The sequence below is a fragment of the Conger conger genome, chromosome 1, assembly GCF_963514075.1.
Source record: "Conger conger chromosome 1, fConCon1.1, whole genome shotgun sequence".
Taxonomy (NCBI): domain Eukaryota; kingdom Metazoa; phylum Chordata; class Actinopteri; order Anguilliformes; family Congridae; genus Conger; species Conger conger.
Window position 1 is genome coordinate 19,722,706 of NC_083760.1, and position 64,592 is coordinate 19,787,297.

At 43.7% G+C, this 64,592-nt stretch overlaps 1 protein-coding gene across 2 annotated transcripts; it reads right to left on the reverse strand.

The window, feature by feature from the left end:
- Positions 1-7,495: 7,495 nt before the first annotated feature.
- akt1 (v-akt murine thymoma viral oncogene homolog 1) lies at positions 7,496-52,632 on the reverse strand. 2 transcript variants are annotated; one of them, XM_061236693.1, is made up of 14 exons: positions 52,472-52,632; positions 44,475-44,648; positions 24,057-24,185; positions 21,182-21,293; positions 20,652-20,778; positions 20,064-20,195; positions 19,898-19,963; positions 19,132-19,200; positions 18,465-18,590; positions 17,353-17,481; positions 13,443-13,657; positions 12,258-12,345; positions 10,813-10,915; positions 7,496-9,883 (listed from the first exon to the last, which is right to left on the reverse strand). In XM_061236693.1, the coding sequence occupies exons 2-14, from the start codon at positions 44,518-44,520 to the stop codon at positions 9,804-9,806; spliced, it is 1,422 nt and encodes a 473-aa protein (XP_061092677.1). In that variant the 5' UTR covers positions 44,521-44,648; positions 52,472-52,632; the 3' UTR covers positions 7,496-9,803. The 2 variants fall into 2 exon arrangements, with proteins under 2 accessions (XP_061092677.1, XP_061092686.1); XM_061236702.1 differs by lacking the exon at positions 52,472-52,632 and adding an exon at positions 52,024-52,144.
- Positions 52,633-64,592: the final 11,960 nt, after the last annotated feature.

The window sequence follows — 64,592 nt, forward strand, 5'->3', positions numbered from 1 at the left end:
AGCTAACATGAATAACCAGTGCTACCTGGGTAGTAATTCGTGTAGCCTTGTCTCCAAAATTAGTCTGTAAAACTAGTTAGCTAATTTACAACATGCAAGGTCTTTCTTGTTTTCTCTGTATGACCGCCGATGAGCGTCTGGTGTTTATTAGCTAATGTTAGCTGCCAACGTCGTTAGTTAAGGACGAGTCATACAATTAGATGTTCCGGTTTTGTTTTTTCACCCATGTTCTGACGCTTTGACACTTACTCGCTGTTATTTTCGATTGCTATCATTATTTTATTATTGATCATTCTAAATTGATCTGCTAAATGGTTCATTTACAACTGGTTTATCTGTATGTTGTAATTTCAACGCTAATTCCGTTTTATTAATAGCCGTGTTACCATACGTATTTCATCAAAGTTTAAATGTGACATATGTTATTCCAACAATATAGTAGTGTTTGTGTTTATAGTGTGTGGTTATTTCACCTACATTTTATGTATTTATTTATTTAGTTTGCAGTGCCTTTGTTTTGACCGTTCAAAAGGTGTATTGCAGCACCTCTGCGGTGCTTTCAATAACAATGCTTCCTGAACAATTTATGCGCTTTTTCATACAAACCAATTAATTATTCATGAAATGTCTTCATTTACATATGAAAGTTTGTTTTACTAAAGTATAGATTAATAGGCCCATTATACCTGACACGATGAAATAAACAATCCTTGGGGTCATTAACAATGTGTGGATTCCGTTAGTTCCACAGTAATAAGACCATTTGTAAACTAATATGCAGCAGCAGATAATCGTGATGTTCTCCTGTTGTCCACACGATGTAGCCAAAATCTTCCATTGCAAAAATAACTCGGAATTTACACTCCCTGTATGTTCCACTAGGTGTCAGATTTGTGCTAGTTTCTCATGTCCAGGCACTATGATCCGGCGGCTGTTTAGTTGAACTATGTCATCTTTAAGAAAAAGTACAACTTCAAGATAACATACTAAAAGATTGCTTATTTTGCTGCCCCCAACTATTTTGTCCAATCGATGTAATTTCTTTGATTTACAAATGCGTGGAAATTTCAATCACAAATTTGATCGACCCCAGGCCATTACTGTATGTACAATAACAATTAGAAGATTTTGTATCATCTTGATGGGATTTGGATTTGACATTCCAGTAGTTTATTTCCACTGTGTGAAATGCATGCCTTTCTCTAACTGCATTATGTCATGAATATAAACCCCTGGTTGATCATGGGGACCTGAGGTGTCTGCTTCTTGTTCCACCTGAGCCCTTAAATTAACAATGTGACCAAGACTGCTTTCTTCCCTCTAAGAAACATTGCCAAGGTATGGCCATTTCTATCAAGACAGGATGCTGCGAAGTCAGGCCATGCATTTACTTCAAGTAGGTTGGACTACTGTAATGCTTTTTTTACTAGTCCTCCAAGAAAGTCAATTTAAAGACTTAAACTGATTTAGAACTCTGTTGCTACACTTAAAAAAAAAAACAAGGAAGAGTGAGCACATTACTCCTGTTAGCTAAACTGCACTGGCTCCATGTATCTTTTAGAATTGATTTAAAATAATTTTACTTCTTTACAAAGCTCTTCATAGTTTAGCACCTTCTTACATTTCAGATTCCCTGCTGTTTTATGTACCTTCACGAGCCTTAAGGTAATTTGCAGTTTATTAATTGTTCCTAATGGTTCAGAAAAGAAAATCAGGGATGCTGCTTTTAATCATGATGCCCCTAAACTGGAACATCTTTTACATTACATTACATTACATTACCTGGCATTTAGCAGACGCTCTTATCCAGAGCGACGTACAACAAAGTGCAAATCAATCACAAGAACAAGTGCAAAAGTAGACCTGAGAGGACAGTACAGTTCCGAGTCCTAGTGTAAACATACAGAAATTCAGAACCCTTGAAGAGTACAATCAGCTTTCAAACTAGCATACCACTGTTGGCAGCTAGAATACAACAACAGCCAATAAAAACAACAATACCTATACAAGTGATACATAAGTCTATACATAAGTGCCATCTTTCCAATTCATATTAGAATTCCTAGCTCAGTGAATATTTTTTAATGGCAACTGAAAACATACCCCTTCTTAATCTATCTTATATTTAGCAGCACTCATTTTAGCACTGCTTTTATTATTTCCTCCTTGTTTTTATTTTTGTTTTTATGTTTTTATTTTTATTGTTTTATTTTTGAATTATTTCTACCTACAATATCTTTTTAATTATAGTACTGACTGCAAAGAACTTTGAGCTACATTTTATGGTGCAGTGGATAGCACTGCCGCCTCACAGCAAGGAGGTCCTGGGTTCAAATCCTGGTTAGCCGGGGCCTCTGTGGAGTTTGCATGTTCTCCCTGTGTTCACGTGGGTTTCCTCCGGGTACTCCGGTTTCCTCCCACAGTCGAAGACATGCAGGTTAGGCTGATTGGGAGTCTAAATTGCCCATAGGTATGAGTATGTGAGTGAATGGTGTGTGTGCCCTGCGATCGACTGGCGACCTGTCCAGGGTGTATTCCTGCCTTTCGCCCAATGTATGCTGGGATAGGTTCCAGCCTCCCTGCGACCTTGTTCAGGAAAAGCGGGTTAAGATTATGGATGGATGCGGTGCTATATAAATGAAGCTTATTATTGATGTTATTACTACTACTATTATTATTTAAAAAATGAATTGACATACACAAAGCTAATGTTGCTTAAATACTTCCCTTCAGGTATGCTTGAAGCATATTTAGTTTAATATTTAATCACTCAACAACAGCATACAGCTGGTGCAGATAATATTGAAGGTTTGGTGCACAAGTGGCATCAGTGACTTCGGTAGTAAGTTATCTATCAAAAGAAATCCTAATGAGATCTAAATGCAAAATACATTTTACACCACATTTAACAGGCACATGGGTTAGGTTTATATTTCTCAACCCTGGTCCTGGGGACATATGTAGTTTTAGATTTTTCTATTTTAGCACACAAAAACTCATTGTGATCACAGCCCTAATGAATCGATATGGCATTTTAAAAAGATCAAATGGGATTGCATGAATGATGATAGTAAGATTTAGATTACATAAATACAGTAGCCTAACAAAATAAAATCAAAACATTGATCCACAAAATAAAAAGAATGAGAAAAATAATTACACCAAGAACTTAGTTAGCACCAGTTTGTGTTTAATTAACAAACAGCATTAACTTTTTCTCAGGTGGATATATTTCCATGATGAATTCTACTTCCAGATTCAATTCATGAAATTCAGAAATGAACTGAAAACATCATAATGTTCAATATGGATTGTGGAATTAAACTGAATTTCAATTCATTTCCGCAACCAAGATGGCCACCTGTGAAATCACTATTATCTCAAGAAAATACTTCCCTTCAGGTCTATAGACATCAGTTTTGATGTGCATGCATGTGGTTTTCACATGGAGTTAGAGATAAGGCAAGTCCCTCAGCTGGAGGTAGGTTTCAGTTAATTCTTTCACTCCCACCAGCTCTGACACAAAGAGCTGTTCACCCAGGCTGAAATTCCTGTCTTGCGATTTTATTCAAAGTCCTGGCCCCCTCCACAGTCTTCGAGTCTGTGGTCATGAAGGTGGGGGGGATGGGGCAGGCGGGTGGTGCAAGGTTGTCTCTATTCAATACAATTGTGGAATTACCTCCCCCATTACAGGCTTCTCTGAGGTCACAACCTTTTACTCCAGGCAAACCCACACTCCCTCCCCAATTAAATAGCACTTTACAAAGAAACTTGTCCTACCCCATTATCATCTACAGTTCCTTTTAAACTTCCCCTGGCCTCCTTGCCCTGCCTCACAATTCATTCCATTGAGTACTATTCTGCATGCCTCCTTGTAAGTAGGTACTGCAAGTTATCTCTATGCTTTTAAGAGTAGGAAAACAGGCACATCCTCTCCCCCAGGCCTTTCCAAAAGCACAATGCCCTCTGTCCTGGATCTAAATGGTTTTTAATAGGAATTGCAAAGCAACTCTCTAAAAAGCCCACAATGAAATTAGATGACACTTCCACACCAACAAAAAAAGAAATACTGTAAAATTAAAATCCCACAGAGAATTCCACAGTGGTCACTAAAAGAGAAGTATCAGTAGTGTGTCACAACATGACCATATTCCATTTGTTGTAGGTATTTATATAAAATAGAAATAGGTAGTTCGTTTTTTTCCCCTGAAAAGGGCCATTGCTATTCTGAGACACAATAGGCTTTATTGACACCAGGTGCCTAAAGTGCAGTTGCAACAGGTGAATTTTCCAGAAAAAGGAACTCAAGTGGCACCACAGGTAGTTGTAAACACATTTCTCAACCTCCCAACATGGCCTTGCTGCATTTCAGCTGGGTGTGCTTGGTGTTCATTAGAGGTCTCTAGCGTCCAAGTCGTCTTCCGGACCCTGCAGCCAACTGCGATATCCTGAGGAAGGTTCAATGACCTGGCCAATCCCTTTAATGTCACAATAAGATCTCTCCTTTAACCTTTGTTTGGTAACAGGTGCTACTCAAGCCTGGGCTGGAATCTTTGCCATCCAACCCCTACTGTATGTCAAAAGGAGTTAATTCAGCAGTGAGTGGATGTGACACACAGCAATAACAATATCAATAAAAACCCACGCAGGAATTTATGAAATAGTTTAGAAATATTTTTGTTGCAAAAATTCCAGAAAGTAGGAACAATAAAATACCAGGGTGACTGTTTTGGCCAGAATGCAAAATACAGCTAATTGATGGAAATGCTGTAGGTGACAGCTTGTTGGTTGATTCAAGTTTCTCTGCTGTGGATACTACATCACAATGTTTTCTGGATGACTTCAGAGGTGATTAGATGCTCAAACAATTTCACATTACATTACATTACATTACATACACATTGGAAAATTATTTGAGCAGATGGTACAATCGGTAAGATTTTTGTGTTAAAACATTGTTACAAGACCATTGTAAATCCCTTCCTATCATTGAAAAAGGCTCACTGACATGTTGACTCACCCTCTGCCTGTGTTTATAGTCCTTTAAAATATACAGTTGATGGCCCGTACTAAAATTGGTTATAATTGCCACAGCCAATGGCGTTTCAACGTCAGCGTGTATAAAGAGAAGGGGGAGGGACAAACAGTGTTGTGGTTTGAAGGTGTTTGTTGCTGCTTTTCCTCTCTTGACCATTAGAAGTCCAAAATTACCTATTGTACCTTTGAAGAATCAGTAAATTAGGCATTAGACACAGAAAATAAAGTTGACAGAAAGGCTTAATTGGCTGGTTATCTAGATGTTTTTGAAAATGTAATGCATGCACTTTTGTTTATCTGTGGAGTCTTGGCGGCGAAACATTGTACTCCACATGCTAATACATCTAAGACCAACCTTTACCCAAGAGGAGGCCAGACAGAACTGCTGACACAAAGGGGTGAATTGTGCATAGTACAGCTGGAGCATGTTGCCCTGGGAACCAGGTGATAAGCTGTCCTCTGCATCCTTGGGGCAGTGTCAGGTGAACCCCTCGCCTGGCTCTACCTACTTCCACATGTAGCTGCTCCAGCCTGCCAGTGCTGCAGCTGGCTACAGTCAATCTGTGATCATGTACTGCCAACATCTGCTCCAGGGACTGAGCCATCTGTACCCAGCTTAAGAGAACACCTCCTCTGGTGCACACTGTCTGCAGAGCTACAGAGGGAACCAGGTACTACCAAACCCTCTCAGAGACAGAAGTATTATAGGGAAGTAAAGTGGCATTGCCGGTATACTGCTAAGTGTTATGCAAATGTATTTCATCATAGATGGCACCAACAGCTTCATATAAACAAATTAAGCATTATATCGTTCTACTAACACCAAATTACAAGGCTCCAGATTATCTGCAGCTTTTCATTACTTTAAAAAAAACTTTCGTTGTGACGAGCATATGGTCAGATTTGTATACCAAATGCAACAATAAAAATGTATATTATATATATATATATATATATATATCTATTCTGGGATGGCCAGTCTCACAGGACGTACCAACACATTCACACCCCCCCCCCCCCCTCCCCCGCCCCCAATTACAGGTTGCCGTTGATAGGCCTCTTATTACACAAATTTATCCTATTTGTAATAAAGTTTATGTTAGAATCATGCTAGTTAAGTCTGATCTATTAAATCGCACGAATTGGGACGATAAATGAGGATGGTCCAATTGTGGAAATTCTGTCACTGTGAAAGGGAAAGCATTATGGGAGGAGAGTTTTGGCCTCTCAGAGCGATCTAAAAATGCAGAACATGACTTCTTACAAACTGAAATCGTATTCAGTATATAGCAATGCATTTAAACCATGAAAAACACATTTTGAATCCAGACTGCAACATTACGTAGCTTGCTTATATTTGGTTTTCGCCTTTCTATTTAATAGAGAAGCATACCTGAAGTATCGTTTCTGATACATCCACTTTACCTCCCTATAGAACACAAACACAACAGAACAAAGACTTTGCAGTGAACATTCCCATTTCATCTGGCACATGTGCCTTCATTAGTAAAAGTATTAGAATGATTATATATAATATATATTACACTGAGCCCAGTAGGTACATCTTTCAATACAATTAGACCTACAATTAGACCAAGTACAGTAGACCTAGGCCATACAGGGCTGTAGAATGTTGTCAAAGATCTGTGCTGATGCACCTTGATGGAGAACAGGTCAGATGCTAGTATTTGGGCTGATCAATTTAATTACCTTTTGGCAAAAACAATTAATTTGTGCATCTTGGGTCTGTATTTGGCAAAGCATTTTTGTGTTGAATTGTTGAACTGTTTAATTCCGCGGACCTCGGTCCCCAAATTAGCAAAAAAAATAATTGATATCCACCATTAACTAAAACTATGTTGTCAATTTCCTGCTTTTTTTAAAATTCATACATGCTGTATTCACAAAATACAAAAGACCAGTTCCAGAAGCACAGAGCAGTTTGGGCTACAGAACCCCTGTCTCTGAGCATCCTTTGTCAATGGCAGACATGCTTGAATGGAAGTGGGCAGCTTGTCATCCACAGGGTCATCAGATGTTTTTGCCGTACACATCCACTGACAGGTGGCAGTTCAGGTCAAAACCCTTCAGAACTACCGTGTTAGAAACATCAGCATGTTGAAAAAAAGGACGTATAGATATATTTCAGTTATTCATTTCCTTAATTTATGCATTCATTATGTAGATATGTTAAGCTGCTATTTTGAACAGATATCAACAGGACAATAGGATATCCAGCAGAAATGCCACACACTCTAGTTGCTTAAATTTTAGGATAAAATTTTGGCTAGATACCCCAGGATCACTTTAATTATTCCTGCACCTGAGTGCTTTGGATTTCCCAAACACGGCATTAACCACCTGCTTTCATTAAGTAACAAAAACAATGTACCTGGAATGTAGACAGGAAGAATTAATTGGTCACATTTCTGATCTATAGCGACTACAAAATCAGGCGTTTTAGTTAAAATTCTTTATTTCAGCAATTTAAAAGAAAATAAAAATGCTAAAGTAAAAACAGTTGAACTGTGTGTAAAAAAACCCAAAAAGTTCATATTGTTGGTTTGTTCACTAAAGCTGGTGCTTTTATAATTCAGCCTGCCAGCTGTTATAAAAGACTGTGTGTGTGTGCATGCATGTGTGTTTGGGGAGGGGGTTGGGGGCTGAGAGAATTAAATGAGTTTCAAATAAATTTTTCAAACGCATTTCTTATCCCAACAATTTTCTGAGGTGACAGCCAAAGGAGAGTGACTATATGAATAAGCAACTATCAGATCTATATTTTGAACAACAGGAAAAGCAGAAGTTCAAGAGAAGTATTTATGTTTTGAGACATGTGCATACACAAAACATGCAAAAGAGAAAGATGAAATGTGGGCTGTCACAAGAAAATAAAAACAAACCTTTACATTCATTTATGCATGCTGAATGAGTTAAGCACTGAGTGATTATCAGTCAAAGTTGGAAACACTGACAACAATAATTTAAAGAGGAAAAACATTATCTTTTTTAATTCGAGTGGATACTCGACCAACCAATTCAGAAGAATGTGACATATAAGGCCAATTCAATTTCAATTCAGTCATTGCAACAAAACTACTTCATTTTGTTTTGCTTAAAACATTTTTTGTCGATATTTACATCTAATTTATATTAGCATTTCAAAAGAAAGGCTGATTGTGCCGTTTTCAATTTCCACACCAATGTGGAACAAGTACAATGAAACGCACTAAGGCTCAGCTGCTGTGGAGTTAGAAAAGGTATTCCACAAGCACACTTGTGCCCATTAAATTTGCTGGTGTATATACACTGTGAAAATGAACATGGTTAGATTAGACGGTCCTCTAAAGGAAATCAAGCCTCACTCCACTCCACAGTACATTCGCTTGACACCAGAATGCAGTTCCACAACTGCATTCTACAAAGAGTGTTTTCAGTGGCCTCACTGAGGCTGTGCTGAATGCATTGGGAAGGAGGAGACCCAACGCAGGGCAAAAAGACGGGCACTTAGACGGCCAGCTCACAGGGAACTCTGGAATATCTGTAGGTAGAGCAGAACATTCAGATGTGGCGCTTGGCCCAATGGCTCGACTCACTCTGCCTGCCACCCGGACGGGCAGCCTGTGGGGCATTCAGCCGCGGGCCCCAGGAGGAGAAGGTGGGCCTCACACTGCAAACGTGGCATTTTAAAGCTTGTGGATCCGTCAGCAACTGTGCACTGTATGCCTTTCGCATTATGTCAAATGTAGCGTAACAGAATGTATGAGAGTGTGTACTTGAGTGTATATATGCAGTATACAGTACACATACACATACGTTCCCAAAGTTGACATTTGTCTCATCTTTCCAGTTCCAATCAGTTAAATTACTCAATCCAGACACTTACGGGAAATCAAGGTGCCCTATGTATACTGATACTGGTCCAATCCCTCTGATGTGTACTCTGACCCTTTTGAGTAGGACATGACAGTGTTGCCTGCCAATTTGAGGTGTGTTGGGAATATTTTGATGTTCGAACCGCATCTTAAACAGAAAATCTGTGAGATAAATTTTCTTAAATATCTCATAATACATTGATTTTATAGACATCACCAGATTATGAAACATTTGGATGTGCTTAAAGCTAACTTTCATTGATGAACTACATTTTGGCCATATCAAAAGGGGCTCCTCAACTTTGCAACAAAAACGGTGTTGCAACCTTCATTAAATTAGAAAATCCGTTACCCCCATGTCAAAAAGCAGCCTTAACACACAGCTGCCCCTTTGTAAAAATCTTAAAAATACAACAGCAAAAGAACAAGAATAAAAAGTGGAATTTCATAATCCTAATGCGTGTTCCCATTTTTTTTATCAAGAGAAAAGTGCAGGGAGTGACAGAAATGGGGGGGCTTGATACAAAAAAGAAAGAAAACTTGGACCATCTCTCTCAGCTGTTCTGTATCTATACTGCGGTCTTCCGTTGGCTGTACTTTCGTTTAGCAATAGGGCCCATCTGAATGGGAATGTGGATGCAGAAAACTACTGTAGTGTTACTTCTCGTAAACATTACAAAATCACGGTCTTCAAAGGCCACAGAGACCCATCGCTTCTGTCGGATGGAGCATCATGATCTACAAATAACTGCAAATCAAAAGTGTCTGCAGGACAATCCAATTCCAAACACTTTTGGGGGGGGGGGGGGGCAAGGGGAGAGAGATGCCACTGTCTTTAAGAATGCAGTCTGGTGGGGGTGGGGGTGGGGATGGGGGAGTGCAGAGGGGCCCTTATGCTGTTCCACTGGCAGAGTAGGAAAACTGGGGGAAGTGGGGTCTCCTTTCACTGTCAAATGACTCCATGTTCTCATCTGAGAGAGAGAAAGAGATAAAGAGGCAGAGAGAGAGAGCAAATGAGAAATAAGGACAGAAAATAGCTAGTTTAGCATCACACTTTTACCATATCTTAACTTTTACAAAACATCATAAGTGTACACATGGTAAACATAATGGCCCTCACACTGTCAAACTCATTTTCTCCTTTTAAGCTGAAGCTGAAGCGTTCTAAACTCCACTCTGATATGCTAAAAATATTCCAGCAGGGGGACCCATTCTCAAAGAACAGTCTCACTCTCGAAACTCTTTCCCCGAGAGTGCACAGGATTCGAAAATTTACAAGAATCAGTCATATAAAAATAATAATAATAATAATAATAATTCATCCCAGCCCTTCAGTCTAGGGCATTCTGGTAATAAATGTGAGGCTGAAGAAGGAAGAACACAATTTGTATATAGCCCAAGATATACAAAATGAAAATACATTTTGTCATGAATATCACTCATGAAATAAGACCATCTTCCATAGAGCAAAGTCAAATGCCAAGGGGATTACTTTCCATAAATTCTCAGAACTCTGAAACTCAAGCTATTGGAAGTTAATAATTTCAGTTCGACTAAAAACAGAAAAGGAAAGCAATTAGTCTCGCACAACAATCTAACAAGATGAGGGAGTCAAAGTTGGAAGTCAGGGTTGTGAAAATAAATTTTGCCTGAGCTGTGGAGTGATTAATTGATCAGTCTGAAGCAGGAAATATACCAAATGCTGGTTTATTGTGAAGTGCAACGTGGCCTTAAAATGTGCTGTTCTCCCTCCAATAAGCTGCAGAAGTCTGGATGCATGAAGGGTAATCATGCACGTGGCCCTTCTCTTGACCTCTCACACACGCATGACACACACACACAGCTGTGACCAGACGTACACATCCCACTTGTGTGAGGGAGTAGGGTCCGAACAGGGTACCTTGTCCTGGTGGCGTGATGGTGATGGTCTGTGCTGTGAACTCTTCATCGAAATACCGCGTGTCCGTCTCCGAGGTGACTTGAGGCTTGAAGGGTGGGATCAGCTGAGGGGAGAGGGAGGAATTCTCATAGGTAATTGGTTAATTGTCCTGCCAGTCAGAAGATTCAAGGGGTGGGGGGGTGGGGGGTGCTTACAGTAAACTCAGGAACCTTGTATTTTGTAATACTGATAGATAACTGATATTTCAAAGAAATCTTCACATTTGGAAAATACATGGCTTACTTTACACATATTAATGCATTTTTGCCTATTTGCCTGCAGCCTAGCTTGCTAGAGTACTTGAATGGGACCTGGAAGGTTGGATGGCTCAAGCCCTGGTGTAGCCACAATAAAATCTGCAGAGCTGTTGGGCCCTTCAGCAGGGCCCTTGAGCAATCCCGCATTGCTTCAGGGGGGATCATCCCCTGCTTAGTCTAATCAACTGTAAGTTGCTTTGGAAAAAAGAGTCAGCTAAATAACAGAATTATTATTACATTATTGCCAAATTGTGACCAAGAGCCCCCTGGGGCAAGGCATAATTGGCCATTATACTACCCAGGGAGAGAGATTTTCAGACAGCTGTACAGCTAACAGTCTTATCCCAAAAGAGCAACTACTAAACTCAGTCTGGCACCTGCAGTCTGTGTGCATCTGTGCTCACAGCTACTGTGTAGCTCAGCTGGTGGACTACAGACTGAATTCCATCCTGGCCAGAATTGATGGAGGATATTACAGCCACAAGACAGGCCTGTGAACGCATTCGAAATGCAGAGGAAACGATCATCACTGCCTGACCGCTGAGCACGTCTTGTTATTTTATGTATGATTAACAACCACAACAACAAACTTTCCCAGCCAGTTTTATGACAGAATGGTTTTTGCACGAGTGGCTATTGGAGTATCAACGCAGCCAGACTGATGCGACTATCGCAGTGCTTGTCATGGGTTTCTGAGTGGCATTGCCAATCTATTACCTGACACTTCAGCTTTGTTTGCAGGCATTCACTCCCCTGATTAGTGCCTGATCAAAGCAGATGCTGTGTGTCTCAGCCCAGCAAAACAGGAAGAGTACATATTACTCTCCGGTATCTGGAGACTCCCACGACTTGAATGAAACCATCCCCACGGTTATGAAAAGCTACTACAACTTGAGCTTCATCCCTGCATCTTCAAGGCAAAGGAAAGCACACTGAATGGGGGACTACGAGGTAATTAATTAATGCCAAGTTTTCTTTTCTGGGACAAACTGTAGCTTCCCTTAGCTTGTGAAAATACAAATTTCCCAATGCTGGCCCAAGGATAAAGACTGCACGTGCTTGCTGTAACCTTCTGTTTCTGCCCTGTGCGTTTAGGTGAAGAGGGGCGCACATGACAGGTCTCAGGTGCACCATTTCTCTCTCTTTTACCTTCTTCTCATAAACATCCTGCCACACGATCCCAGCGAAGAACTTGTGCTGCATGATCTCCTTGGCATCGTCCGGCCCGCCGCCTAACCTGGAGCAGAGAAAGAACCAAACTAAGAGTCACTGCAGGTCAAACGCCTTGAACTGGACTGTCAGAAGGTGAAATATATTATCAGAGATATGCTCCGTGTACACAACTTTATTAGCGTTCCTGGAGCATTCGGGCATGGCGGAGGCCTTGCTGTTTTGGAGCCGTTTCATCTGTCAATCGGTGAGCACCATGGCCTTCTCATCCTTTCAGGCCCAAATTATTCAAATCGGATTATCAAATCCGTTCTATTGTACTATAATTTATCTCCCTCCTGGCCCAATCGGTACCTTCATGTCTGAATTTGCAGAATTCTTATCTTCTGCTTTTAAGTTATTATTGTTGATTTCATCAATAATTAATCTCCTACTACTGTTAGGCAGATGATACACAGCTGTACCTTTTCCTTTAAACCTGACCAAATGGATAACAGGTCGCATAGGACTGTCTAGCTGCCCTCAAGGGCTTGATGTCAAACAACTTTTGAGGTTCTTGTTATTAGCCCCGACAGCGTAGCATCCAGAGAGCAGCAGTATATCGGTCCTTTGTTTACAATTGAAAAAAAACCTGGGTGTTATTTTTAACCAGCACATTTCAAGATGCTGACCAGCTCATGCTTTTTCCAGCTGTGAAATATTGCAAAATTAAGAACTGTGGTGTCTACTTCACAGCTGGAAAAAATTATTGATTCTTTTATTTCATCCCACCTAGACTATTGCAATGCCCTTTTTACTTACCTCAGCAAGTCAGCATTGGATCGATTACAGTTGGTCCAGAATGCCACTGCTAGGCTATTGACTAGATCCTTACATTTGTGAACTGTTGTCTTCTTATTCTAGTGGTAGGTCTCTTAAAGACTTCAGACCATGGACTGCTGGCTATCCTTCAGTCTAGACAGAAGTCAAAGGATGACCGTGCTTTTGTCACTGTGGCTTCTAGGTTATGGAACAGCCTTCCCATTGATATTACATCTGCGAATACTGTGGACACCTTTAAGCAGGGTCTAAAGACTGTCTCTCACCCAAGAAACTGTTCCTCTAGAGACCCGTTTTGTTTAAACATGAAGTGAGACCTGGGGGGAGGGGGGGTCAAACACACACCGCTGTCGGGGGTCCTTCTTCAGCAGACCGGAGAGCAAAGACTTGCCCTCGGGAGCCAGCGTGCGGGGGAAGCGGATGTCCTCCATGAGGATCAGCTCGAACAGCTTCTCGTGGTCCTGGTTGTAGAAGGGCAGCCGGCCGCACATCATCTCGTACATGACCACGCCCAGGCCCCACCAGTCCACCGACTGCCCATAGTCATTGTCCTCCAGCACCTGGTGGAAGGGGAGGATGTGGCAGTCAAGGCCGAATCACAATGAGCATGCGAGGGCCAGCAGTGCAGGTTACTGAGGCCGACATTTTAACTACTGAGTGGAAGGGACAATTCGCTAGGACGTGCTAAGACCTCGGTGCCAGTGTAGCACAATAATCAGGGACTGGGGCTTGTCCAAGGGCTGATTCCCAGATAGGGCACTGCAGTTAAGATACTTCACCTTAATTGTCCAAGTAAATGTTCAGCAGTATAAAATAAAAAATTATATGTACAGTAAAAGAAACTTAAGTTGCTATGGACAAGAGTGCCCAATGCCAAAAATGTGAATGGTACTACGGACTATCACTAGTCCAAATGAAATCACAGTTTAAGTAAAAATAGGCTTGAAGTGTAAAAGCGGGCAGTGAGGATGGTGCCGTTTTTTCCAGGTCTGCGTGAGGAGCCCTCATTCCACAGCCAGGCTTCAGATCCCAGGGCATTCCCAGCACAGCTCATATCTCACATCAGAAGAGGGGGGGTAGGGTTTCCACTGGAGCTCCGCACATTTAATCACCGGGAATCTAAGTGCGTAGAGTAGCGAGAGGGGCCAGGGCCATCGGACCAAAGGGGTGCTGCCAGGGGCCTCTGCCACTATCCCACTGATACTGAATCAGCTTCCCAGGGCCACTCTCCACTTTTACTGCTTGCCTAGCTGCGCTGTAGCCTCCTCAGACCTGCATGATCGTTTCAAGCTGCTGCGAAAGCCCGTTTCAGCAAAATGTGAAAGTTCATTTCAGGGAAAAGCACGGTCCACATCAGGAAGCAGCCTCCACTGGGCATAACGGCTCCCTGACCTGCTCAGAGGCTGTGGTGTTGAAATGAATGCCTGACGCTGGGGCGAAAAAAAAACGATCAATTTCCTTAAACTGCAAGGGTCAGGTTTGTTTGGCAGACGCGAGGCAAACAGAGCTCAAGATGGACGCCGGGGGCGGCGGACAGAGGCAGGGCTGGACGGGTCGGGGCTCGCCGTAAATGGAACAACAGTGCCCCCCGCGACTCCCTGTCCGCACACGCAGTGCCGAGCGGAGGAGGAGGAGGAGGAGGAGGAGGAGGAGGAGAGGGAGGGTGGCGGTAACGTGAAGCCGGCGCGGCGATAGGATTACTCGGCCTTCTCTATTTCCAGAGCTGCTGTCGTGTGATTCACGCCGCGCGACAGCTGGGCCCGCAGCTGCCCCATATATGTAGAGGAGCGGCACAGCTGTGGAGCTGCCAGGACCGCCGGAGCCAAGCTCATCCCTCACACGTAACCGGGGCTGCGGTTACACCCCGACACTGCCCCGGCCAGCCCACAGGGGAGAGGAGAGGACAGGAACACACTCCTCTTTCTCTGAAGCGCACGCGCTTTCCTTTTTTAATCTTCCACAGGAAGGAGGCAACTCCGTAAGACTGTTTCACGCCATCACACGAATATACACGTCTACTGTTCCTACCTTCTTTTCCTCTCTTGATCGGAGAAAGGCACACCGGCACTTTAATATGGACCCACTGACAGACGTATCCGGACAGCTATCCATGACTAGGTGAAAATGACCACTTGTGATGGCATTTACACAGCCATCTCTGTGTATACAAATGAGAAAAAGAACTTGATAATATAGCATGCCAACTAAAAGTGTTCGATGTGGTGTTTCCAGCAATATCTGGAATATTCTTTGGATATTTTTTTGGAGGGGTCCAACAAAATGACCCAACAATCAGTGTTTGCTGGTGGGGCCGGGCCAGCTCTGGCCTGAGAAGAACGTTTCTCCGGGCTAGTGGAATATTCCCAGGCACTGCAGCATTCCTGCACTCCACACACAACAAGGTCATTGTTTACTGCAGAACAACCTGTAACACTGTCCGGCCCCCTCTCCCCTGCACGGCTGCACCTTAGTCTCCATGGAAACGGCCAGCGCCGGCTTTGCTGCCAGACTGATTTTATCGCTGGGCTCTAACATTACTGTAACGTTGGAGGAACGCAACTGCAATGCTGAGGGGGTGCTGGAGGGGAGGGCCTCGCTGGTGAAACTGTGGTTATGTATTTCAGGTGTGGTCTCTCCAGCACATACTGTCTGGATTAAACTCAGATATGTCAGGTGTAGCCTCTCTAGCACATATTCTCTGGAATAAAGTCAAAAATCAACCAGGTATGAAAAGTTCCAGAAACCGTTTTTAATCTGAGCTATATTCAGTATATGCGCACAATATAATGTGAACAATAAAAGCACATATAAACACTAAGGCAAAATAAAACAATAACATGCAATAATAATTTAATCATTATTTCCCCTTTACTAATATCACAAGCACTTACAGCCTTACAGTACATTCACCAGGCAAATACTGTATACATTAGGACTGCACTGACTGAAATCGGTCTAAGGACGCATACGGTCCTCTGTTCTCATTGACACACTCTGGGTGTTTCTCTTGCATGAGTTCCAGAGGCCATGGAAGACAGAGAGGGAGCCTCCTGTAGCAGGGGTGAGAGAGGGGCTTGGGGGGACCATGCCTGGACCAGGTCAGTGGAGGAATCCCAGGCAGTTGTGGGCTGAAGCCCCCTTGGAAGCCAGGAGCAGCTGTAGCCAATGTGGCCTTTTCTCCAGGGGCGGAAGCTCACGTTTCCCAAGGCATTGCCAAAACCCCCCAAACAAATTCCAGACAGGGGCTAAAAACAACGAGCCGGCAACTGTGTCAACATGGGCACCCCTCTCCCGGAAACATTCCTAAGTCGGGAGATGGCGAGGGAAGGCAGGAACGAGGGGGGCCTGCCATATACACAATGCAATATCAATTTACAAATCGCGCTCACACGCCCATACGAGCGCTGCAGGTCCACCGGCAAAAGCACGGCTAACCTACACATCACACCTGAGTCAGCATTTCCTCACCACTATCCGCTTACAACAAAACGGATTATCCTTAGGAGCTAATACGGGTCTGTAATGACATAACCTAAACCCTCTCACAAGAGCAACACAACCTACCATCTATTTATCGCGTCAGGGATTTTCACTGACAGTGTTCAGTCCCTCTTACGCCATATGTGGAAACCGAAACTTCCTGGAATGCACACTTACCTACTCTCTCCAGCTGCGGAGTTCGACAGGCTTCCTTTTCTCTCGTTTTGCAAATCCCATTTTGACATCCCTCAACCAACCGCAGGGTGAGGTAGGTCAGGAGCTGAAGCCTAACCATTGGTTCAGAGATCACATGACCTATATGCAGTGCCCTACAATATACATCAATCATCCAATGTCGTACTTCTGAAACTACACAGCTGAAGTATGCTGGTGATACTTTTTTACCCCCAGTAGAAATGAGATGTGTGAATATGTGTGCTACAGTGAAAGCTCGGTCCATGCACTGAACAATGAGTTGCAGTGGAAGCAGGTGCTTATGAATATTACCCGGCAGTGAGACCATGACTTGTCCTGTTCTGAGTTCTAATCACTACGGATATGCACGCAATTGTTGTAGCAGCCAATCACTAAGAACCACAAAATATGTTACAGCCATGTTGCTGATGAATATTCATAAGTGAGCAGTCCTCCTCAGAACTCTTAAGTGGCACCCGGACCTCTTTAGTGTGGTGGTGTTGGGGGAGGTGGGGGGAGGGGGGCAGGAAGGAATGCGGTGTGTGGGGCCTAACCGCCGATTAACATTCATGAACTGTACCTCCGGGGCCAGATACTCCGGGGTTCCGCAGAAGGTCTTCATGGTGGCCCCGTCTTTGATGCCCTCCTTGCACAGGCCGAAGTCGGTGATTTTAATGTGCCCATCCTTGTCCAGCATGAGGTTCTCCAGCTAGGGGGACAGAAGACACGGCGATACCAAACGCAGTCAGCATCGACGGACAGCCTGCAGAGACGGACAGCCTGCAGCGACCGGCCTTCAATTCTAGCGTCCTCTCGGTAAAAGTCACCTGACAGCTGTAGCTCACACGTGGCCAGCAGCTCCAGGACTGAGTCAGCACATCCTCTCGTCCTGCTACCCTGGCATTTTCGGGAGAACCTTAGCAGGCTTGGAGCCCGGCTCGTAAACCCAGAGGAGGAGGGGTGGGGGTAGTGGGGGGGGGGGGTCTGCTGACCTGGCTGGTACAGTTTCATCAGCTGGGGGAGACGGGGCAACAGATTCTCCCCTCTACCCCCCCCCACCCCTAATGACCCAGAGATATCCTGGTGTCCCAATATCTGTTCCCATTTCATCTTGTTTATTTCAGCAGTACGCTCGATTTTGCAATGCTATTTTCTGTGCCTGGACATCTTTTCACAGTGTGACGTCTCAACCCCGATCCTCCCCACACGCTGCGAAAGTTTTGTCCTGCGTAAAATGTACCATAAACTTCACTGTCAGCCGAGGCGGTTACAGCACCGGGGAGAGCCTGCAGCATAGTTGTTGCAGTAAAAATGACTTTTTCCTACTTTTGTTTTTGAGCCCAAGGTGAAAATCAAACACACTTCATTAATTAAAATACTGCATGACCAACCCTCGCACCTCTGGTTTGGGCCAAGCATTAAAACTGTTTATCATACTGTATATTTCATAATGCTCGAATCCAGATAAGTTGTGCATACCGATTCGGTCACACTGCTTTATAGTGATTAGAAATCTTCTAGTATCAGTCATGGCAACAAAAATAATCATTCTTGTTTGCAAACTAGCCTAAATGAACACTAGCATAACACTGCCTTGCTGTGAAACCAAAATCTGATGGGGACCAATCGATAAGTGGCTGGTTTGTCCTGCATGGCTATTTATATCCAGGATATGGCTTTTCAGTCTCCCACCTTTAGGTCCCTGTAGACCACGTTCCTCTCGGAGTGCAGGTAGTCCAACGCCGAGACGATCTCAGCCCCGTAGAAGCGAGCCCGTTCCTCCGAGAAGACGCGGTCTCGCGACAGATGGAAAAAGAGCTGCAGAGCAGGCAGGGAGCGGGGTTAGACAAAGGCAGAGACAACACTCGGGATTACCTGCTGACTCTATAAGGCAGGGACAACACTTGGGATGACCTGCTGACTCTTTAAGGCAGAGACAACACTCAGGATGACCTGCTGACTCTATAAGGCAGAGACAACACTCGGGATGACCTGCTGACTCTATAAGGCAGGGACAACACTCGGGATGACCTGCTGACTCTATAAGGCAGAGACAACACTCGGGATGACCTGCTGACTCTATAAGGCAGGGACAACACTCAGGATGACCTGCCGACTCTATAAGGCAGGGACAACACTCGGGATGACCTGCTGACTCTATAAGGCAGGGATCAGCAACTCACCATCCTCAAGGGATGAGAACTACAGCTTTTCCACCCTCCCTTTACCTGGGAGTCCAGTGTGAAGACAGCAGCACTAACTGCCCAGGAGAAAGTAAACCAGGGCTGGATTTGGATTTGAGGGCTAGAGTTGATGATCCCTGCCACAAGGCCTTGACAAACATCTTTTTGAAACTCACCTCTCCACCGTTTGCGTACTCCATGACAAAACACAGCCGGTCGTGGGTCTGGAAAGAGTATTTCAATCCCTACAGGGGGGATGCACAACAAATGAAAAATAAATATGTTTACTGCAAATGAGCTTCATTACAAAAGATAAGTAATATACAAGCAATGCACCAATTATATTTAGCCTGAACATATACTATTGTTCTGTTGCAGCAGTGAAACAGGAACGTTCACATAGTGACATAAACAATATCAAAAAAGTGCTTAAGTGCTCCACTGACAATTTAATAAGACAGAAATATGTTCCCTCAACTCATTTCAGCAGGTACCGTGTGCGACATAGGCCCACCAGAGCGTGAACAATATTCTCAAATAGGGCCTATTTAACGCAATGAACCATTATATTATATTTTGTTGATGGGAATTCAGTTTCCAGCACAACTGTTGTCTGACAGCTGATGGCCCGTAGGACCCTATTCACCACTATGGAGACAGCATGTGCTAGCCCAGCCACTTTAGACAGACAGTTTTTGGGGGGCTTGCTTTGTGAGCCTTCACAAGGTTTGATAAAGGCCGTCTGATGGCAAGAAGCTTTTCAGAGCTTTCAATGAAGCCGGCTTCTCTAGCTGGGTTATTTAGCATCACTCGAGTTCCCCAAATGCAAACCCAGCGCCTCGTTTGAAGGACACTCGCTCACGAAACTTGGAGGGCCACCTATTCAGCGGCTTTGTGGCGGCGGTGGAGTGTTTGGGTTAGGTGTATGGAGGAGTCTCTCACCGTCAAGAAAGGGTGCTTGGAATTCTGTAGCACTCGATTTTCCGTGAGTGTGTGCGCTACTTCATCCTGAAAGATCACAAAGAGGGTTTGTACAACATCGACAATGAGCGGCATTTAAAAATCCCCCGCTCCTTTACTCACGCATGCAAGGCCACCGGCTACTCACTTTAGCTACGATTACTTCCTTTTTCAAAATTTTCATGGCATAGTATCGACCTGTGGCCTTCTCCTTCACAAGGATGACTTTGCCAAAAGTGCCTTTTCCGAGGAGTTTCAGGTATTCAAAATCGTGCATAGTCTAGGGGGAAAAAAGGAAAGCATTACAAGAGATTGGAACTGCTCTAAACACATTCTCTCACTGCGCAACATAAACTTACTTCAGCAGATTCAGAATGGTGTTGAGAAAGCTTTCAGTCGTGTGACCACGGCAACATATTTGAGGTGCTTGGGCAGATCTTTGAGGGGAGGACTCTGCACTTTTCACTTCTATAACTGTTAGAAGACTATATGTGGTGATCCCATGTTTCACCTCTGACCCCTGGAGCTGGGAGGAATGTTGAAAACGTGCGTGAGGAGGAGATCCCATGGGACCTTTGTGTCACGATTAGAGACACAACTGCACACCCTTGGCGAGGCGCTGAGGCAGAAAGGAAATGTAATCTGGTGCTAAGCTGAAAGGGGCCGGGGTGGGAAAGACCTCAGCGTTTGGCGGCGCCAGCCAAGACTAGGCGTGGAGGGACGGGGCGTGACGCACCACTTTGAGCCTGGGTTTGGTCAGGTACACCTCCATGTCCATGGGGTCGGGCGAGGAGTCCATCATCTCCTCCTCCTGCTTCTGGAGGCTGTCCGCCACCGTTTGGATGGCTTTCGTCCATTCTTCCCTAACGACGGAGAGAAAGAGAGCAGGGGAAAGCAGGCCTCAGAATCGGAGTCTCATGGAGTCGGTTGGCAGGCTCTTTTCGTGACAGTTGGCTGAGCTCATCAAAGGTCTGGAAAATTCACGCCCGCCAGTGACGCGAGGAGGCGCATAGTGTGCACTGTAGGCCTCTTGGATAAGTCTGTGTCTGTCAGTGGCTGTGCGTGAATCCGTGGGGGCTTCTGAAACCGCATCTGTTCTCGCACGAGTCTGTGCCCGCGCAGGCGTGTGTGTGTGTGTTGCGTGCGTACACGGACACACTCGCGCACATGTGTGTGTGTGTGCGTGTGCACATGTGCGTGTGCACATGTGTGTGTGTGTGTGTGTGTGTGTGTGTGCGGCGACAGCGCCTGCAGGCGCTCGCTCACCTCTCCTCAGGGGTCTCTACGTGGAAGGTGCGCTCGATGACAGTGGTCCACTGCAGGCAGCGGATGATGAATGTGTTGGGCTTGGGCCGCTCTGTCTTCATCAGCTGGCACTCTGACCACATCCAGAGAGAGGGGAGGGGCAGAGAGGGGACCGCAGTTACAGCCATTTGTCTTTATTGCCAGAGCAGGTGACACTACTGGGACTGTCAGCAGCCATTCCGGGGCGAGGCACGGATGCGGAGGGATCAGCGGGGGTAATGGCAGCTGGGGGGAAACGGGGCGGGGCTCTGGCGCACTTTTCCTATTAGACACCAGGGGAACATTATACCGCAGATAGGATTCTTGAGGAGAACCGTGTTGGATTCAACCAGGCACATTTTGGTTATTACATTTCACACATCACCCATACCATTTTATTACTCTTTAGGTGATAAACTGCTCAACGGCTCTGAACCATAGCAAAAGCACATCACTCCAAGCCACTCCAAGGACAAATAGTCTACTGTATGTACAAGAAAGAAATATTACAGCCATACTAATTTCTAAATCACAATCACACTCCCCACACATGGCTAATCCTTACATCTTTTGTTACACAGGTAGCAGATTCTGTTTTCACATATGAAGCTATAGCATGAGCAGTTAATATTACAGGCCTAATATTATATGCTTTAACAGTTCTTTTTTGTAATATTTGTGTTAATTAATATTTAATAGCATGCACCACTTAGAGTAAAACAAATACCTGTAAATGTATTAAAAGAGGTAAATTATCAACTGAAATATATGAGGAAAAGTACATTTTGCTGTATTTATTCACTGTTACTGGGCGTAATTTCCGTATGTAGTCAATATAGAAATATTTGTCATTTTTCACTGATTACAGAACAATAATTTACAAGTAAATTAATCAGAGGTAATTAGACAAGTAAAAACTGATCAGTAATAGCAATATTGTGGCAGAATTCTACAGGTCAGTGAATAGATAGAGCAGGCAAATAACACAGTTGCAAGACACATTTGCCATGTCATGGACCATTGCTTTTAGACCATATAAAATCCCACAATGAAATTTTATGTTGCTAAAATACAGTTATGCTAAAATCTTAGCAGAAAATAATGAAGACAATTAGTGGTGAGGTGTAAAATGATTTGGTGTCCAAGTCTCAGGTAAAATAATATATTCTAACATGCTTTGAACTTGAACATGAGCACCAACTTGCGTTATTATAACGTGCAGGTAAGTATTACAATTAGGGATGTGACAAGTCATCTGTTTATGTAAACGGTTACCATCCCATTTTTTAAATGGTTAACCAATACTGCTTATGACTGCTAAAATTTTATTGCATTTTCAAACTTTATTTTAGCCATCTTAAAATAGATTCATTTAAATGTCAACATTGTAGCTCAGACACTAGCCTAATTGCCAAATTAAGGATTTATATTTACATTGACACCCATGCTCACAGATATCCAGCAGTCTGTAGTTAAAGTCCAGGCATGCTGGTCGATTGCACGTCATTTTGTTCAATGCATCGGTTAAAATAATAATTCTTTGTGTTTTCATCCCTCTTCCATATGGATTCTGCCTGACAGACTTTACTGGCATGAAATCTGCCCAATCTGCTACTATTGAGAACTTTGTTACAGACAGGGCTGCGCACTCAAAATTCCTGCGTCATGTTAATGTCCAATATTTGCGTGATATACAGTAACATGATAAGACTGCATGGTGGTGGCGACCCAATAAATTTGGTCTATTTCAGGCAGGGAACCTGATGGATCTTTTATGCCAAAGGTTTCTATATAATTTGGCTTATATTTTTATGTAAACACTAAACTCTGCTAATGCATTTGATTTTACACGGTGCAGGGCAATCTAGAGTGACAGGATTAATGTGTTTAATGAATTTTTGCTTTCAATATATGATGGATACAATAGGCTACTGGTCTAAGGATTTTTCTTTTATGCCAACAATTCTACTTGATTTTAGAAATCGTTAAACTACACGGTTCTGGAAAATGTAGGTAAGCTAGCTCTGCCCAATATTAGATATATAGAACACAAGACAAGGATAGTGATTGCACTATTAGGCTAAGTAAGTTAGAAAAAATTAATTGTTGAATTTAATAGTAATTACGCAGCCCAGAATCTTTATTTCAATTGTCCAACCAATTTGTGCGTTTTGTCACTGGTGGTGAAAGCGCATTTATTTAATGCTTCAGCTTGAGTAAAAAATTATTGGTTATTGGTTATCAATTTTTGGTAAACGTGTACAACTGAGTTTCGGTTAACCGTTTAAACGTTCACGGCGCTAATTACAATGCCCTAAAAGAAAAGAGAGGGAGCATTTCACCACTGTGCTGCAGTGACTCTCATTAATACTTCTCTAAAACACAGTCCCAGGTGAAAAAGCTTGGGCCATGCAAAAGGGACGCAGAACCCTACGGTGAAAACTCTGAAAACGATTGCTGATGGAGCAGGCTAGAGAGCCGCAAGATAAATAATTGAAATCAGGCAGTTAATAACCACTATAACTCAAGGGTGTCAAGTGGAAATGTTTTGTTTAACGAACAATATGCTGTCTAATTACTCTGTTCAATCATCTGCAGAACACAGAAGACCCAACTTTCAGTGCGAGGATTTCCACTCTGTGGTGCTGTTACACCTCTAACGGCCCAAAGGTACAGGAACAGTTCTGGCTACACCTGCCAAGGCCTGTTTTCAGGTTACCGGATGATAGCCCCACCAGAGAACATTTTAATCCAATTTCAACTTGAGATGTGGGTCATTTCACTGAATAAATAAACATTTCCAGGTCATGTGTCATGGGACTTCAACAGGGCAGGAGGCGGTTAATGACAAACTTACGTGCTACTGAGAAGTTATTTAATGGCGTTTCCAGCTGGTCTACATCCTGTGGTCGCTCCTTATACCCGATGAATGTTCCGTCGCTCTTCAGCAAGAAATACCTCGGCCTCCAGGTCTTGATGTACTCTCCTGCAGAGGAGACAGGAAAAGGGTTCAGTGCATTCGAACAGAGGTCTGGAGAGTGCCAATCAACGGGCACAAACCAAATAACCCAGCAATAACCTGCCTGCTACCGGTTCCTAATTCCAGCAACGTTCCTGTCTTTTCTCAGATTGGTTAATTTGTCTGATCAAAGTCACCGTCCCATTTAAGCTATGGATTTGTGCAACCCGTTTCCGCTGAAGAGGCCGGGGAAGCACGCGGGAGTCTGTCACAAAGCCGGCACGCCCGCCTCCCTCCGCTGCCTCCCCCACTGAGCACCAAAAGGGACACACTCCAAGTGCATCGATCCTTCTGTCAGAAGACACCCACCAATGAATTTATAAGAGGCAACAGAACTCAATTTCTGCTATAGACGTGTCACCAAACGCACCGCCAGATGTTCCAGAATCCCAGAAACAGCTTACGCACCATAAAGGAGAAAGGGTCTCATGCTGAAGTAGACCTGAATATTTATACAAGAAAAGTGTAATTTATTTTTAATTACTGGAGCTGGGTATTAACCCCATGCAGTGCCTGTACAAGCTGTCCTTAATTGCCCCATTTCCTGTGACGGAGCAGGCTGGGGATGCGGCATCCGTCAATCCAGGCTTCTGTTCCTCTCCCTTCCCCGAGCAGTTTTGGGAGGGTGTCTTTCTGGACGCCGTCGCCTCTTATATCACCGAGCGCACAGCCCCGGAAACCCAAACCTGAAAAGAGTGACGTCTCGCCAATTTACAAGAATGAACTCAGCGCTCAAAATCTGAGCTCTCGTCCGCGTTGTATTGATTCCCCTTTGTCCCCAGGCCTTGACAAGTTAGCCATGTTCTTTTCTCTCTGCAACACCGCCCAGCTCTCAACCTTCAGAGCTGCAGGGAGGAACCAGTATACAGGGGGGGGGGGGGGGGGGCAAGGTTATGGCCAGCTTGTGTGTATTAGAGACCGCTCTCACCCTTGGTCTTTCATAGTATAATAATGGAACATAGGGGTGTCAATGGGGCCCTGTGAAAACCTGAAAACCGGGATAGTTTGAGGAGCAGAGATGAGCCCCAACAGAGGATGGAGGAATGGGGGGGCGTGGTGGGGGGCTTTAGAGCTCTGCGTCACTCACCATTATGGGATTAAATCATTAAAATGGGATGCGGGCAAATTGTAAACACCTGATTTACTGCAACTGGCGGAGGAGGCAGCGCGAATCGCGCAGGAGAGGAAACATCTGCCCCAAAGCACTGTACGCTTTACATTTCCATTCAGAGCAGATGTCCAATATGTTATTACTGCTGTTGCCATTTTTCATCATGACACGGGGAGAGATTTCTCATCTCTATTGTGCAGAGTAAGTGTTTTAAATACACATAGTTCATTTAGAAATTAGTTAAACTTCGGCAGGGTTCAGAAGCGGCTTCCAGCAGCCGCGGTTCGGTTTCGAAACGGTGCGTGCGTTCCGTGTTGGGAAACGCTCCCCCGATGCGCGAGTACCGTGCTGTGAACTTTCATAATGCGCTTGTTCAGTGTGGTTGTGCAACTCCAATTAGAGGCCACCCGTCTGGACGATCGCAGTGTTTCAAAGGCCTGTCCTTTGACTAATTAACGCAACTCCCATCCAGGGAGCCCCTTGTTCTCAGCCTCCATGTCGCGCGAACATCAGAACGGTCATGTGTCTTGGTTCCATGACATGGTCACGGCGGGTCTCTCTCCGTACGTCAGCGGCGAGGTGAGCTCTTCGCAACAGAGCCGCATCGTTAGTTGGAATTAATTGCTCTGGCATATGGGGGCGATCACTGATGGGAGGTGGGGTGGGGGTGGGGGTGCCCCAGTGTTCCCATGGCGACCAGATCCTCACTTGGCTGCGGTAAATGACTTGGCTGACCCTCTGCCCCCCCCGTGTCCGCGTCCACTTGCCAAGGTAGACCTGGGACAGTATGTGCGCAATGCGGAGGGAGGACAAAAGCTTCAGAACTTTCCGGAACAAGGCCTTGCTCTTCAAAAAACACCCCACTGAATGACATACACGGCCCCAAATATTTTTATTTAGCCAAGCGGCTGCAAACTCAGTCATTAAAATGGCATGGGACCGTGCGTCTGCCGAGGAAGAAACCAGAGGCTGCGGCGTCAGCTGTGCGCTAGCAGAGACGGTTAGCTAACGCTACGCGGGGAGGGTCGGGGGGCCGGGGGAAGAGGCGCAGGGGCGCAGCGGCGGTGACAGGCAGGGACAGATGTGTGGGCGGGGGGGCACAGCGGTCAGCGGAGAGGCTCCCGGGGGTCTCGCGCGGGGAGGTCCAGCGACCGGCTGCCAGCCCCTGTGACGCACGTGCTGGGCGATCGCAGCCTGCCCCAGGAGACAGCCGGCCAAGCCCCTCTCCACCGCAGACCCGGCTGACATTCAGGCTGGCTCCAGACGCCCCGCAGCACGTCAGCATGTTTAGCACACCCTCGCTTCCCAGCCATTACCTTATAAATTTCCCCCACTACGCTTTTAGAAAGGGTTCGGTCTCCTGACACTTAAAGTCGGGAGGCAAGAATGAAAGCGTAAGCTGGCTTTTGTGTTGTCAGCAGTGCAGAACCGGGTCAGCTGTCAAGAGGTTGCAGGTCTTTTTTCCCAGGTAGGGCAATGAACAGGACTGCCTCAGTAAATATCAGCTGTTCAAATGTACTAAATGGAAAGTATGCAAATCACATAGGATTACAGCATCTGCTAAAAGGCCAGATAATACTGGAAGATGCTTATTATCATAAGCAATTATATAAGATGTTTATACTTAAGCTGATTTTCGTGAAAATACTGAACATGTCTAAAATCTTAGATATCAGAGAAAATGCGGAAGGCCTAGTAAACAGGACGAATTGAGAGATGCTGGAATGGTGCCACATTGCTGCAACGAGGACGCTCACCACAAAAGAATGTGGCACCACAGGTCCACTCTCTCCGCCTTGGTTCCAGCTCCAAGATATTTTCCAGACGGGCTACAGAGTTTCTGGGGACGTGAGATCTAATTGTCCGCAGGGGTCTGTTTGTCATAACTCACGCTGGTGTACGAAAAACATTCATGGATCGGATTAAAAAGGGCCTCAGATCAGAAGAGAAACCATAAGCTGGGCCAGGACCCAGACTACGGAGACGGGGTCAAACTTGGGCATCACGTCTAACGGGCCACTCTTACAGCACAATGGGGGCTTGGGAGGGAAAGTGCCAAGCTTCTGCCTGGAAAGCGATAAGAGGCTCTCACTAGACCTCACTGGACAAGAAAGCCTTGGCATGTGCATCTTAACTTCCACACACTGCCTGGCACCACAGCCTTGTGACCAGCAAAATGACCCCCATCTATTAATCGCTCTCTCTCTTCCCTCCCTTGTCTGAGCGCTTTCTGTAAAAAAACTAAAAACCCTCACCTTCTCCTTTTTTACCGCCCTTCCGCTTTTAGTACTCATCAGTTCTACTTTCTTTATGTTGACCCTTTTGCACAAGACAAACTGGTTTGCCTATTTTCCACATGCACCCCTTCACAGCTGTACTTTTCCACCTCTGGAGGTGGAGCCTGGGTCATGTGACTTGTCCGCAGCGCTGTGTAGGGTGAGAGCCAGGCCGTGGGTGGTCTCGAAACGCAGGGGGGCACTGCAGAATGACAATGTCCTGATTTTGGGGGGAGGGGATGGGGGGGAGGGGGGCAGAACTCAAAGCTCAGATGTCAGGGTGAGCAGCACGACCAGGCATTTCCCCGGGCTTTTTCGGGCTGGTTTCGTCACCCCTGCAAGACCGCTGACTGACGACTACGAACGAGCGCACACGTAGAGCACGTTTACAAACTAACAGCATCTTCCCCTACGTACCGTCCGACCTATTCGTTTAAAATAGGTATTCAGTGACGCAGCCTGGCTCTTTCGCTAAACGGGCCTGGTGGTGCTATGGAAGATACTGCGGTTACAGCACATCTGGCACAAGGTCGTTTTCAGCTGTGACAGAAATACAGTGGCTACTCTGAGCATATGAAGCCCGACTTTTCAAAACTGGAAGTGCCAAAGTTACAGCAACCAAACAGGAGATGACATCAAAACCAAGAACGTACTTTTCACGCTGGTTTTTCAGTTATCTGAATCACACACACCAGTTCCTTTCAAAGCCACCGCCATTTCCATTTGGTCTCTCCCTGAACCCGGCAACATGTCTGGGCTTACGTTTATTCCCGCTTAGCATAACCACTGAGAAGTAAACTTTTCCAGCACTACAGACACAGGCAGAGGAGGGAAAGTCTTTGAAGGAACTCTTTGAGTGAGGCAGGAGAGGAACCGACTCCCTGGGCACACGTTTTAGTACGCCTACAGATGAAGGAAGAGTTCGAGGACAAACCGCACCTACATGAAGAGCATGAAGAGACCTGGTCAGCATGCGTGCGAGAGGAGGGAGAGAATGAGGTGAGAGAGGGAGGGAGAGAAAATGGCAATGGGTGGGTGAGAAAGAAAGAAAGAAAGAAAGAGATTTGCCTCCTGGTAGTCTGTAGGCTGGAGGATGGGGGAGAAAGAATAGGAAAAAATCAGGGAAGAGAAAGGGAAGAGTAAGAAAACTGGGATGAGGAAAAAGAGGAAGGGATAGACAGAAAGACTGAGTGAGGGAGAGAATGAAAGAGGGATGGCAAGAGGGAGTGATACAGAGAGAGAAAAGAGAGTGAAATCTGCTGCCCTGCCCTCCTACGGTGTAGTGAGGGGGCCCAGAAGAGGAGCTGTCGGGGACTGATAGAGTGTCTTTACATGACAAACAGCTGCTGAGGCTGGGGATGCACACTGGGCAAAGTGGAAAATAATGAACAGCGAGGCTCTGCCAAACAAAAGGGAATTCATCTTTATTTGCCAACTGCTACGCGGCCTGAGCGCGGACAGACACGGCGAGGCCGGGCCACACCCCGCACCGCGACCCCCCGCCCCCCCCCCACCCGCCCCAGAGACGCCCGCGGAGCTACCCACGCACCTGCCGCGCGGCAACACCTGTACACACACACCGACAACACGGAGAGGCCACAGCTCACGCGGCCTGCGCTCCACTCTCCGCTTTCTGCCGGCCCTTTGAAACAAAATGGCCGCCTTCACCTGCCTCGAACGGGAGGGATAGGGTTAAGCCTCGCTAAGACGCGTTTCGCTCTCCGTGCTGCCTCTTTACACGGCTGCGGCAGTTTGTGTTTGATCTCCATCTGCACTTGAAGGCAATGGGAAACAGAATGAAACAATTTAAGAACATGGGGGTAGTAAATCTTTCCCCCACTGCCGCCACCCTGTGCTCCCTGCTAACCGTACAGTACAGACGATCATTTAGAAAACCCACAGCTGTGTCGGAGATCTATGTGCACTAAATGCAAATTTGATTATTCTGAGCAAATTGCCTCTTTAATTGAGTCTCCCACATCATTTCCACAACTTATCTTTATATCATCCTGTCCATATTTGAACTGTAGATGGGAGGAAAGCAGCAAAAATACGGTTTAAATTATTTCATCCAGTATTTCACTTTTGGAAAAGTCCGATTCGCACAAAGGACAAGATACTTGAAATGTTTTTCTTTCCCGGGCATTCTAATTTCACTTTTACTTTGAAACACAGCCATTCCACTTAAACTGTATAACATATGATATTATACAAGACAAATGGATATAGAGTTCAGATGGCTATCCTTGGCAATTGAAATTCTGTTGCAGTTTTTATCAGTGGGGTATAAAATGCATTCCCCACACTCATTCCCATTCTCCTCTTCTATATCTTCTCTTATCTACCCTGTAACCTCCCTCTCTCTACCTGCCTTTAATTGTAGAGACAAAGCATTATCTATTGCTGGGCTGTTATGACCCGACCATTGAACTGCTCATTGATCACTACTTGGAATATTGCTAATTTATGAATCTAGGCCTTTTCTTCATTTGTACGAATCATAGGTCGCTCTGGATAAGCACGTCAACCAAATGACTAAAATGTAAATCTAAAATGCAAAAAAAACATTTTATTTTCTCAACAGCTACATTACTCAGTACGAGTGTAATTCATTTAAATTGAACTACGATATATGACAGGGACTGGATTCGCATTTTCAATCCTCAAGCTAAATTCGCTAAATCTGCTCATAAAACCATCAAATTCAATTACAGCAAAGAGGAAGTCTGAGTTGCACCGTCGTTCCTGAACTGCTTCAGCTTCCAGCAGTTTCCATCAGGACTCATATGACCGTGTTTCATGTCTCCCATGTGGCAAAATCACGTTTTTACACTGAGCCTGTCCACATAACTTAGTTACAATTGTTCTGCTCAAACTTGGCAGTTAGGAGGCTAACCTTTAGCCTGGAAAGTGCAGTTAGCGGCGCACTGCCCCCTTTCTTCGGCACCATCATGTAATGTGACCCAAATGCTCACAGGTCAGATGTTTACAGAAACATCCCAGGCAAGGTCTTAACTTCTTGAGACCGGCAGAGCCTCATGTAAAAGTCCTGACCTGCAAGGCAAGCCTCTACCCTTGACTAGTAATTCAGAGGATCTTTGTACATCCTCATGGTAGCAGGTCACCAGCATGACCGGATTGGTTTTCTCTACAAAGTGCTCAGGCACCCCACTCCTACCCATGTGGGCCCCATCACCCAGGAATACATTAACTATCCACCAGACTAACAAATCCATGTTTCTTAACATAATAATGAGAAATATGTATGAGAGCACACACAAGGTCAGCTGTCTGTCTGAGGTTTTGTTTCTTTCCGCCTGTAGCTTGTGTCTCTATGTCCTCAAGAAAGGAATGTGTGGAGTAAAATGTCCTGCTTAGCTTTTTAATAAACACATCATGCAACTTTCACACTCCTAAAGAAAGACCAACCCTTGGGACCTGGCACACACACACACACATATGAACAAAGAAGCCATGAGCACTTTTCAGGCCCCGCACCCAGCAGCTGGACTTCCTGAGGGGGGCTGCTGTTTCGTTTTGTTCTTGGCCGTTTGTGGCTGGGGATGAGATGGAGGAAGCGGGGGTGGAGGGGGGGGGGGGGGGGGGGGGGGAGTTGGTGACACTGTGTGTGTCTGTGCGTATGTGTGTGTGGGAGAGAGACTGCGTGTGACAGTGTGAATGTTTGTGTGTATCTGTGTGAAAGTTTACGTGCGCGCGTATGTGTGTGTGAGAAAGTTTGTGTGTGTGTGTGTTTGTGTGTGTGTGTGCGCACGTGTGTATGTGTATGTGTGTGTGTGGTGGGAGGGGGTGGGGGGGGTGGAACAGAGGAAGACGTGGGGGTGAGGATTAGGGAATTAAAACTGAAAAACAGGGGGCCGTGTCTTTTGTTGGTTTTTTCCTGGGCCGCCCCCTCCATCCCTCCCGGCCCTTTCTGCCGGGGTCCTGCCTGTAGCCTGCAGCTGCGCCCGGCCGCCCTGTGCCCTGCATCTCAATGAGCCGCCGCAGCCTGCCGGAGAGGGGGCTCCCCAATGGAGAGGTCACCGCCGACAGACCCTCACTGCCAAACAGGCTGCGGCTGAGGCCTACCCTCTCCCCATGCCCATATAAGGCAGCCCGGTCTCACAACGGGCATATTCACAGGCCGGCCCAAACCGCCCAGGAGTTTTGTCTCTTTCTTTCTTTTCTTTTTTTTTTTTTTTTTTCCTCCTGCGGTCCCCTCTCTCCTCTTTTGTTGGCCCCTTTCTTTCTCCTGCAGCTGGAAGGGAGCTCCGCTGGGGAGACTTTGGCAGTGCTATCAACAGGTCGCGTCGCCCCGGCCTCGTCTGGAGCGCTGCGTGTTTCTTTTTTTTTTTCATTCCACGGTGGCCCTCGACGCCACAGCCTCTGCCGCTACCGCGACAGGGAGAGAGAAAAAAAAAAAAAAAAAAGGAGGGGGGGGGAGGAGGGGGGCCGGAGTCAGCCCCTCGTTCTCACGCTCGTAAGAAAGCCCTCGCTTCTTCTCCATCGCGAGTGACACCTGCTGATTACCATAGAGACACTGTGGGAAGTTCTCCCTCTTTTTTTTTTTTTTTTTTTGTGTTTCAGCCTTTTTGTCCCCCCCCTCCCCTCGGTAAACAAGCAGGCCATGGATTAGTTAACTGGGTTAATGCACAGGACAAACAAACAAACAAATACGCAAATTAAGAAGAAGCAGACCTTTTGCTTATCGGACCCGCTCTCGCCAGCGAGCGGAGGCCAGGTCGACATGGGCGGTCGCTTATTACAACGGCGCACAAAAACGAAAGATAAAACTATGCAAACCCGGACGTAATCGCCGCAAAAGGAGACGAATCAAAGCACAGGAGAACAATGCCCTCATTCAGAAAATCTACTTCACAGGAATAAATGTACTTCCTTTAGCAGGTGAAATCAGGGAACCCTTTTGTGATGCCGCAATCAATGGCGGTTGAACGTAAAGAGAAATGGAGGAAGAAATGTAAAGTTTTTTTTTGCCTCGTAAAAAAAATAAAAGGAAAACTTTCCCCCAGAATTGATTGGAAACATCAGCAGCGCAGAGACTAATGTGGATCTGACAGAAGTGGGGATCTTCAGCAATCTGCCTGCACAGCCAGACTCCATCTGAGAGAACAGCTGAGTGCTTTCGCGCCTCCATTTTTTTATTCTTTTCTTTTTTTCTTCTTTTTTACAGGTGCCAGGAAAAGCGGCCCGGAAGATTGATGTCGGAGACGGGTAGCGCCACGCCACTCGGTTGCCGCTTCCGACGGGGGTGAGTCATTAGTTTGGCATGGGGTGGGAGGGGCTGGGGGGGGGGGGGGGGGGCGGGGGCCGCGGGGGCGAGCGGCAGGGGTGAGAGAGAGAGAGAGTGAGGGAGAGATAGAGGGAGAAGGGAGAGAGATAGAGACAGAGAGTAAAGGAGAGACAGATGGAGAAAGTGAGTGAGAAAAAGGGAGACAGTGAGAGAGAGTGAGGGAGCAACAGAGGGAAAGGGGAGGAGAGAGATGGAGACAGAGAGTGAGAGAGAGAGGAGTGAGTGAGATAGAGACAGTGAGAGTGAAAGAGTGAGAGTGAGAAAGGGAGACAGTGTAACAGAGAAAGAAAGTGAGAGAGAAAGACAGTGAGAGGGAGAGTAGGAGAGGGAGCATAAGAGGGAGATTAAGAGAGAGAGGGAGAGAGAGGGAAAGAGAAAGTAAGAAAGTGAGAGAGAGAGGGAGGGAGACAGAGAGAGAGAGCGAGAGAGAGAGCGAGAGGGAGAGAGAGGGAAAGAGAAAGTAAGAAAGTGAGAGGGAGGGAGACAGAGAGAGAGAGACGGAGACACAGAGAGAGACACAGAGAGAGGGAGAGAGACGGAGACAGAGAGAGACACAGAGAGAGAGAGAGAGACAGAGAGAGAGAGCGAGAGGGAGAGAGAGGGAAAGAGAAAGTAAGAAAGTGAGAGGGAGGGAGAGAGAGAGAGACGGAGACACAGAGAGAGACACAGAGAGAGGGAGAGAGACGGAGACAGAGAGAGACACAGAGAGAGAGAGACAGAGAGAGAGAGAGAGAGAGAGAGGGAGGCAGGCGGAGAGAGTTTGCCGAGCGGGCTGCTTCTGCACAGCAAAGTAAGCACACAGCGGTCCCGCCGCGCGCGCAGACAAGTGACAGAGGTGGCTGTTCCTGCCCTCCTGCTTCCCCGCCATCCATCCCCCGCTTCCGACAGCTGCGCCCATGCAATTTACTTTCCCACAGCACATTTAGCAGGAGCCCGCGTCCCATTACCCACAGCACCGGGCCCCCGTCTCCGGCCAGACGGCAGACAGGACGGCCGCGCGCGGGGAGCCCTGGCTCTGGGGCTCTCCGCCTTCAGGTGGGACCGGGGGGACGTGGGGCGGCGACCACTATAACCGCACGCCCCACGACCCCCCCATGGCTCCGGAGCTGGTGTCTGGACGAAACCTCCTGGTTAGCGGACGGCGTACATCATAATAATAACAATTATTTATTATTTAGCCGACACTTTTATCCAAAGCGACTTACAGTTGATTAGACTAAGCAGGGGACAATCCCCCCCCCCCCCAGAACAATGCAGGGTTAAGGACCATGCTCAAGGGCCCAACAGCTGTGTGGATCTTATTGTGGCTACACCTTGAACCACCAACCTTCCGGGGTCCTAGTCATGTGCCTTAGGCACTAGGCTACAGGCTGCCCAGGCCGTCGTGTTGCTTTGAAGAACAAAGTTAGAAAGTCCACGCCAAGTTCCTTCAGGTTTTAAAAGACAGGAGGGAGAAGAAACGGAGAGGAAGATTTCACTCACACTCAGCACTTTTCCGGCACGTTCTTTGAGAACACGGGGGTGGCGGGGGGGAAGGGAGTGTGGAATCTCGCTTTGGTGAAATAACACGCCGTTAAACCCCCGGCAGACCAGCAAACGGGCGGGGCTTTACGACGCCAAAGCAATATACGATGCCCTCCCTCCGTCGCGCCGTGCAGCCCAAAACTCCATTGCCGTGACGTGAAATAAATAATAATAACAGCCCCGACCAGCAGACCAGCCTGGCCCAGGCCTCCGGTACGATAGAGAAATAACTCGCAGGTCTGCGCACATGCTAGAGCTGGAGCACATGCAACGCAATTCATATCACCAGATTTCTTAAAAAGATATCAGTACAGTAGCGGCCAGACAGAGGCTGTGGTTTCCAAGCAACTGAGTAGCTTAAATTAAGAATCCATTTCCTTTTTCACTTGCTGGGTTGTTTTTGGTGCCCAACCCCACCCCCTCCCCTCTGAAAACCCCCCACCCCTTTATTCCATTGAAAGCTCGGTGGGGCCTGTAGGCAAGCTGGCCGGTCTCGCCACACACAGTCCCTTGTTCAGGACCTCGTTAGCCTAACGAAGGGGACGGCCCTGTGTGCGGAGTCACCTCTCGTCAGGGACGGAGCGTCTCAAACAGACCGGGCCGGGCTGAAAGTGAGGGCGACGGCACATTCGGGTCACACTCCGCTGAGCTCTTGGCGACCGCTGCCTGACTGCGGTGGGAAGCCTGGCCGATTCGGCCCTTTAACGCTCCGCCATATTCCGCCTTTAAACGGAATTAAACAAGGCCCCCGCTTTCTGCCGCTGTTGCGTGAAATGTGGCGGCGCAGAATCGCCCTCGTGCTCATTTCCCCCGACCTCTCAGCAGGCAGGCGGCAACGGCTCATTGGCAACGGCCACATATAGATAAACTACCCCCCCCCCTACCCCGGACCCCCCCCCCCCAAAAAAAAAGACTAAAAATAACGTGTTTGTATAAATGATAAACACAGAGCACTGACCCATAAAAGAGAATATTCTTGGAGAAATTCTCCTTCCGCCGTTTTTGTTTGACAAAGCACATCCAGTGATTTATACTTACACGTATGATAATGACTTTGTACATTTGTTAAAAATGCGGGAGTCTGACGCAGTAGAAATGAAGATGTGCGGTGGGTCGGGCAGCTGTGTGCGGTGTCCCAGCGAGTCTGGGCATGCTGGCAGCTTCCCCTGCTGTCCAGCGCTCCACCCAGGAGATCAGCCCCATACAGCTGCAGCATGGTTATACTGCCGTCATTCCCACCCAGACAGCTCAGTAATTAACCTCACACACCCCCGCCACCGAAGACACGCGCATATGCACTTGTGCACGCACACACACATACACATATACATATACACGCACATACACACACTTGCATAAAAAAACATGCATATGCATTAACACACACACTCGTACTAATTCACATACATACACACACACACACGTACACATATACAGGTATGTGCGCGCACACACATGTACATGCACACGTACACACATACACACATACACACACACTCGCAAAAAAATATATATCTATATTCATATGCATGCACACAGTCATACAACCTCACATACATACACACAAACACACATTTTGACTGACTGGCACACACAAACAGCGATAAACAGACAGCCACACATGCACGCACAAGAACAAACAGTTCCCCACTAGCATCAAACAGCATCAACCCAGCCCTGATAATCTGTGTTTAACTACAGTGCTGACCTGACAAACAGACCTGGGCCAATAGCAAGGCTGATGTCTGCAGCAGGAATGCTTTGTTCAAATAGGGAGGCCATGAATGCTCACCACAAGGGAGTGGCCTCTGGCTGGGAGTGACTCACTCAGCTGTTCCTGTCGCCACCAACTCCTCTGTAACTACAGTATGGAGCAGGCCAGCCACATTACCACCCAGCTGAGAGAAGCCAGCAACTGCCACTCATAGGAGTGTGGCCAGAGGAAGCACGCTTCTTCCACTTTAGGCTACAACCATAGCTTTATGAAATAGGAAATATAAACCCTCCTCCGCCTCTGCAGCTCCGCATATGACTAATCTGATCGGAATCAACGGGTTTCTGGCATTTACAAAAATAGAAAAGTTGAGACATAAAGTGTTTCAGCCCTTATCTGGAGTTCGAGCAAAGATGTGATTGATGTGAAAATGGCGCAGGATATCAGGTTGTGGCTTGTGTGTATGTACATCTGTGTGTTTCAAGGTGTATATGCATTTGTACGTGCGCGTGTGTGTGTTTGTGTACGTTTTCTGGCGCACAGTTTAAGCATACGTGCTTGTACACATGTTTGTGTGGGGTGGGTGCATATTTATGTGCATTTTGAAGCACACTTGTAGGGTGTGTAGGTGTGTGCGTGCGTGTGTGTGTGCTTGTGTGTTGGTGGGAGGCACTTTGGTAAAATGTTGGGTCACAGAATCAAACGTGGAGCACGTCTATCGACCAGCCCGTCTTTCTGAGGAAGAGGTGAAGTTTTCTGTGCCTGTGACAGCCGCACCTGCCCAGTATCTGCGCGGCAGCATGCCACCACCACCACCGCATCACTCGCCTGCACTGGGGCACCAGGGCCAGCGCGGTGTGACAATGATGCCACATTAAAACCCATCTTGTCAAGAGGCCTTTTCGCAGGGGATGGCTCGCGGATGCCCCCCAATCAAAACATGGCTGCTCTGGGTGACATTTTGCCGAGCACAGCTGTTGGACCCTGACAGCATGCCAGCTCACGTTCTTGAAGGGTTGTTTGCTCTACTTGTGCGTGTCTCCTTCGCGCTCGTGTATTCATTTTTTACATCAACCTGTGCTGACTACCACTACTGAAAATACTAAAACAGCATAGCCTTGATGTAGAACTTTTCCCCCTCTATAGGCATGGTGTACTGCATAGGTACTTGCATTACCTTGCACTACATTACATTACATTACAGTTTTATCGAAAGCAACTTAGTTGATTAGACTTATTGTAGTTACACCGGGGCTTGAACAACCAACCTTCCTGGTCCTGGACATGCATCTTAGCTACTAGGCTATATGCTGCCCCACTAATACTTGGGGTCTGGGAAGCAAAATGGGTGCAGAATTACAGGTCTTGACAGTACTCCCAGGTAGAAAACTCCTGCCCCATAATTTCAGGCAAATAAAGAAGACTAGAAGTCCAAGCAATGCCAGGCGGTTTTGAGTAACTTAACAGAAGGATACAGGTTTTTTATTCTCAGCTGAGGTGTTGCAATTCCTCCCTTGGGAAAGATTCCTTGGCAGTTGGCTTCTGTAAATATCCATCTATATAAATGTATATGCATAAAACGGCAGCTATAAAATTCTTCCCGAACAAGTGTGCTGCATCTGCCGAGCAATATACCGTAAATGATGTAAATAGCATCACGATCATCTCCTGCATCCGGCGCGATGAGTGAAAATGGCAGGCACACAAACAGGTGTGCGCTGTAGAAGGTGTGCAGTGATCAACACTGCAGGGACCCCGCTGCCCCCCCCCATACTTCCAGAGCCGCAGATGAGCGATGGAATAACAAAATTTGTCTCTGCGTGTTCCATCTCCCTGTAATTCTTCATCAGGGCCCTTTACTTACCATGCGATCAGAGCAGTCTCGCCTTTTTGTACTCCCTTTTGGGGGGGGGGTTGCCTGTAGCCCTTGGCTTACGGTAGCCATGACAATCGCATGAAACATACATAAAGATTGAATGCCTTAATGCTGTAGCAGTGGAGTTGTCGCATAATGTCAGGAATATTGTGGAGAAAGCAGGGGTGGTGTGGAAGGCACAGAAATGTATTTGGAAAGGACTTACAGGGAAACTGTCCTTTGATGTGGGAGGCATGTAAAAACTGACATGTGTCAGAAGGTTCCGGAAGATTATATTAAACTGCAGTCAAAAACAAAATCCCTCTTGATCTCTTGTGCAGACAGAAAGCGCTGCAGTTGCTCTGATCAATTAATATTGCAGGAACAAGGCTCCTAAGTGAACCATATTACTTTTTATTGGATTCAATTCAATAAAATGGTTCTATGCAATCCTGGGATTAAATGGAACATTTCAATGGGACTTTAAAAAGGTTCATGGTGGCAACTACCCACAGCACTCGAGCATGAGAAAGCAAACAGCTTTTCCCTCTGGATTTACGTGCCGACACATTATTCCAGCATGAAATACTACCCTCACATTATCAAGCTTAAAAATGAGTTCATTTCATACATACGAGCATGTCGCTGCCTCAGTACACAGTCACAAAACTGGTTATGGCTTGGTTTGGACAAATATTTTGGTCAGTGAGCCATTTTGGCCCAGAAGGCACAATCCATCATGAATACACATAATGGTGCCAAAATCACACTTTGTAGACAGACATTTGAATAGCAGGATGTAAGCAGTGCACATAAAGCATACCTAGAGGAATTGTTGTTTTGTGAAGTAGTATTTTTTTTTCTGTGTTTTGCTGAGTATCCCCATTTTCCCTCCGCTTTCCTTTTTGGTTTATTTAACCATGATACAGTGCTGCTGAGAGTACAGCAGTTCCAAGCTAAACAAGCAGTCAACACAATAGGTATGGGATAAAAGGAGCGCTATACCAAAACATTAGTGCGGCTTCTTATGTACATAAATGTAGCAGTGCTTTCCTCCACGTCCTCCAGAAGGTAAAGGTCTGAAAACCATTTTCTATTTAAAGATACACAGGTTTTCTCTACAGAAGAGTGATAATAAAACAGTTTTTCTCCATAGGGGGGGATATAAGCTGCTTTGGGTGGAGAAAACAACTGATTTACACTAATTAACAATGGATTGTTCCAGAAAGCCACCTTGTGTCAACATGGAATCAAGGGAACTGGAATCATGGAATTGATTGGCTTTGACACTGAGAAACAATATTATATTTTCTGGGGATGAGACAACTCATAATATGATCACTTTTCGATCAGAATGGGCATTTAAAAGTAGCGTTGGTAATGCAATAGCAAGGCCTAAAGACAGTTTTTAACACAGACATTTCAGTAGATTTGTTTTTTTCTTCAGAGGATATTTGGTGCATGGTCAGAATATAAAATAAAAACATGTTTATTCCAAAAAACATTTTATCTTAAGAGTAAAAAATGGAGGACACTTTTGAGGGGCACCTCTGGGGGGAAAAAAACCTGTGTTTATACAAGAATCAATAATACTTCCAAAGGAAACTGCTATTAATTTTGAGCTTTAATGCACCTCATTGTCTGGAAGATAATGTGCATACTGCATACTGCACCACACTACATGACAGCACTGACATTTCTTCACTGTCAGAGAGCTTATACATTGAAAAAAGCACCTCAGAAAGGTTCTTATAACCACACTGGTGTGACCGCCATGTGAAATTATCTGAAGTTTGAGTCGTGAAAAGTAAAGAGTTAAAATGTCCAAGAACAGTGCTTTTGTCCCTCCATCACGCATTCAGATGCTGAGGCAAAAACGTACAAATCTCTGTTCATCTAGAACTCATTACTGTGAGATTAGCCATGTTTCCGAACGGCATGTGGCTAAAACAAAAAGACCTTCTGAACTCCTCCAAGTTCACCGAGTACGAGTGATGTCACTGCAAGAAACCCTCCCAATTCCTTCTGCGTTCAAAATAAGATCGCTGCCCCGCCGCACGCCATAAATCCGGAGAGCGCGCTTTCCCAGTTATCCTCTGCCCAGAACCGTTACCGACTGCGTCTGTCTGCATAGCTGAACTGGGATGACCCCGATACAGCACAGCGCTCTGTTGTGTCCGCAAGGCGGCCAGGGGAAACTACTGAGCCACACTGCAGCGTGCGGCCCGCCCCGGCCCTGCCTGCCGGCCCACCGCCTGCACTCACATCTGTCAGGGCTCACTTTTCTAGTCCTCTATTAGACCGTTTCCTCCCGATTTTAAGCTCCTTTATGCAGGCTGAAAAGCGTGAGGCAACTGGTAAAGCCGGGGCCGCGTCGGCTCCGGAGAGCCGCGGGTTTTTCTGCTTTCGCCCGTTTGATTCCGCTATTCAACGTCTTCAAATTTAACCAGGTCGACCCCCGAGAGCGATGGCACTTTAAAAGGAGGCTGGAAAGTGTGCGGGAGAGCAGCCCTCTGGAGCTGAGGCTGTGCTGCCCAGGCGCAGAAACAAAGCCCTGCAAAGCCAGCAGGTATGTGAGGAATTCTACCTTGTATAAACACAATGGAATTCCCCTGCTATAAGCCTAACTCCACTTTAGGACAATAAACCAGCCCTGGCGGGACAAGAGCCATTCATTTAACTGTAAGAGAGATGCGGCTCATCATCAGCATAGCACGCAATACTAACTGCGATGTGTCCTTTCGCGCCTACAGGGAGGTAACCAACTGAGATTTGGGGTGGGGGAGGGGAGTGATTCATGTCAGTAAATACTTTGACAAGACAGCCTCACTTCAGACAGGCGGAGGGCTTTAGTTCACGCCATCCTTAATCACTCTGCCCAGCTCTGAACCACTGAATATTAATTCAACACAGCGGAAGGGCACAAGAGGAAAAAGGCCGTTTCTGAATGAAGAGGCTCTGCTTGGGTTTGCGCTTCTGCTCCAAGCATTTTTGCAGTGCTTCCGTCATAACCGTGGCAACAGCTGCACGCGCTGCGAAACGCAATGATGGGCGGCAGTTAGGCGATAGTGCTTGCGGGGTCATTCAGTTTATCCTGAGTTCCACTGAGGTCAGAGGTGAAACCGCTCTGAGTAGAAAACAAACAGGCACCGCCCTCGCTGTGTCTGGTGCTTTGCTTTTGGCATGTTATCATGCTATGGTTGAAGGGAACAAGGGAAGCCACCCTACACCTGGAGCTAAGCAGAATGCAACACAAACAGGTGCTTCTGATTTTGACACAGTCAGACCAATCGCTTGTCTGATCATGCCCTTTATATTAAGATCAGCTCTCACATGGGCCTAATTGCTGGGTTAATTCACTGTGAATGGACAGTCAGGAGCACTGATATAAATGGTGCTATGTTGGTGAATTAGTATCGACCATATTTATCATATACACAAGCCTACTTCTTCAACCAATTTCCAATTCATCTTGTTGGACAGCATCCTATGAAGAACACCCGACAAACATTTAACAGCAACGCCCTGGTATCGCATTAACAGGCATTAAAAAGTAGTCAAAAGAGAAGACGTATTGACCTGGGAGCTAAGCAGTAAGGAATATCTTTTGCATATGATTTATGGCGGGGAAGCTGCAGCAGGGACATAAACACGAGGTAAAGACACCACCACCACAGAACACTGAATCTCAGGAAGCCATTTCATGTTCATAGCAGAGTGGTCTGTCAACTGTAACGCAGATAAGTGGAGAGTGGGTGAGTGGGTGGGTGGGGGGTTTACAAGAGAAGTGTCCAAATCCAGATAGTATCCCATGGCAGCAGCTCTGGAGAACAGGTTTAATTTCCACATAAGACACAGCTCTTGTGTCACTGAAAGAACCTAATCTGAATTCATTCAGTAACAATGAGATACGAAAGATATGCACAATGGTCACAGTTGTTTAGGTTTGCACCATTGAGACTCATAAGCGGGTGTTAGAATGACTGCTCCAAGGTGGCTTTTCAAAACAGTATCCAACACTTTCCAATACTTCAATAATAATCTCTAATACCCATTTTAATTACCTCTCAGTGACTATAATGAGCAAAGGATCAATGGTTCTCAAACATCTCTGCTTATATTGTATACAGTATATTTACGATATGTTGGCCTCTGTATTAAACACATCCTAATTACTAAGGAGTAAATCACAATGCAGTACCCAGGGACCAATTCCCATTGGTCAAGGATAATGGCAAGAGTATACCTAATGCATGCATGCATGTCGTGTGGGATGAAGTACCCAGAATGAATGTGGGGATACACAATAATCCTTTTGCAAACTGAAAAAAATATATCCACTTTTTTTCTTATTTGCTATCAACAGTAAACAAGAACAGTTTGTCACTACATTATCTTCACACTTAAGCTCTAAGTGAAATATTTCCATGTGTATATATGTAAAGATACAATGCACATAAGCATTTGGACAGTGGTAGAATTTCTGTTCTTTTGGCTTTGTCCTCCAGCACATTAGATTTGAAATTAGGCGATGAATATGAGGTTAAAATGCAGACTGTCACCTTTAATTTCAGGGTGTCTGCATCCATATTGGGTGATCAGTGGAGGAATTATCTTTTATACATTGCATAATCCTGCCATTTCAGGGCACCAAAAGTAACTGGACAGTTGGGTTCTTAGCCAATTCTGATTAGTCAGGGGTATTCAATTGCTTTCTTAGTGCAGGTATAAGAAAGCTTTTAGTACAGCATCCATCTAGTCTTCATTCTAGGCTTTTGAAAGCCTTTGGAGTCTACTATAGGCATTTGTCAACAGGAGGACCAGTTGTGCCTACGACAGTTAATGAAGCCGTTATGAGGCTGAGGAATAAGAAAAAGACTGTCAGAGACATAGGCCAAACAATAGGCTTACCAAAACTATTATTAAACAGAAAGAGAGCACTGGTGCGTGTTTGGAATCATTACCTTCATGTGGGATGAAGCACCATCCAAAGAGTTTGGAGGCATTTGATTGAACTTGAGAAGATGCTACTTAAAGCCAAATGTAACCCGGCTATACTGTTTTTGCAGCCAACTAGGGGTTTGCATCTTGCAGTGTAGCCTCTGTAGATCTAGAAACTAGTCTCCTGTGAGGCATCCATGCCAGCCTCCTGAAAATCTGACCTATCGGACAGGTATTTTGGGTTGATTCTTGATTATGAGAATTCTTCAGTCATCGACTTCCTTGGCCGACCAGCCATGTTGCAATTAACAAGCTCACCAGGGCTCTCTTTCTTCTTAATGATGTTCCATTTTGGTAGGCGTATTATTTGGCCCATGTCTCTGTTTTTTCTCATTTCTCAGCCTCAAAATAGCTTCATTGACTGTCTTTGATGTAATTCCTACACCGATCACCCGATATGGGTGTAAATACCCTCAAATTAAGGATGACAGTCTACACATTAACCTCATTCATGGTTTCATTTTGAATCCAATGTGCTGGAGTACAGAGTCAAAAGAACAGACATGGATAATGGATAATGTATAAATGTATAAATGTATTTTTCCAAAAAATAAAAAAATCTGCAGTCAAAATTATATTATACCATTTTCTAGAATTCCTAGATTAGATTATTTGGACTTGCACTGAACTAACAAATTTGGAACTTTTGGGTGGAAGAAAAAGGCTCAATTTTATGAGAGGAAAAGGCCAATTAAACTCCGGTTTCACCCTGAAAAAAAGGTTTTTTGCTTGAGGTACTCAAGAAATATCCTTTCACCACTGCTTTAGGGTAATTACTTGCCTACTTCATTCCCAGCATACTGGTGAATTAGAAGTGAATTATTTCATGCTAATGTTATTGAAGTACAATTTAATTTTTCTGAAGGCAAAGTACAAAGTTGTCATTATATAGAGTTGAGTGATTAAAAGTAGCTTTTTTCTGTAGAGAGTGTAAGCCCTTTAGTCAAAAATGAGTTTCAGTTTCACACAGAAATTAAGCCTAGTCCTAGACTAAATTGTATTCTGTAAGGTTTAATTGGCCCCATACGCGTTGAAAATATAATGCAACATTCATAATCATTCATTGCATTGTCAGTGCTTGCTTGTTACCTTAGGGAGTGCTCTAGTTTGACTGTATCACAATAAAGGTCATCACAACTGAGACGTCTATTCGTTGCTTTACTTACCCAAGAAAGGCAAAATATTTGACAGTGTTAACTCAAGAATAGAGATGAACAACCCTGTAAAATTAAAAATTCTAAGCAAACAAACAATCAAGCAGATGTGTAAAGGCCCAGCGAAGGATTACTATAATCTCTATAGTTAACATTTGCACCAGCCCCCACCATTATTATACGCACATGAAACAATCAGTCGACACAGATCCTTTCAGTGTTTGGAAATTCAAACCGCAAGCGCAATGCACGCAACGATGTGTACGACAGCATGCCCACAACATCAAAGCGGAGGAGAGGAGAAAGCATTTACCTCTCTTGTGCAGCCATCCCTCCTTCACGATTACCACATCAGTCATGGTGGCCTGCAGGGGTGGTCTGTCCGCGGAGTCCGACAGGGAGAGACGGCGCTCTGATCCCCAACCTTCCTTCACTCAAACCGCAGCAGGAAGTGTGGAAACCGGGAACCGCCTTTCTCACGAGTTACCTATTGCGTTCCACAGCAGGAGCAGGGGGGAAAAAAAGAGAGAAATAAATAAAGATTAACCTCATCCGAGGGTAAAATATTTCCCACACCCCTCCAAACATTAACGTCCCAACTGAACCTTCCTGCCGCTACGAAAACAAGCGTGATCGCTGGACTTTCCGTGGCTCCGAGGAAACGGTGGGAAAAAAACTTGTTAGACTCTACAACCTATAATCAAACGATTTAAGAATATACGATTCTCTTGTGAGGGAGGGACACAGGAAACTCAGTTACAAAATAATCAATTTCAACTGTTATTCCTTCACAACCAACAACCTGCTCGCGTTCTTGAGAACAATTCTGAATCTCAAACCTACTGGCCTGCGTTTAATGAAGAGACAATGGAAAAGGAAAATTCCACCTCAACCCCTCAACCACCAGCATAAACAGCCAGTCTCCATTCTGCACTGCCCGATTCGGCATTCCGCAGCCATCTGTGCTCTTGACCTTTCGAGTCACTTAAACACATGCATGCAAAACAAAAAACCTGCGAGTTAAGTAACGATGAAGAATGAAGACAGCTTTCAGGTAATCTCCATGGCGCCTGTTCCCCTGCCACACGATGCATGAGACATATTGCTGTTCATTACCTCCGATAGCACATGGATATCAATTTATTCTGCCGCCTGCGCGCCTGTGTGTCAAACCGCTCTGTCACAAATGACCCCTGTTTACATTTGAAATGACCTCCTTCTTCATGGCTGACGGCTGGGGACATTCACAGGAAGCGGCACTGCTATTGACAGCCTGGGAATGAGTCACAGATCTAAGGGCCCTGGACTTAATGTGTCTTCCATTAAACCAGACATTATGGTGGCTTTTATACCGCGCACAGAGACTCTCCCATTGCAAATCATTATCTGTGATTTGCAGCTCAGCCAAAATGCTAGACAGGGTTATTGCCAATTTCGGTTGCAGGGGGAATAAAAAGATTTTGTTTTTTTTGTTTTTTTTTCAGGGTTTTGGAAGTCATTTGCACAAGTGACTTCCAAGTGGCCACACAGTCTGATTTTGCTATCTGGACTGAAACAACCACCCTCCCACTTGAGGAGTGACGTTAAAATTCTAGTTTTTGATACAAAACCTATGTCCTTTTGTTCCTGTTCTCATAACCTTGGGCAACATGGAGGCCAGAAAAGTAATATTAAGTTCTGGTGGCTTGACGTGCCCAAATTAGAGCGATCACACAGAGATCCAGCAGCAGGTTTCTCCTGCATGTCTGCATACAACAGCTCCTCAGGCGACCTACACAGCCCTCCAAAACATCACCTGCCACAACCCTGATGCAATACGTTTAAACAAGACTTGACGCACACACACATGCCCTCAAGCACACACTCGCAAGTACCTTGATCAACTGTTAATTACAGAGCCGTTTTGGACCTGCGAGGGTCAAGCTTATGCGGTACAATGGCACCTCCAAAGCGGACACGCCTGCCAGTAACTGCCATCAATCATGTTCACATTCACAGCACTCCATCACATTATGGAACAAAAACAAGCAAAATTTTAAACTTGGGGGGCGTGAGGGAGGTTGAAATATGTGGCGTGTCACCTCAGGGCCTCAGCTGTCTGCCTGCAGCTCTTCTTTGTATTTCAACCAGTAGGGGTGGGATGGTGTCTGTGACCAACCCCTGCTTGTACAGAGTGAATACGAGATGGGTTTATAGTAAATTCACACCCTCTCTCTGGCTGAGCCATGGAAATTGAAGGCTGAATACACCCCTGTAAGTACTCCGGTCTCACCGTCGTTGCTGTTGAATTACATAATAAATCAACAAAGCTGCCAAATGAAACTTTTAACACACTGATATATAAAATGGCGAGATCGAATAGGGAGCTGTACACATCTGAGTGGAAACCTTGTTGGTTCAAACTACATGCAGAGGGAGAACGGGTGAGGGGCAGGGGCTGCCGCTGCCGCTGCCTCCATAAGAGTAAACAAGGGAGTATTTTGACTGAGCCTGCCTCACAGGAAGTCATTCGTGCTCAGTGACCTCACCGTGACCTTTGCAGCACTAATCCGGCACCTACACCAGCATAACCCAAGATACACAAACACCCCTCTCGCTGAGAAAGAATGCTGACAGGGCTCTGAACAACACCTTTTTTTTTTTCTTGCACCAAACCTTTGAGCAGCCCTCGAAGGGACTGAACATCTAACAAACATGCCCCTTCTGTGGGGCTCAGGAAGGATACAGGAAAAGATGTTTGCATTGGTATTCTGCCGCGCATTGTTATGTTATAGTATGAATTTCATCAGAAAGTTTATTTGTGTTTGCAGAGGTGTGCTGCGTTCTTGCATAACTGTACTCCAGCGCTTATGAAAACGAGAGCTTGGATACTGATTCGGGCTAGTCTGGGGTTCTACAGAGGTTACAGCTGGGGCCTGCACCTAAGACCAGTTAGAACTGCTGCGTCAAGCCGTCTGCTGAGAATGTGGTCGAAAAAAAAGAAAAAAAGAACATGGTGTTCCTGTGACTTTTCAGACAAACACCCAGCTGTCTGAGGCTTCTCCGGCCCATCAGTTAACACTGCGATTCAAACGGAGATCAAACGCTGTGGATTAAAGGTACCCCTCTGGTCTGGGCTGCTCGCGCACACGTAAACTCTCACACACACACACACACACACACACACACACACACACACACACACACACACACACACACACACACACACACACACACACACACACACACACACACACACACACACACACACACACACACACACACACACACACACACACAGAGCCCACAGGGAGTGTGACAGTAGAGGCCCCCTGCTCTGAAGCCACCGACAGTGCTGCTGTTAATGCGATCAGCTTCGCTCTGCTACTGTGGGCTGCGGCGGAAAAAAGAAGAAGAAGAAAGCTGGGCGACCGCCAGCTCTCACCCAGCAGCACTTGAATGAACCCGGTACCCTGACAGGAGGTCACGTGGTACAGGGGGGCCTGGGGCCACCGCCTGCCTTCCTCTCCATCATTCATCATTTCGGCTCCCACACCAGGGGCCACCCCATTGCAGCACTCGTGCAGCAGGGAGGCGGTCACAAGCTTCTAGAGCAAAGAGGACAGTGCCAAGTTCACTGCATCGGGGCTGCCTCCGCAGCATGTCTCCCCATACTCCAGGGGATTACAGCTCCACTCTCAGACACCACGCAGAGACAGTGTTCGTCTCGTATTTGGTGCCCTGCCCTGCCCTGGCTAAAGTAGCCGCAGTGCAAGACGGTGTGCACAAGGTGACTTTTGTCTTTTTGAAAATGAGGAAAGGCCAGCCTTCTGCTTTGCTGATGCATGAAAACATATTGAATAGTCCTGAGCATACTTTGCAGCCCATACTGGACAATGTAGCAACAGACTGACACATGCTCTTAAGGATGACACCAGATGCTTCTGACGCATTCGTTAAAATGACGCTTTACAGTTTCCTTGATTTGCCACATTGCTTTGTTCACTTTATGGCATTATTTGCCAAAAGTTTTAATGCCTGGCCTTGGCCCTGCCAAGATCATGCGGTCAGCTGGCAGTGGTCACATGGATGTGCACCTGCAAACTCAGTTTCCCAGAATGCATTATGAGGGGAGGTTTGCATGACTGCCAATTTTGTCTAGGCTTTAGACTTTGTTGAACCCATAACTCTTTAGGTATTGTGGATTCCGATCCATGAGTGGACTGAGGAGAAGTTCCTCTACACAGTTGTGCAAGAATTTCAGAATGAGGATGGTTCATTTCCACCAATAAGGCTACAAAAATACTCTGTTCCAAACCTACTTCCAATGTCAGAAACATTATTAGAAAATGGAAGATAAATGGAACAGTTGCAGTCGAGGCCAGGTCTGGAAAACCAAGAAAGTTTTTGGACAGAATGGCCCGAGACCTGGTGAGAAATGCTCAGAAGAACCCACACATCACTGCAGTGTGCAGCAAAAAAAAGTGCTGTGCTGCAAAAAAAGAGTAGCAGACACAGGTCTAGCTGTTCACAGGATAACAATACAACGTTCTTTAAACAACAAAGACCTACATGACAGAGTTTCAAGAAAGAATGACCTCAACACAGAATTAAGCGTCTGAAAAAGAAAACATTGGAAGGCCTGAAGCCTTTTGAAACAATGTGCTTTGGACTCTCTAAACAAACATTTTTTCTTTTTGGCCACCACCAAAGAAGGTACATTTGAAGAAAAAAGGGTGAAGCCTTTGTAGGGAAGAACACCTTGCCAACTGTTAAGTATGGAGGTGGATCCATTATGGTTTGAGGTTGTGTGGCAGCCAGGGGCACAGGAAATACTGTGTGAGTGGAAGGAAGAATGGATTCCACCAAATATCAAGAAATTCTAGAGGCCAATGTTCAAAAGTCAGTCCAGACATTGAAGCTGAAGAGAGGTTGGGTATTCCAGCAAGTCTATGATCCAAAGCCTACCTCAAAATCAACCCCGAAGCACCTCCAGGAAAGACGGATGAAGGTTTTGGAATGGCCACCACAGCCCCCAGACTTGAATTTTAGTGAAAATCTGTGGAGATGCAAGGAGCCCAAAGAATATTTCTGAGCTACAAGTGTTTTGCCAGGAAGAATTCTCAAAAGAGAGAATTGAAAGACTTGGCTACAGGAAGCGTTTACAAGCTGTTATAGTTGCCTGAAAATGAGTGACAAAGTACTAACTGACAGGGTTCCCAAACTTTTGCACAGGGCCTTTTCTCCTTTTATTATTAAAACTGTAAAAATGTAAATAAAAAGTAGTCTTGCTTTAAAATGTGAAGAAATGTGTCATGTTTAAACATTTAAAGGTCAGGTTCACTTCGGTTCACTTACAGTAGCTAGATATTAATTGTAAAAGGCTTTTTGACCAAGGGTGCACACACCACTGTACATATTCTTAAACAAAAAATTTAATTCAGATCACAAAAATTGAACAACTCTGCTGACACAGAGTGTCTCAACACACAGTAAGGTTTGTACTTTTTATGTTGGATTTGACACTGGGAACAATCAAACGAATAAGTACAAAGCTAGTTTCATTAACATAAGCAAATATAATCAAATGACTAGGTTCATCCAAATGACTCTGGACAGGGAGACTCAGTTAAGCACTATTCTGAATTACAGCTTTTAGTGTGTTGTTTGTTTTAATGTTCAGTAACTTAGCAACTGCCATCCCCTCAGTTTCCAATGGACCACCTTGAATGAGACACCACATTCTTCAGGCAAGCATGAGTCGGGGGTCTGTTTTCTGGTTTTGTTTGCAGTTTAATATGCCTCTCTCCTTTAATACATTTTCTCAGTCTACTTCCCATTCCTTTAATTTCCAGTCAGTCCAGCTTCTTAATGAAGCTCATGACAAGGCTATTAATTGTGAAGGTCACTTTGACCACTTTTCCTTTATGTAGTACGGTGACAAGTAATTTTAACCTTCACCGATACAAATGTAGCTTTCAATTGTCGCAAATAAACCTGTCTTTCTGGCATACAACTGCTTGCTGAGTGCACAATTTTTAACCCTTTATGTTGCCCTAACTGCATGACCTTGACGGGAATAGGGGCAGAGTTGTGACACTTGCACAATTGCAGGGTGGAAGCAGAGCAAAGATGTGACGCGGGAGAAAAAGAGACGGTCATATGATGCGATGGGACAGGTTACCGTGGGGATCTCTGTTGCTGATGGTCGGGTGGCAGGCTGACGGCTTTTGCAACTCAGACCCTTCCACCTGGCATAACAAACCTAACACCGCAACAGTGAGTTCAAGTCACGTTTCTCGGTTTGTGCACCGAACCAATGGTGCATTTTCATCAGCAGTGCAACAAGGGCTTCGATATTTTTCACACGTGTAGGAAGGAAATGGTTATCTCAGCACCTCTCATCCAGAACAGAGCAAGTAAAGCAGTAACTATGCCATGCTCCACCACCCCCAACCCTGCGATAAGAGAGTCACATGCCCCTTCTCCGACTACAAACTGCAGACAGACACAGGAATGGTCTCATGATAAAAAATGCATTTTTCCCCAACCACAAATATGAGGCCACTAGGTAACTCAATTTCGGAATCAAATTGAGAAATCGTTAACATTCAGTGCGTCTGGCAGGAATAGAAAGCAGGAATAGAAGAGAAAGAGTAAAATGACTGTTGCAATGTCGATGTTATTGCTGGTGTGAAATAAAATAATCTGAAAGGCTCAAACGATGCTGAACTTGCAAAACTGGTAAAGAGTATCTTAAAATATTAAGATATGAAGGTTAGAGGACAGTGTGGCTTTGTCAGATGAATGTATAACTACATGTTGAAAAACACAGCTCAAATCATTTCAACATAAACATTATGAAAGTATTTGCTTAATTTGAACAAGCACTTTCTTTGTGAACCTAGCCAAAGACTGTATGGGTAAATGAACAAGACAAATCATTAAAAAAATAATCTGAGCAGAACAACAAGAACACTAAATCATACTCTCTCATACTTTGATGCAAGTAAATGCTCAATATGTTCATCTGCACACATTCTGACAAGAATAACAATTTGCAGAAGTTAAAGTAACAAAGATAACATACAGCCTATTAACCCACTCATTATGCCTACCTTCTATAAACATGTCAGAAGAGAGAACAGACAGAAAGATGTACATTTTGCATATGCAAGTTAAAACGTTTAACTGTCGATAGAGCTGTAACAGTTTCAACAGCACTTTGCCGTATAGGTGCCCAGTGTACTGACCACGTGCTCCATTCATTTACCATACACTGTTTAAAGACTTGGTGGCTTTGATGATTTGAGCAGAATAAAGTTTGGCGAAATGTTGCCACTATTCTCAAGAAAGTCATCCCCTGTATGCTGTAGAAACATGGCTTCTTTCATATTGTGCAAGTACTACATATGCAGCTATTTGTTTTGTTTCCTCAAAAGCGACAAAAGCGTTGTTAGTTCTGATAGTTCTTTACTGTTATAACAAGTGCTCTTATAACATAATGGACATTTATTTGAGGCTTGTGAACAATTGCAAACGAAAAAAACACCCTTCTGTCAAAAACGATTCTCAAACAGTTTTTTTTTTTTTAACCAGGCTTGTTATGACAAGGGGTCGTAAAATGTAGCATATAGCTATGCTATTTATCATCAATATGTAGAAAGCATATCTTCAGCATCACAAACAAAAGTTCAGAGAAATTCACAAGCTAAACTCGCGACTCAATCCCTTTACAATAAAGTCACAACAGAAAACAAGCAGTCGCGTACTCTGAAGTTAGTTCTTTACGCGATTGGTAGTCTAATGAAGAGTCTAGCTATTTACTTCCTCAGTGATCTTCAAAAAATAACAATAGGGGTAGATTGCAGGTTGATAGCTACCTAGTAACTTGAAGTGACCAGCTTCCATGTGATCTGCTGAATGGAATGCAGGACAGAAGAGAGCATCCACATAGGCTATTCGGCCTGGGCGGCTCATGAAAAAACACGATGTACAATACTAGAAAAATGCAGCCTATATTAAATAACACTGCAGTTGGGAAATCCATAACCGAATATTAGATGCGTGTATTATTTTGAGTTCAGAATGTGAGAAAGCTATTTACGAAACTCAAACATAAAGAGCAAAATTAAGTAGCCTAATTTTCGCTCAGATTCTTCTCTTGTTTTTGGCGAATTTTGCTAGTTTTTTGACTGGGTTCTGGGCCTAGCCAGGGCAGCTTGGGTGAGAATAGCCGCATCCCATTCAGTAGGCTACAATGGGATCTACCCCATGTCTAGATGCAGTCGGACTCACAGTCAACGCGAAAAGCAAAATGCAACACTTTACCTGGACTAAGGTTTCAAAAGTGATTCCCGATCATTATCGTGGAAGCTTTCGGAGATTTATTTTGACTGCTATGTCCTTCAATAATCTGAGTAAAAGTCTTCTCGTTTACTCCGACTCCCTTGCCGTTCTTCCACTACACCTCCCAAGCTTTCTGACTGTAGTGCTCCCGTGTCACGGTCCTTCTTACCGGGTCCTAGCGCCGACCCACTCCGCACATTAACCTCATTTGGCTTTTCGTGTTGTTCGTTCATTCGTATATTGCTATAGCAGAACGTTTTTTTTGAGATGTCAAGTTTTTGACATATTTCCTATGTAATAAGCACTGTACTGTATACGTTTTTCAGTCTTTAGAAAGTTGCTTAATGTCATGATTTTGTGCCATTTCACATTTAATTACACACAAAAGAGGATTTTAATGCACTGTGGGCGAGTAAACATTTTACTGTGACCTGCAAATTGTCCATTAAATCCAGATTGTAGTCCAGATTGGACTATTATTCCTAAAATAATAATAAAAATGCATATGATTTGAACCAAGAAACAGAATTCTTAAAAAAATAGTTTATTCTAATATTAGAAATGTGTCATAACAAGACGTTACGCCTGTACACTATATGATAGAGAATAGGGTAGGCTACAGTGGCTTCAGAAAGTATTCAGACCCCTTCACTTTTTGCACATTTTATTGTATTGTACATTTTGGCCATCAAACTACACTCAATAACCCATAATGACAAAGTGAAAAAAGAGAAAGTTTTTGTCATTTTTGCAAATGTATTAAAAATCAAAAATTGAAATCTGTAATTCAGTATTCAGATCCTTTTCTTTAGCACTCAGAATTGTGGTCAGGTGCATATTGTTTGCTTTAAATATCCTTGAGATGTGTCTAGAACTTGATTGGAGTCAACTTGTGGCAAATTGAATTGATTGGGCATAGTTTAGAAATACCCGTGTCTATAAGATCCCACAATTCACATTGCGTGTCAGGACAAAAACCAAACCATGAAGAACAAGGAATGCACTGTAGACCTGTGTGTTAAAATTGTGGTGAGGCATAGATCAGGGCAAGGGTATAAAACCATTGCTAAAGGGGCGACAATGGCTCAGCCAATAAGAGCAGTCGTCTGGCAGTTGGAGGGTTGCCGGAGCCAATCGCCGTTGGTGTGTGAGTGTGTGTATAAATGGGTGAATGAGAAGCATCAATTGTACAGCGCTTTGGATGAAGGTGCTATAAAAATGCCAATCATTTACCATTTAAAGCTTTGAATGTCCCCAGGAGCACAGTGACCTCAATCATTGAGAAATGGAAGAAGATTTGGCCATCCAGCCAAACTGAGTAACCAGGCAAGAAGGGCCTTGGTCAGGGAGCCCTATGCAGAGATGGGAGAACCTGCTGGAAGGATGACCATCTCCACAGCACTCTATCAATCAGGCTTTTATGGTAGAGTGGCTAAACTGAAGCCACTCTGGAGTAAAAGGCCTATGACAGCTTGAAGTTTGCCAAACAACATTTGAAGCACATGAGGAAAAATACTCTGAGACAAAAATGTAACTCTTTATGCAGAACTTCAAGCATTATGTCTGGCAAACAACAGGCACTACTCATCACCTGGCAAATACCATCCATATGGTGGTGGTTGCAGCATCATGCTATGGGGGTGCTTCTCAGCAGCAGGGACAGGTAGACTAAAATTAAAACCCCATACAACATCTGTGGAGAGACCTGAAGATGGCAGTTCACAAACACTTCCCATCTAATCTGACAGAGCTTGAGAGGATCTGCCGGAAAGAATGGGATAAACTACCCAAATCCAGGTGTGCAAAGCTTGTAGAGACTTAGCCAAGAAGACTTGAAACTGTAAAGGGGCTTCTACAAATTACTGGTCTGAATACTTGTATAAACTGAGATTCCAGTTTTTGATTTTTAATAAAATGGATAGAATTTCTAAACATTTTGTCATTATCAATTATTAATAAAAATTCAAATTTTATCCATTCAAAATTAAATCTACAACACAGTGTACAAAAAGTGAAGGGGTCTGAACATTTTCTGAATCGGCCGTTTCAACAATGAAACGGTCTGGATATCTGGATTTGTTTATGCTTATGTCACAAATGAGAAGCCTACACACATTTAATAAACCATTGCAGTCACCTGCATTGTAGCACCTGACATTGTAGCCTATAGCTTGACTATGAATTAGTTTTTCTTCACAGTAACCTTAGTATGTTTTCAGCTATAGCTGTAGCCAGTGGTGCGTTGCTTTTGAATTTAGTGATGTCCTGCTCACACAGTCTTGGCTTGAATGTGTAAACCAGGGATTTCAAATTGAATCATGGGGGCTACAGTGTCTGCTGGTTTTTATGTATTCCTGCACTTCGGTGGCTAATTTAATTTATTGATTGGCTCAAAGGTCTGCTGATTGAGAGGAAATGGCAAAAAATAGCATGGACTCTGGCTACCCAGAACTGAGGTTTGATACAACTGATGAAAATTGTTCAACTCAAAACACAGCATTCCTTTTCCAATATTACAGCAAATCTTTATTATTGCTATATTATGTAATTAGCAGAGGCCGACAAACAGCAGTGAAGAAGCGAACTTCCATGTGGATTATAGAAAATGTTTTGATTTTAAATACAAATGGCATTTAATGACTTGGAGGACCCCCTTTGGATGCTGGTTTTTGTTTTCCAAGTGCAATCCCAACATTTTGATATGCTGTTATTTTTTTTGTTTTTTTGTTTAGAGGGATTATTTAGCCTCATAAATCACATTATGGTGAATAATGAATGATGAGTAAAAATTCCATGTTCTCATTGTGCTTACTGGGCTGTATTACAAACAATTACAAGCTATTGTGTTCATAAGTTTAAAGAAAACATCTTTTCAACAATCTAACTAGGAGCCTATTCATTCACCTGAGTCTTTAATTTGATCTTTTTATGTAATTGTTTACAATATAGAACAACTTATGTAATGGAACATTGTAACAGTAAAGTAAACTGAAAAGTAAATTCAATTAAATTGGAATTTAATTTGAAGACTGAAATTGATCAAAATAGCTTATTATACACAATATATATTAAAAGTGCAAAAGCTTAAACCATGTCACACAACTGATTGTTAGGATATTATTGAAACCCATTCGACACAAGAGTATTTTGTGTGTGTGCAGGTATGTGTTTGTGACTAATAGTAAAATGATTATAATTAGAATGATTATATATTATAATATCAAGCACAAATACCTTTATCATGTTGACACAGTAGCACACATATTAAAGCCCCTAAAATCTATTTATTGAGCAATTACAAATATTAGTACAGTAAACTGTGTCAACACCATTGTTTTTGGCTGAATTTCATCCAAGAATTGTGTAATATATCTTAGCATGATGGCTGCTGGCAGTAATTTTCTCTTGATGAAATACTTACTGAGCTCCCCCCTCATCACTTTGCCATTGTTCAACTTTCCCCTCATTGTTAGCGAACTATAAACAGGGCTGTTTTCTCTTCATCCTGGTCCCCTGTTTGCCTTTCTATAGTCTGTCCTATTCATGCCAGTCTACCGAGGAATCTCCTAAACTTAATCCCTGATAGCACCTCTGCCTCTTTACTTGGCCCTTTCACTCTGTGGACAGGCATACTACAAGTTGTCACCAGCTCTTAGTCCTGGACCTTATTCAGGCAGGGTTAATCATAACCCCACTACATATGAACCCATGGGAGGAGCATTAAAAGTAGCCACAATCGCCATCTCAAGAGATGTCTAAAACCATAACACAGAAAGAAGCTACCATTGCCTTCCACAGCCTCATCTGTCTGAATCTATCTGGACGTAGCCTAGGGTATGTACAGGTTTACTTGGTACTTTGTACTTTGTACTTTGTTATCAGACCACTGCATGGGAAAATGGATTATTAAACTGATCTCAAAAGTATATATTTTACAATGCGCTAATCTCACAAGTTTGTGCTCAATGATCAAAATCTTAGACACAAGACTCAAAATTGTCAGAAATGGTAAAGGATGGTGATATTACATGCAATGCTAATGTGGTAAAATTGATGTGAAAAGTTTACTTTATCCTAAAACATTCATGATCTAAACGTGGAATGTTTACAGTAATCAGTTTCCATAAAACTATGCATTAGGAGTTATGTTACAGTTATTTATCATTGTGAGTAGTTGGATTAATTGATAGATACATCATAATGAATGGAAAGACAGTCGTATCGTATGTAATATGTGTATTTAATTTTTAAATGCTAATACTTTGATGTTAAGCTGTGTCATTGTGAATAAGTGAATAGGGTCAGCAAATAAATTATTTTCAGTTTATAGTTAAGCAATTGGAAAAAGTGTTTAAAGTTTTGAAAAATGATTTTGATTATCCATTTTGAGTTTTGTGTTTACACTTTTTAAAAATCACCTCAAGGTTCTGAAATTAGTGTCAAAGTAAAACAAACTGCAATCAAAGGGACTAAGCTAGTCTGCCAGTTAGTTACTTAGTTACTGAAGAAAAGTATCACTTTGAGGGCAGTTTATTCCCATGTACAGAAGAATACGCTTGAAAAAGCTCACCAACTAAATATTTGCAGTTTTGCTTTACCCATTTTTCTGTTAATATTCACATACAATCATGTAATATTCATGCCATCCAGCAAATTTGATATTTAATGCAGTTAGATGCCATGCCATGCCAAATTCTTAAACACAAATGTTTATGTTTAACACATATGATGTCCATTTTAACATGGTCAGTGTGTCAATTATATTTACATAGGAATTGTATCAAATGGATTAACACAAAAATGTGTAAAACATGCAATATTAACAAAAGTTCCAAAAGTTTTATTCCTACACAGACTATGTCATCTGGATATATAGTATGTATATGATAGAGCCAGTTTCACAGACACAGATTATATTGAATGGAGATTCTCTGCATAAATCTATATTTATTCTCGGATTAAAATTCACCTCTGTCTGTGTAACTGGCCCATAGTGTATAAACTCTGTTCCAGCACAATATGTTTTAATATCAAAAAATATATATATAAGGGCAATAAACATAAATTGCATAGATGCTTAACACATTTTAGTACAGGGATTGTGTTTGCATGATCCACGCGGAAGCTGTTGCCAGCTCAGCAGAAATCATCTCTCTCTCTCTGTCTCTCTCTCTCCCTATCTCTCTCTCTCTCTATATATATATATATATATATATCTATCCATCTCGTTCTCTCTCTTTCAAATTATGACTACCGGCATAAGTCCCCATAGGACTGCTCAACATCTCATAGAATAATATGACGTTAGCTTAATCGATCATATTCATTTAAGCAGAAAAGGGTAGTGCACACCTGTGAAATAAATGCAGAAACACTAAGTATCAACACATCCATGCTGTGTATGTCTTCTTATTTCAGAATAACAAAGAGACAGATAGTAAATCTACCATTTAAAATGCAGCCTGGCTGAAAAAAGAAAAATCTCAAGCTAGATTTTGAAACAGCTGTTTGACCAGTTAGACCAGCTTAACCAGCTGGTTATAGCTGGATTTTGCACCAGGGAATGGAGTTCTTAAATTATTTCCCCCCAAGCCCCCCCATGTAAAAATGTTAAAATATTAAAAGCAAACCCATTGTTAGCTTTTGAAAAAAGGTAGATTCACACTACAGTAGGTAATGTATCTGAGGAACAAAGGGACGCACTTTGATTAATTTGACCATTCCAATGAACACAGAGAAAATTGCAGTTTTCCAAGTTACTCAAAAGACTGGAAAAATACAATGTATTATAGTTTCTCTACACTAGTTTGTGCATTTCTGTTGGTCTGTACGTGTTTAAAAAAACATTAAGCAATATAGTTTCTGTGCTGTGGAACTCCTCCTTAAAACCTAAAATTGTATCCATAATTGCTTTAGATTTAGTCAAATTCTTTGAGAGTAAGATGTTTCTTTTGGAGGAATAGTGTTAGTAAAAACAAACAGCAGCTGTTATGAAGCCCTGCAGCAAATATATTTCTTTACTTGTAAGAAATGAATTATTTGACTGTCTCCTGAGAACACTGCTAAATAACAACAGCAACAACAACCGCTACACCTACACTGTGAAAGAATAATTGGTAGAAGCTCTAATCCACCCCACAGATGAGTGGAATTGGAAGCCTAGAGGCTAGAGGAATGCCTGGGGCAGACACACTCTGGCCTGGCTGTACTGGAATGCCAGCCTTTTGTCTATGTCTCAAAACAGGGCCCTAGCAGGGGTGGGCCAGGGGAGAATACCATTGATGACTGCAGGGAGGTCGAATGCATTTCCAGGAAATGGTATTTGGTATCCCCCCCCCCCCCCAACATATAAACATGAAGTATGTGAATGAGAAGAAGTCAAGACTCTATGCATTTTACGTTTGGAAAGTCTCATCGACATTGTTAAGATGGACAAGGGCAATTATATCTTCTTTAAATCTGAGGACATAAGAGGGTAAAAAAAATTGTGATTATGATGACAAAGAAGGAACACTTGCTGACACTATAACGGCCTCACTATTGGCGGAAGAACAGAATTCATAAGTTCTTTGATGTAGGTCTTTTGAAAGACACAGTTTGTATGTTGTTGTTCTGCAGTTTCCTTCCAAGCTTACTTTTTGAACAACTTTTTACAAGTGCCCACCCCCCTACCCCCCCACCCACCCACACACCCACACACACACACACACACACACACACACACACACACACACATTCTCTTTCTCTCTCACACTCTCTCTGAGAAATCCCAGAGCTCATCTGCATACTGAGCCCCTCTTGGGAGAGCCAGTTCCTGGTCCCTGGGCACAACAGCCGCTTTCTGTAACCCCCAAACACACTCACCTCCGCCACCGGATGCCTGCTGCCAGGGAAACCAGGGGCTTGCAGCTGGTCTGACCCAGGATTTCATTGCTGCCATTTCAGCTGTTTCATTTTCTGCCATACAAAAATAGAACACTTAAAAATATTTTTTCATCATGGTTTCACAAATTGAATGCTTCCAAACATTAGTGCAACCTATACTGTGAAAGTAAAGAAAGACCTTTCTTTCAATTTTGAACCTTGTGAAAACACAAGGAATCCAATCCATCCATCTGAAACAAGAAGGTGTTTTGCAACTGAGAATATGTATTTATCACCCAAGCTTTAAGTGCACAGACAAGAGGCTTGGGCCTGGTATCACAATGAAAATAAATAAACAGCTGTCAAATCTGACTTGGGAGTGCGAAAACTGAACAGTATGGGGGCCTGGTCAGTTTAGCAACAAATTCCAGAATTAGCACTTGCATCCTCTTCCTGTCAATTTTCCAATCATTCCATATGTTTTATGCCTTTATATTATTGCCCTTACAGTATTTGACGGTATGTTCAACCATTTATATTTTGTTTTTTTTAAACCCATTACCTGATGTGGGATGGTCAATAACATCTGTGTCTTCTGAATGGACAGTTCTTTGGCTTTTCCCACACTGATGGTTGACAAAGGGAATTTGCTTGTTACCTCATTTTTACACTTATTCACTTTAGTGAAACAGGAAGTGATGGAATGACACAACATACTTCCTTCAGACTAAGCTTAAGTAATTTAAGTAAAATGGTACTGCCAATTTCATTTTATTTACAATAATTGTTAGGGGTGGCAATAATTTTGGCACCTGTGTTCTTCAGAAAAAAAGTTAGATTACGAAATAAAAAACATTCAAACATGAGAGTATTGAAATAAAAGTATATAACATTACATTACATTACATTACATGGCATTTAGCAGACTCTCTTATCCAGAGCGACGTACAACGAAGTGCAGATCAAACACAAGTACAAGTGCGAAGAGGACCTGAGAGGACAGAACAGTTCGGAGCCCTAGTGTAAACATACAGATATAATCGGAACCCTTGAAGAATACATACGGGAAAATTATTTTCCCGTATGTTTGTTTATTTTCAAAATTTTGGTTAAGGGTGTCAATAATTCTGGAGACCACTGTATTTCTGTATTTCTTCACTCCTGTGGCCCTCAGATCCTCAAATGTTCAATGACATCATGTCCTTCTGCTGGCTATGAAAGTACAGAAAATTCCAGCGCAAACTTGGACAAACTTCAATAAGGTCAGACTGTTTTTCTCATTGCAAAATCCTAAAAACCTGTAAGCTATAATTAATAATTTGATAACAGCTACTGACATATTTTACCAAGTTGTTCATTAGACATTGTTTACTGCAATTGTTTGTTTTCCTTTCATTAATTAAATAAGGAAACATCTATAATAAATGATATCAGGCTGTAATGTATGGAGAACAAAGATAAAAATAACACATCTTGCTATGTTTTATGGTTTCTTTGCTTTGTATCATTATTAAATCAACAACTCTCTGAGCATTCAAAGAATGGTTGAAATTTGACTGGGTGCCAAGGTTCTATGCTTGCAAGCGTGCATCCAAAAGTTATTATTCAGAAAGTATTATTCTGAACACTGCTAGCTTTTTCCATTATCCTGGCACATTTTAAAACATCAAAGTCATCTTTGGGTCCATTTCAATGATTCCGAACATGCTTGGTACAGGCAGAATCAACAAAAACAGAAGCAGTTGGTGCCATGTCACACTCAGATACCCCACTGTGTGATGTGCTGAGTGCCAGTGAGTCTATAAAAACAAACAAAGCACACCTCTCGAATCCGTTTAACACCATACAACTCATTATTCCTTCTGGTTTCATGACAACTGCAGACCACATTGTGCAACAAACCCTACAGCGGAAACGTCTTGCTGTAGCAAAGAGGAGAAAAGTCAAAGGGCTTGATTTAAAAGAGAAAGATGGACAATATACAACAGTAACACATCAATCAGGTACATAAAGTACAATTTGTGCAATTACAGTTCTCAGCTGAGTGCATGCCATCTAAAAATACCGAACTGGTGACAGATGAACCAAACGTAAAGTCATCGGGGCACCATAAATCTATTACCTAAAAAACCAAGCAAAATCATTATGAGGATAATTCTTTATGCTCTGACTGACCTGACATGGTGCCACTTCTCAATGGACCCCATAATGAAAGAATGCATAGTCACAGTAAGTGGAGAATGTTGCAGTACTGCACAAAAACTTTACACAACTATATTTTGTTATGACTGGAACTATATACCCTTAATACACAAGTTAATAAGCGCATGCATTTGTGTCAATTCATTGAAAATTGTGACTATTAAATACACAAGAACTTTATTTTATTTTCCATTGACCTTATTGCCTATACTGTAAGTACCATGCTGTTATTGAAAGTAGTACTAGTAGGCATGCAGAGGAGGAGCAGTCAAGAGCCTGCAATGCACCACCAGGATGAAATATACTGGATGTAAAAAATGTATTTTGTAAGAAAATACTTAATCCTATTTTCTATATGCTATACAGTACTGTGCAAAAGTCTTAGGGTCATATAAAAAAATCTGTAAAGCAGAGATGCTTTCAAAAATAATAAAATCAACAGTTTAACATGTACTTTAATATGTACTATAAAGAGCAGTGAACGCTTAAGATTGAAATCAAATCAATATTTTTTGTGACCACCCCTTTAAAACCGCATCAATTCTCTTGTATCCGGGACACTGCTCTGCAGTTTTATAATTAAATGACCTGGTTGGTTGTACCAAACATATTGGAGAACTTTCCACAGGTTTTCTGCAGACTGTCTTGCTTGCTGACTATCCAGGCAACCTTGATCAAGTAGTCTATTACTTAATATGTTACATTATTTATTGAAATGCAAAAATATCACAGTCATTTCATTTTTTGGAAATTTAATGTTTGGAAATCTCAAAAGAGCTCACAAAATTAAATATTAGATTAAATATCTAAGACACTGGATCTAGGGTGCCAAAGATTTTTGCACAGTACTGTACAAATTAAAACAATTAAATAACTGAGATCCAGACAATTTAATTATGTCTCTCACTTATGTGACTATAATTAAAATCAATGTTTGTTGCTGTGGCTCAGATATAATATGTATCATGTTTCTGATCAATTTATTCTGATTTTCCAGCCTCCCGATGGCATTCTGTACTGGCATTGACACTTATTTTGTCCTCATGTTGCGACACAACAGCAAGAGACTCCAAATGCAAATTCCACATCTAGAATCAACTCCAGACATATTTTGTTAGCTTTCTTGTAATGAAGCAAAGACACTCAGCTGGCCAAGAAACAGTTGATCAGCCAATTGTCCAATTACTTTTTCTCCCCTAAAATGGGGGACTATGAACAAAAATTTGTAATTTGTAATTCCCACATGGGTCACCGAATATGGATGTAGGTACCCTCAAAACAAAAATAAGTAAAGCTGATCATCCTCATATTCATTGTTATATTTTGAATCCAATGTGTTGGAGTACAGAGTCAAAACACAAATGTTGCAATATTTTTGCATTTTGCCACAAACAAACAAACAAACAAACACACACACACACACACACACACACACACACACACATATATATGTATTCTGTCTTGATATGTAAATGTCGATTATAAATATGCAAGACACATTGTATTTGCCAAACAGAGGGTAAAAACAGTGAAATGGGCAATCTGCTCTGTACTTCTCACACAGAGAAGTCAATACAAAGATTAGAAGAAGATGCATGCTGATTATGGATTTAATGTCAATGATACAAAAAAAAAGCAGTAACTGGAATTTTCACCAGCAGGCCCTGTTTGACCCCAGCCACCTCCCATCAGTTTTCCAGCTCTTCTTTATGTCTCGGGGGTGGAAAATGTTAGCCACAAATGGCATCTTCAAAAGACGCGACAGCTGGAACACGAGGCAGAGGTGACCCAAGCAGTTGGGGGAGAGGTTGTGAGAGGGGGAGGGTACAAAAGAGCAGCAGCTGTAATCCAAAGTTCCTAACTCAGCGGGGTCTAGGCATCTAAAATGAATGTGTTTTCATGTGCGTCAGCATGAGTGAACAACTTTGTATCTCCTATAAAGATAGTTTATGCTTGTTAAGCTTTGGAGCACTGGAAACATACCAGCTGCCAACATCTGTATAGCTTTGATTTTTTTTGGTTTTATCATTTTCCAAACAATGAATTGACATATACTTTTGCAGCTACTTTAGCAAGGTCAAATACTTTTTTCTTCAGTAGAGATTATTTGTTTTGTTCTGAAAATTACTTTTTCAACACAGTAGGAAAATGTATACTTTGTATACCTTTATAAAGTATTCTTTCCCCTTGGTGAGATTATTCTTCACTAATGAACTCACTATGTTCTCCAATATAAGGTCAATAACTATTTACTTTGATATCTTTTTATATGAATTTATATAATCTTTCATATCAACAGCTGGGGAGATAATGATTCAAAACTTACACTGAAGGGACTAGAAATTAAAATACAAATCAGTTGCTGCTATTTCTGTGATAATTGCTCATCATTCAGGTTACCAAGCTCACATAGCAGCTCAGAAGGTGAAGCTGTTGTCCATTAATTATCAATGCACAGCAGGAGTAAATTGGCAAGGGCACACAAGGCCATAATCTTGTCAAAATGTTCTATTAGCTTCAAGTTCATACTGCCAATTATCTTTGATCAGCAAATCTTTGCAGAAAGCAAGACGAAAACAGGCTTATTTTAGGTATCATTTTTTAATGAGATAGCATTAAAGTTGGCCAGAGGTGGCATTAAAACAATAGTTATGCAAACATTGTTTCACAAATTCCTGTTGACAACTATGTAGTATATTTCAACATAGCAATCACCAGGTAGGCAACACCATCAATTCTCTGAGTTTGCCACCTTTCCCCACATTTTTTTTTCTCTTATTTGAGTGACAACGGGGGTCTTGAGACTATTATGAAGTACTTTGGTGACTTAGCTTGGGGGCTTCGGCCACCACAGGGCAACAAAAACAAAGTTAATGAATAGTTAGGACCCAAGTATCCCACCCAAGTGATGGATTAGTCATCTATGCTGAATAGTGAAGATCTCGATACCCCAAACCCAGAATACAGTAGCCACTATAGAGAAGTAAAAGTGAATGATAAAAAGTGTGATGAGAAAATCGCAAGTTATACATGTAAG

Excerpts from the sequence above, each read along its gene's own strand:
- akt1 (XM_061236693.1), bottom strand. The coding sequence starts at position 44,520 with ATGACTGATGTGGTAATCGTGAAGGAGGGATGGCTGCACAAGAGAG. Across the intron at positions 20,779-21,181 it reads GTAGAGACCCCTGAGGAGAG|GGAAGAATGGACGAAAGCCA; the intron begins GTGAGCGAGCGC and ends CTCCGTCGTTAG. Across the intron at positions 18,591-19,131 it reads AGTACGCAAACGGTGGAGAG|CTCTTTTTCCATCTGTCGCG; the intron begins GTGAGTTTCAAA and ends CCTGCTCTGCAG.